The following is a 72089-nucleotide window of genomic DNA, read 5'->3' on the forward strand; positions in this document are numbered from 1 at the left end:
GTCGGTGACTACTTCTGCTTCAACCACAACAACACAAGAGCACACAACAGATTTAACCTTAATATTAACCGCTCCAAACTTGACTGTAAACAATATGACTTCAGTAACTGAGTTGTCGAAGCGTGGAAGTCATTACCGGACACCATAATGTCATCCCCAAACCCCCAACACTTTACCCTTAGATTATCTACGGTTGACCTATCCAAATTCCTAAGAGGCCAGTAAGGGCCGAGTACAAGTGCACTAGAGTGCCTTCCGTCCCCTGTCCTATTGCTCTCCTATATCTCCTATACCTTTCTTCTATTCCTATATCTCTTCTTCTATTCTTTCATTGATATGTATTTTACTATTTTACGGCCAACCCACACTCAGTAAAAGACATTGGAATACTAATATCGAATGACCTAAGTGCTAAAGCCCACTGCAACAATATCGCCAAAAAAGCTTCTAGAGTTGTTAACCTGATCCTACGCTGCTTCTGCTCAGGCAATCTCACACTACTCACAAGAGCCTACAAAACCTTTGCCAGACCCATCCTGGACTACTGCTCATCTGTCTGGAACCCATACCACATCTCAGACATCAACACCCTTGAAAATGTCCAAAGATATTTCACCAGAAGAGCCCTTCACTCCTCCACTCGAAACAGAATATCCTACAAAAATAGACTAACAATCCTGGGCCTAGATAGCCTAGAACTGCGGCGCCTAAAACACGACTTGAGTATTGCCCACAAGATCATATGCTGCAACGTCCTACTGGTCAATGACTACTTCAGCTTCAACCACAACGACACAAGAGGACGCAACAGATTCAAACTTAATACGAACCGCTTCAAACTTGACTGTAAAAAATATGATTTCAACAATCGAGTTATAGAAGCGTGGAACTCATTACCGGACTCAATAGTCTCAACCCCTAACATTTCTCCCTTAGACTCTCCACGATTGACCTCTCCAGGTTCCTAAGAGGCCAGTAAGGGGCGTACATAAGTGCACCGGTGTGCCTTTCGTCCCCTGTCCAATTGTCTTCCTTTCTCTCGCTTTTCATATATATTTTCTTCCTTTCATATATCCTCTCCTATAAGTTCACTTTTACCCTTATATATATTACTACATGCCTATTTTTCTTCCTGTGTATTTATGTATTGGACAAATGAATAAATAAAATAAAAATAAAATATGTTCTATTCCTATATCTTCTTTTCTATTATTTCTTAGATATATTTTACTATGAGTATCTCCACTATAACCTTCATCATGTATTTTATTATGTGTATATGGATATATACCCACTAAAACCCTCATTGTGTATTGGACAAAATAAATAAATAAATAAAAACAAACCTTCCACCGCCCAAAACAAACAAAAAGCTTGAGAAGCTCTTTGGAGCAGTGTTTCACAACCAGTGTGGACATGGTCAGGTGTGCCGGGAAGAAGGAAGCTCAGCTTCTAGTCTCCCAACTTTTTGCTGAGAGTGCCAGAGCAAAAAGTTGTGAGAAAGGAAGCTGATCTTCCTTCTTTGCGCCTTCCAGGTTTTCCGGTAGCTGCAGCGCCCCGCTACCCGCCCGGCTGGAGCTTTCCTGGCTGCGGCGGCAGCAGGTGAGCTTTGGAGCCCGGTGGGAGGGTGGCGGCAGCACCGGCACCGGCCAGTAGCCGCTGGGGGGGGGGGGGGGGGGGGGCAAGCTGGCCAGCTGTGAGGCGGAGCTCCGAACAGAGGCTCTGACGGCGGTCTAGACAAGTGCCAGCCACGCAATGCCAGCATGTCCGGCGTACAGCAAAATGTCCAGCCGCCGCCGTCAGAGCCTTAGTTCGGATCCCCGCCTCACAGCTGACCACCCTGCAGCCACCTCACGGTTAATTGGGGTGGCTCCCCCTCTTTTCTTGGAGGGATGGTGGCGAGCGCTCGTTGGCGCTCCCCGTCCTGGAGGGCTGGAGAGAGGGAGGGTCACGGCAGGATATTTGTAGGGCGGCTAGAGGGAGACGCAGCTTCCTTTCCTAGATGCGAATCTCTTCCTCTTCTCCCACATGCTGCCCCACTGGCCTTAGTCACCCCCGTCCCCAAAATTGGGGACCCTTTTCTGAAGGGCCAGTCCTCCTTAGAAGGGGGGGGGAGGGTAGGCAGTCATTGCCGCCATCGTTAGCCACAATTGTGGCTGTTTTTACATACGTTGTGAGCCGCCCCGAGTCCTCGGAGAGGGGCGGCATACAAATCAAATTAATTAAATAAATAAATAGTGCCCAATGCCGCTGCTGCTGCCGCTGGTGTACGAGAAAGAGAGAGAGAAAGGAAGAGAGAGGAAGAGAGAGGAGGAGAGGGTGGAGAAAGGGAGAAAGCAAAAAAGATAGAGAAGGAGAGAGAGGAGGAGAGGGGGGAGAGAGAGAAAAAGCAAAAAAGAGAGAGAGAGAAAGAGAGAGGAGGAGGGGGAGAGAGAAAGAGATAAAGCAAAAGAGAGAGTGGGGGAGAGAGAAAGCAAAAAGAGAGAGAGGGAGAGAGAGGGGGAGAGAGAGAAAGAGCAAAAAAGAGAGGAAGGAAGGGAGAAAGAAAGAGGGAGAGAGAGAGAAATAGAGCGAAAGGGAGGAAGAGAGAGAGATGTTTTTTGTCCAAAATTTTTTAGCCACCTCCCCCCCTCCTCCTCAATGTTCCCCAGGATTTTGAAATGTGAATACAGTAATGTGTCTGGGCTCAAAAAAGTTTGGGAAACACTGCTTTACAGCAGACCTACTTACATCTTCAACTATCACCCTTCGCTGCAGAATGACCACTGGCAGTTGGTGACTTTTGAACTTAGAATGTTGAAGTCCAACAGCCAATAGAATTCGCACAAGGTGAAGGCCTCCTTTGATATCTACTAAAGATGACCTGCTCCACCTTTTCTGCATACAGTGTTGGCAGTCAAATATCTCTAGGAACCTAAAATATTACACGGGGCAAAACCCGAACTCAGAACAATCTACATACATATACCCGTGAAAATCTACGAAAACATATATATACTAACTACTAACATATATATATATGTAGATTGTTCTGAGTTCGGGTTTTGCCCCGTGTAATATTATATATTACATACATATACATACATGTATATATATATATATATATATCCACTAAAACCCTCATTGTGTATTGAACAAAATAAATAAATAAATAAAATAAACAGAGCATTTGGGCCAAGAGAGCAGCTCCTGTGAAATCTCTGCAAAGGAGTCCAATCTTGAGGGCAGTCAAATATCTCTAGAAACCTACTAACAAATCCCTGAAGCTGCCTTTTTCTCATCTTTTGGTACAGAAGCCAAAAATCGTATGTAGCTTGTATTTTTATATAAAAGCTGTTCTGTTCGGGTCTGTGAAACCCGAAATCAAAGTTTGAGCCCCTGTAAAAAAATTTAGTATGAGTATCTCCTCCATAACCTTCATCATGTGTTTTACTAGTTGGGGGAAAGATCAAAAGCAACGTGAGAAAATATTATTTTACTGAAAGAGTAGTAGATCCTTGGAACAAACTTCCAGCAGATGTGGTTGGTAAATCCACACTAACTGAATTTAAACATTCCTGGGATAAACATATATCCATTATAAGACAAAATACAGGAAATAGTATAAGGGCAGACTAGATGGACCATGAGGTCTTTTTCTGCCGTCAGTCTTCTATGTTTCTATGTTTCTAATAAATAAAATAAACAGAGAGAGCATTTGGGCCAAGAGAGCAGCTCCTTCTGTGAAATCTCTGCAAAGGAATCCAATCTTGAGGGCAGTCAAATATCTCTAGAAACCTACTAACAAATCCCTGAAGCTGCCTCTTTCTCATCTTTTGGTACAGAAGCCAAAATTCATCGTATGTAGCTTGTATTTTTATAAAAAAGTTGTTCTGTTCGGGTCTGTGAAACCAGAAATCAAAGTTTGAGCCCCTGTAAAAAAAATTCCCTCCATATCTGAAACTTGAAATTTCATGACTTTGCATCACTTCAGGGGTTCTCTCTATGAGAATATTTTTTGGAGGGGGGCTTCTTTCTTGCTGAAAAAAAAAAGTCGCCAAAGTTGTGTTCCTGGGTCAGCCTGACCCAGACAGAAAATTCTTCATTTGGGGTGCTTATGTTTGGTCAATTTGAAAACATTTTTCACTTGGAAGGTAGTCTGAACATGTCTGCACACAATGAAAAGAAAATTGAACGGAAAAAACTGATGCTTATTGATTTATTTTGATCAAAAAGCCACCGCCTCCCCCTTTTTGTGATCTTTTTTTCAATTTATAGATAGTTTCACCTGCAAAATGCGTTCAGTTGGTGTGAGATTGGTAGATTGAACATTTCTGAATATAAGAAAAATAAAAATGAACTGAAAAAAGTGATGTTTATTGGGTTTTTTTTATCAGAAATAAGGCCTTCCCCCCCCCCCCTCTGCTTGCAACCATTTTCACTTTAAATTTTTTTAGGTTCCAAATTCGAAATATTTTTAACATCTTAGTTATTGATTTACTAAATAATATTGCTGATCCTCATAAAAATATTTTTTTGGGGGTGGGGGCAAATTTTTTTTTTGGGGGGGGGGAATTACACTTTTACTGTTTCAGGTCATATAGGATCCCGAACAAAAATATTTCTTTAGGTACTTAAATTTGGTCTTTTTTAAAACTTGTTTTGCTGGTAAACTAGTTTGAACATTTTTGCACACAATGATATGAAAATTGAACTGAAAAAACTGACGCTTATTGGTTTATTTTGATAAAAAAAAAACCCGCCCCCATTTTTGAGCATTTCATGTCAGTTTATATTTTTTTAGGCTACGAATCTCCAAGGGATTTCCTCCCAAAATGGTTTGATATACAAAATTGAACATTCCTGATCATAGGAAAAATATAAATAAACTGAAAAAATTATGTTTATCGGTTTATTTTCGAATATAAGACCATAGGCTACTTGAGTATAAGCCTATTTGATTATAAGCATGGCGGCCGCCTTTTATATATTATTCCTGGAGGGGTCTGTAATATGGTAAATGATTTAGCTTTACTAGATAAATGGTCAAAGCAATGGAAACTGCAGTTTAATGTTTCCAAATGTAAAATAATGCACTTGGGGAAAAGGAATCCTCAATCTGAGTATTGTATTGGCAGTTTTGTGTTAGCAAATACTTCAAAAGAAAAGGATTTAGGGGTAATGATTTCTGACAGTCTCAAAATGGGTGAACAGTGCAGTCAGGCGGTAGGGAAAGCAAGTAGGATGCTTGGCTGCATAGCTAGAGGTATAACAAGCAGGAAGAGGGAGATTATGATCCCGCTATATAGAATGCTGGTGAGACCACATTTGGAATACTGTGTTCAGTTCTGGAGACCTCACCTACAAAAAGATATTGACAAAATTGAACGGGTCCAAAGACAGGCTACAAGAATGGTGGAAGGTCTTAAGCATAAAACGTATCAGGAAAGACTTAATGAACTCAATCTGTATAGTCTGGAGGACAGAAGGAAAAGGGGGGACGTGATCGAAACATTTAAATATATTAAAGGGTTAAATAAGGTTCAGGAGGGAAGTGTTTTAAATAGGAAAGTGAACACAAGAACAAGGGGACACAATCTGAAGTTAGTTGGGGGAAAGATCAAAAGCAACATGAGAAAATATTATTTTACTGAAAGAGTAGTAGATCCTTGGAACAAACTTCCAGCAGACGTGGTAGATAAATCCACAGTAACTGAATTTAAACATGCCTGGGATAAACATATATCCATCCTAAGATAAAATACAGAAAATAGTATAAGGGCAGACTAGATGGACCATGAGGTCTTTTTCTGCCGTCAGACTTCTATGTTTCTATGTTTCTATTCTATGTTTATGAGCAAAATAAACGAATAAGCATCCTTTTTTTCAGTTCAATTTTCATTTCATTGTGCGCAGAAATGTTCAAACTTAAGTACCTAAAGTGAACAATTTTCGGTCCAGGTCAAATAGACCCGGGAACAGAACTTAAGGATGTGTTTTTGAGCAGAACAGCAGGGTTGGCTAAGCAAGGCTCACCAGTGCAGCTTTTGGTCAACTTCCAGTCAAAACCATACTATAGAGTCCGGTAAGGAGTTCCACGCTTCGACAACCCGATTACTAAAGTCATATTTTTTACCGTCAAGTTTGGAGCAGTTAATATTAAGCTTGAATCTGTTGTGTGCTCTTGTGTTGTTTTGGTTGAAGCTGAAGTAGTTTTTCCCTCTCTTCTATCTGCTTAGGTGCAGGTACCTTTTTCTACATCCGAAGCAATTCTAAGATGGTGCTGAGTCAGGGGTGGGTTCCTCCCAGTTTGGACTGTCCAAATCAGTAGCGAACCGTTGGCAACATCACATCTGGTTCAGTTGGATGTCCTTGTGTCTACTTTTCTCTGGTGTTCAATGACAGTGACAGTGAATATTTGTGAGTCCCAGTGCCCTAACCGCAACCCCAAACCTACCTATTTATCTCTGAGGGCCAATAGGGCAATTTACCATATTTTTCAGACTATAAGACACACCAAGATTGTGAAGAGGTAAGAAAAGCTTTTGTCCTCCCTGGCTCCTCCAGGAGCATTTTGCAGGCCTCTCAATCCCTCTTCTCACCCCATGTTTTGGAAAAATGGGTGAAAAACAGGCACATAGAGAGTTTGGAAGTGTGCAGAGTGCTTCTGAAGGCTCAGGGAAGGCACAAACACCCCTGTTTTTGTGAAAATTGGTTGCCATAGGTTCACCATCATGGGGTTAGAGGATGAGTTTAACAGAGAACAGTTGATGAAAGGGATCTGCTTCCCAATCTAATTTTCTAATGCAAACTGTTAAAAAGGCTGCCAGATGAACTAAATCCTTTTCATTGCTAATTTTAGAGAATGTCCTACAAGTAAATTTGGGCCTATGCTGCAGCCTACCAATCAGGTATACATGGGCTGGAAAGTCACTGGCCCAACTGGCTCAACTTCAACTTCTTCCTGCCTCAGCTAGTTGATAGCATGTTGGACATTTTAATTCAGTAGTATTTGAAGGGCCACAGATTCCCCATTCCATCAAATACAGCTAAATGGCTTATGGTCATTGGACCATCTATCTATCACCCAACTTTTTGGAACCCATTAGCATGTGGCTCTTAATTCTCTCATGTCATGGGAAAATCTTTGGATATGTATTTGGAAATTTATTTGACTGATTTCTATAACCACCCATTTCAGCAAACAAGTCTCTACTTCCTAGAACCCTTTGGAGTGGAAGACCTGGTCTGCCCTCCACAGCATGAGCAGCAGCCTCTGTCGTCAAAAAATACATTTTGAAATCTCTTAAGTCAAATCTAGTCTGTCTCATTGGGTAGAGCAGATAACCACTAGGGACTTTTAAATTTGGAACCCTAGGTGGGCAGCCTACCTGCACCTTGCTCAGTGAAGGGCCGCTCTTCTTACCTGCTACCCGAACTCCCTCGGATGCTGTCGCGGGTGTGTGTGCGCCTATCAGCCCATCAGTCACATGTGCACCTGTTGATGTGAGATTTGAGCTATTTTTGCCTATATCTCATGCGGCACGCAAGAGTGAGATTTCGGTTATTTTTGCCTATATTTTTGCTTCTGCGCATGCAGAGAAGCAAAAAATCAGCAAAAATAGCCAAAATCTTGCTCTTACACGTGTTCTCTCATGAGATTTCACTGGCTGCACATGCACAGGAACCAAATCTCTTGTGAGGGCACATCAGGGGCGCGCAGCTGCGCACGTATCTGGGATTTTCCTACCAGAGCTGTGCACCTGGAAGCACCGGCTGCTGCTCGTCAGTGATTTCGCTGCATTTATGACACCAGATTGGATAAATTCATGGAGGGAAAGGGGGAGAGAGAGAGAGAGAGAGAGAAAGGAGGGAAAATCGAGAGGAACTGGCTAGCCCAGGGGTCTCCCACCTTGGCAACTTTAAGCCTACCAGAATCCTTCAGCCAGTAAAGCTTTTAAATCACATAAAGCAAGAATCCAGGAGATTCCGGCCTCTCTCTCCATTTCTTGCCACATGGCCGGCACTTTTTTCTCGGTACCAGGCAACTTGTGGGAGGAACCATGTGGACAAGCGTGGGAGGGAGAGGAGAAGAAGCAAGGGCCTGAAAACACCAGCTTCTTTCCTCTTTCCTCCTCTTGCCCATTTCAAACCTTTGCCAGACGACCAGTAGCTCTAAGTGGCTTTGGGTGTGGAGAGGTGATGCCCCCCCTCCCCATCCCGTTCTCTTGCTGGTGGGTGGTGGTAGGCAGCACCATCCTCTCCTCCTCCTCTTCCTTTGTTAGCAAAAAGCCCTCCCCCCAATTAACCAGCCCCTCTCCCCCAACCCCTCTCCTCACCACAAAAACGACGGCCTCCCCCATCCAAACCAGCCTTACCATATCTCCTGCCTATTTCCTCCCTTTCCACCCCCCAGCAGTAAGGGCTGCAGCGGGAACTGTTGTCAAAGACATCAGCCTATCAGACAAGGAGGCGATTCACTCAGGTATGAGCGGGAGGGGGCAAGAGGAGGGGAAAGAGGTAAGTAGGTAGGCAGGCAGGGAAAGCGAATAAGAGGAGTGGACATGTACACATGCTCACACAACACACAAACACATATGCTCCTGCCACCTGTTTTGCCTCCCCCTCAGCAGCTGAGGTGACAGGCAGAAGGGTCTCTTCAGCCAAAGCCTAGAGCGAGGCGGCAGTGCAACAAATTCTTGGGAAAGGCAAGATGGAGGATCTGCTCCATTGCGTGGAGGGTCAAGGTGCTCAGGGGGCTTCTCAGGCTCACGTTCTGCAGCTGCCACTTGCAGGTCTGTTGGGCCCAGCACCGCAGCCTCTTATGGGCGAGAGAGAGGTGGGTCAGACAGGGTGGGGGGCACCGCAGGGGGGGATACAGCAGGGGCAGGACTACCCCTCCAACTCCTGCAGCTGCTTGTCCAGCACTGGGACTCCTCCATTGGTGCACACAGCCACCAGCCCAGTTAGTAGCTTCCGAGGATCCAGTACTCTCAGGGGCTTCATGATCAGAAGGAAGCCCCGTGCTCGGCTTGGCTTCCTCCTTTCTTTTCCTCCTTTACCTCTATTTCCTTTCCTTTTTTTTCTTTCTCTTCTATTCTTCCTGGCAGTGGGAAGCATGAGTGGATAGGGCAGCAAGAGTCTGAAGCGGTGGAGGTGGAGGCCAACCAGGTTTTCTGCCCTGCACAGCCCCTCATGCCCCCCCCCCGGCACCAGCCCACTTGCAATTAAGCAGGTGAGGAAGGAGCAGCTAACAGCCCTTTTCAAGCCTGTTAGTGCATTCTAGCCACTGTGCATGATGCCAGGAACCCAGAATTTCCATGGTCCCTACCTGGTGTGCCCGGCGACTTGGCTCTGTGGGCCACCTGTGGCACGTGTGCCATAGGTTCGCCATCCCGGGCCTAAGGTATGCTTGTGTGAATCTTCGTTTAAACATTTACAGATAAGAACAATGCTATTCTACGAACATGATCCCCAACCCACAGCTCATGAACCAGCACTGGTTGATGTACCACCAGGAACAGGGGCTCACAAGTGAGTGAACCTCCATCTGTGCATGCACAAAATCCAGGCAGTGCACAATTCCATGTCTCTCTGGTCTGCGGAAAAAAGTATTCCGCGAAACTGGTCCCTGGAACCCAAAAGATTGGAGGCCACTGCTCTAGAGAAAGCACATATTCTCAGCAGTTCCAAGCTTCAACGTTCAAAACTTTCCATGAAGTTTCTAATCTGAGTTCTCAGATGGCTTGCTTAATTCTAGCTCCTTCCTTTAGTTCTGTGCCTTTTCACCTCCTACCCTTCATCATCTAGGCATCCTCCCAGGTATCTTACTTGCTTGATTTACTTGCATAATAGCTGAAGGAAAAATCAAAATTCAGTCAAAATGATTGCTTTGCATAAGACTTGATCTTTTCATGCTGTTAGCTTTGCTTTTTAACCTAGAACATGTACCATCATCATCCTATTAGTATTAGAAGTTTTATTGTTATAAATACAATAGATGTTTGCTCTCAGCTATTGTATAAGAATATGTGCGAATAGAAAGTAAACCCTTCCAAAATCAGTTCTTTCTTTAAAATGTCATGTTACTTACTAGCTGCGTAGGTGAAAAATGATCTATAAGAGCAATACAAATCTAGTAAGTAAGTAAGTAAGTAAGTAAGTAAGTAAGTAAGTAAGTAAGTAAGTAAGTAAGTAAGTAAGTACAAAAGACAGCACAACAGGCAAACTGGAAGAGCATTTTCCGAATTTCCGGTTTGCCCATTGTGCTATTTTTTGCACTCCGGGGCTTCAGGAAGCTTTCCTGAACCCACTGGAGTGCAAAAAAACAAGTCAGAAAATATTTTGGCTCATCAAATTCAAGGGTGTTATTTCCAAAGGAGAAATTGGGGATTCAGGACAGAAATATAGGGGTATCTTCAGGGGATATCAGGATGGTAGCCATAAGTACATTATTGTGGTCAACCTGAATTGTGATCAACCTGAAAATGGATGGGACTTTAATAAAAGTCCCATCCATTTTCAGATTGACCACAATTTTGAATTAGACCTGCAAAAACAAAACAGTCCAATAGACCTTTTCACAAATACACCAAAGGCTATTAATATAGCAATTGCACACAATGGTAACCAAGTTTGAGAATCAGTTAAATTTATTCTTTATTAAACTTCAGAAAGACTGGAACAAATGTTGATTGATGAGTTAGTTGGTTTTCTAACTTGGCCACTCTATTATTTAATGATTTTCTCTTTTTTAACCGTGGTTACCTACCCAGATTCATGGAATAGAGACTGAATACATTGAATAAACAAATGAAAGTAAGTAAAATTGTTCATTAGATTCACACGCAAATAAAGAGGCGAGACACAGGAACAGTTCAGCACCTTTATTGTCTATTAGCTAGAACTAATGCAGACAGCCAGCAGGCTGCAGGAAAGCCACTTTTAAGGGCTTCCCTGAAGCCTACAAGCCACTGATGGGAGTTCATTTCTCCCACCGCTAAATTAGCCAATCAACAGCAGTTATACAAATTGCTACTACGTCCATCCATCCGTAACAGTTCAAATGGAACAAGGATTTATTTTTATCTAATATGAGTCTTCTAAATCTCTCCCTACCAAACATGTTTGTTAAAAAGATTGCTTTGATATGAGTCTTGATACTTATTTACCAATATTTAGGAGAAGCAATATGGTCCCTGTTGATAGGTATCAGAATTGCTAAGCCATCTTCCACTGTAGTTATGTTCCACTGTAGTTAAAGCATAGTATAGTGATGTTGAACCTTTTTTTGCTTGGGTGCCAAAAGGGCGCTTGCATGTGCAATAGTGTGAGCACATGTGCCCACACCCATAATGCAATGCTCATGTGCTCCCCCCCCCCCAATGCATGCACGCAGGCCTCATTGAAGCCTCCAGACTTCCAGCAAGCTTGTTGGGCTGTTTTTTGCCCTCTCCAGGCTTCAGGAAAGCCTCTGGAGCCTCCCCCAATCTTCCAGAAGGCTGAAAATCAGCTGGTCAGTGTGTATGTGCATGCTGGAGCTGACATAGGGCAACAACAAATCCCTCACTTTTGATGCTTCCAGATTTCTTAAAGTATAAAAATCATAATTGCTAAAAAGTTGTTACTTTAGCCATTCAACATGTTCAACTCATCTAAAGTCTGCCTGCAGAAACTTGATTTAATTTAATTTAATCTTTCTCATCTCAGAAAAAAATACTTCAGTGTAAAACTGAATCAAACTCCATTATGGTAATATCATTATAATCTAAGCCTAACATAGAACTTATTCTCATGAATTAGTATAGATAAATTAATAACGCTGCCTGGTTGCTAAATTCAAATTGGTTTTATGTTATATTTACACTAAGGGTAAAAGGTGGAGTATATAAATGAAGTATTTGCCTTGCAAATTCAAATTTGCTTGATAAAAACATGGGGAAAACTATTTCTGTATTTATTAAACAAATTTATATATCCACCCAACTCACACATTGATGATTCCATGTGGCTTGTAAAATTTAAAATATGAGGCTGAAAAGTATTTCTTTTTTTTGTAATAATTTTTATTGATTTAAAATACATATATACACATTTACAAAAGAAAAAAAAATGAAATCAATAATCACATCATAATTTGAATCAATTCAAAAATAACACGTACTAACAGACAAACATAAAAAAGAATAATTCTAGTATTATAGTCGATTACTTATTTACATATAATAATAACAATAACAATCAACAAGTAACATATTGTATAATTTTTAAGATTAAATTCCCTTGAGGGGGGAAGTTATAACTCATTTTATAGTATCAAATTATCCTATGGTGGAGTGTATCATATTTATTTATTTTTTGAAAAGTATTTCTAATTTGTTTTATTTTATTTTGACTCACCTCTTACTCTGGAGCTGAAGATAGTGATTAAATTTCCTTTCAACTTTTAGAAGTTAAAATCAATACCTCAGAAATCTATGTCTATGAGAGAGAATATTAACTGGTCATCTAAATACACAAACACAGGTTGTTAGAAGTAACCATCATAGGTTGTATTTATTTGTCCTTCCATTCTATAGTTTTGTTCTTATTTCTTCTTACATTATAGTTTCAGGATTTACCTTTTTTGCTTATGTAAAACACAAATTGTTATACATATACAAGCCCAAATTATAATTAAAGCAATGTATACTATGATAACAATTACAGTCCCCATATTTATCCCACCATGGGCTTCATTATTGGGAGCTTCCAAACTAGAAGTCCTGTTGGAGGTATAAGGATTGGTTGGTGTAGGTGGAGCAGAGCTAGAAGGATTGGGAGGTATGGAAGGAGTCGGGTAGAATGGAGGAAGAAGTACAACTTCTCTTGCTATATTAGACACTTCCCCAACATTTTTGCTGCCATCACTGGCACGAATGGCAAAATAAATTGCAGGGCCATTTTCTTTTGTGAAGTTTTCCATCTTATACTGAAACAACTGTTTAGTCCCAGCATCATTGGGTTTCAGATCAGACGTGTTCATGGGAGTAGCATTTTGAAAAGTATCTCTTAATTCCACAGGATCTTCACTCATTTTTATTTCATACTTTTCAGCTGCAAAAAAAAATGAAAAAAGAAAAATATTCAAGGAGACATTAAGACAAATTCTCCACAATACTAGGAACTGATATCTTTGTCAATGAAATCTTTGCAACAAACAAACAGATGGTTCTGGGGTATATTTTAATCCAACTGCATCTCATTTAAAGTGAAGGCAGCCAATGTGCTAAATTAGACTGTATTCACCCAATTTTATCCAGTAAGGAAAATTCTATAAAGATTTATGGTAAATTTGGGAGCTAGTAACAAATATTTATTTATTTGTTTGTTTGTTTGTTTGATTGATTGATTTGTATGCCACCCCTCTCCGTAGACTCGGGGCGGCTAACAACAGTAGTAAACAGCATATAACAAATCTAATGTTTAAAATAATTAAAAACCCTTATTTAAAACCAAACATACAGACAAACATACCATGCATAAATTGTATAGGCCTAGGGGGAAAAAGGGTAGTTCAGTTCCCCCATGCCTGATGACAGAGGTGGGTTTTAAGGAGCTTATGAAAGGCAAGGAGGGTGGGAGCAATTCTGATCTCCGGGGGGAGCTGGTTCCAGAGGGTCGGGGCCGCCACAGAGAAGGCTCTTCCCCTGGGTCCCACCAGATGACATTGTTTAGTTGACGGGACCCGGAGAAGACCAACTCTGTGGGACCCAACCGTTCACTGGGATTCGTGCGGTAGAAGACAGACCCGGATGTATTCGGGTCTGATGCCATGAAGGGCTTTATAGGTCATAACCAACACTTTGAATTGTGACCAGAAACTGATCGGCAATCAATGCAGACTGCGGAGTGTTGGTGTAATATGGGCATACCTGGGGAAGCCCATGATTGCTCTCGCAGCAGCATTCTGCACGATCTGAAGTTTCTGAACACTTTTCAAAGGTAGCCCCATGTAGAGAGCATTACAGTAGTTGAGCCTCGAGGTGATGAGGGCATGAGTGACTGTGAGCAGTGACTCCCGGTCCAAATAGGGCCACAACTGGTGCACCAGGCGAACCTGGGCAAACACCCCCCTCGCCACAGCTGAAAGATGTTTCTCCAATGTGAGCTGTGGATCGAAGAGGACGCCCAAGTTGCGGACACTCTCTGAGGGGGTCAATGTTCGCCCCCCGGGTGATGGACGGACAGATGGAGTTGTCCCTGGGAGGCAAAACCCACAGCCACTCCATCTTATCAGGATTGAGTTTGAGTCTGTTGACACCCATCCATAGCCCAACAGCCTCCAGGCACTGGCACATCACATCCACTGTTTTGTTGACTGGACATGGGGTGGAGATGTATAACTGCGTATCATCCGCGTACTGATGATACCTCACCCCATGCCTTTGGATGATTTCGCCCAGTGGTTTCATGTAGATATTAAATAGCAGGGGGGAGAGGACCGACCCCTGAGGCACCCCACAAGGGAGAGACCTAGAGGTTGACCTCTGACCCCCCACTAACACTGACTGCGACCGACCGGAGAGGTAGGAGGAGAACCACTGTAAAACAGTGCCTCCCACTTCCAACCTCTCCAGTCGGCGCAGAAGGATTCCATGGTCGATGGTATTGAAAGCCGCTGAGAGGTCGAGAAGCACCAGGACAGAGGATAAACCCCTGTCCCGGGCCCGCCAGAGATCATCCAGAAACGCGACCAAAGCAGTTTCCGTGCTGTAGTCGGGCCTGAATCCTGACTGTTGAGGACCTAGATAATCGGCTTCTTCAAAGGACCGCTGGAGCTGGAGAGTCACCACCTTCTCAACAACCTTCCCCATAAAGGGAAGGTTGGAGACTGGACGATAGTTATTGAGAATGGCTGGGTCCAGGGAAGGCTTCTTGAGGAGGGGGCGCATAAGTTCTTCCTTGTAGGGATTCGGAAAGGGCCCCCTCCCCAAGGACCCAGTTCCGTGTCACCTCCCTGCTGGCCAAAACTAGCCAGGAGGGACACGGATCCAGTAGGCAGGTGGCGGAACTCACAGCTCCAATGGCCTTGTCCACTTCTTCAGGTGTCACCAAATCAAACTCTTCCCAGACAGATGGACAAGTACGAGCCCCAGTCACCTCGACTGACTCATTGTCAGTCAACTCTGTAATCCAATTGGAGTTGAGGTCCACCTGGATCCAAGCGATTTTATCAGCGAAAAATGTGTTAAAGTCCTTGGCACTACTCTGTAAGGGCTCCCCAACCCCCCTCTGATTAAGTGCATCTTATCCTCTGAAAAATACGGTAATTGGATAAAATTGATTTAAACTTGGCAACAAGCACAAATAATTATAAGTGGAAAATTAGCAAAACCTTGTGAAATACAGAAAAGGAAAAGTCAAGGATGCCCTTTGTCATTATTGTTAGCATTTGAAGTATTAAACTTAGCTTTTGAAGTATTAAATGGAGACATAAAGTAAGATGAAATAATTGATGGAATGATGATTAAAAGAGAAGGATATAAATTAAGCAGGTAGCAGCAGCAGCAGCAGCAGCTGCCTTTCGGTCAAAGGAGCGGGAGGTTCCCCCCTCTCGCCCACCTGGGTTTTGCTCTGTGGCGCAGTGTATGGGAGGAAGCCTCGCGTCGGGTGTATAGGAGGCGCATGCTCCTCCTCGCCACCTCAGAATCCCTCTTCTTTTTAAAGCCTTAAAGTTTTGGATTTTTTTTGATCCCCCTCACCATATCTTCTTCCTTCGGCAGTGACTGTCCTCTTCCTCCTCCTCCTCCCACCCAAATTCCGAGCTTTTATTTCTTTCCTAATGGGTTTGCATGCATTATTTGCTTTTACAAAAAGCAAAATTGCTTCTACTTACAAACTTTTCTACTTAAGAACCTGGTCAGGGAACGAATTAAGTTCTTAAGTAGAGGTACCACTGTACTTGGGTGCTATTATCATTGATATAAATTGTAAGTTATTTCAGAATAATTACAATATGTTAAGACAGAAAATTAAAGTAAGATGGCTATGGGAGAAATTAAGAAAAAAATGAATTTGCCACCTAAAATGATGTTTTTGTTTCAGAGAATATCTATTGTGACAATGGTTGTACCATTTCAGCAATGGCAGGTTTTTATTATTAAACTTCCACCTTGCCAAGGCTTAAATATAAAATCATCCAAATTACAAAGGAAGGAGAAGATTGGAATTGCATTAAATTGTACTTAAAGCCCACTGTTTGGTATGGATGAAGGAGTGGGTGCTGCTAAGAAATAAGATATTAAAACTAGGATGGCATGCCTTGGAACTTTGGCTTTCTCTGGTGTGATAAGAATTAAGCTTAATGTAGCTTTTAATATCACTATATTAGAAATGGAAGCCTGCTCTTCATGTTGGCTAATACTGAGAGCTGCACAATATTACACAATGTTATAATATTAAAAACATGAAAGGACATCTTGGAAGAATGGAGCCAGAATTTGTAACTACAATATCAACAATCAGTAAGGATGTCTGCTTCTGTTAATAGAGTATGTCCAAAATATGTTAATAAAGGAATAACAGACATGGAACAAATATTATCTGACAAGATAGAGAAAGTATGAAAGCATAAAAGAATAGTGGAGAATAGTGCCAAGGACTTTAACACATTTTTCGCTGATAAAGTCGCTCAGATCCGGGCGGACCTCGACTCTGATTTGATAACAGAGTCGACTGAGAACGAGTCAGTCGAGGTGACTGGGGACCGTACTTGTCCATCTGTCTGGGAAGAGCTTGATCTGGTGACACCTGATGAAGTGGACAAGGCCATTGGAGCTGTGAGTTCTGCCACCTGTTTACTAGATCCGTGTCCCTCTTGGCTGATTTCAGCCAGCAGGGAGGTGACACGGAGCTGGGTCCAGGAGATTGTCAACGCTTCTCTGGGGAGGGGGTACTTTTTGGCTCCTTACAAGGAGGCACTTGTGCGCCCCCTCCTCAAGAAACCTTCCCTGGACCCTGAAGCCTTTATGGGGAAGGTTGTTGAGAAGGTGGTGGCACTCCAACTCCAACGGTTCTTGGAAGAATTCGGTTATCTAGGCCCTCAGCAGTCAGAATTCAGGCCCGGCTACAGCACGGAAACTGCTTTGGTCACATTGATGGATGATCTCTGGCGGGCCCGGGACAGCAGTTTATCCTCTGTCCTGGTTCTTTTCGACCTCTCAGCGGCTTTCGATACCATCGACCATGGTATCCTTCTGCGCCGGCTGGAGGGGTTGGGAGTGGGAGGCACTGTCCTTCAGTGGTTCTCTTCCTACCTCTCCGGTCTGCCCCAGTCGGTGTTAGTGGGGGGTCAGAGGTTGACCTCTAGGTTGCTCCCTTGTGAGGTGCCTCAGGGGTCAGTCCTCCCCCCTGCTATTTAATATCTCCATGAAACCGCTGGGTGAGATCATCCAAGGGCATGGGGTGAGGTATCATCAGTACGCTGATGATACTAAGCTTTACATCTCCACCCCATGTCCAGTCAGCGAAGCATTGGAAGTGATGTGCCAGTACCTGGAGGTTGTTAGGGTCTGGATGTCAACAGATTCAAACTTAACCCTGATAAGATGGAGTGGCTGTGGACAATCCCATCTTTCCATCCATCACCCTGGGGGGGGGGGGGGGGGAATTAGTACGCAGATGACACCCAGCTGTTCATATCCACCCCACGTCCAATCAATGAAGCAGTGGAAGTGATGTGCCAGTGCCTGGAGGCTGTTGGGTTATGGATGGGTGTCAAAAGACTCAAACTCAACCCGGATAAGACGGAGAGGCTGTGGGTTCTGCCTCCCAAGGACAATTCCATCTGTCCGTCCATAACCCTGGGGGGGGGGAATTATTCACCCCCTCAGAGAGGGTCCACAACTTGGGCGTCCTCCTTGATCCACAGCTAACATTAGAAAACCATCTTTCAGCTGTGGCGAGGGGGGCGTTTGCCCGGGTTCGCCTGGTGCACCAGTTGTGGCCCTACCTGGATCGGGAGTCATTGCTCATAGTCACTCATGCCCTTATCACCTTAAGGTTTGACTACTGTAATGCTCTCTACATGTAAATTGTCCCACCAGAGGCAATAATATCTTAGACCATTGTTACACAACTGTAAAAAATGCTTACAGGACTTTACCAAGAACAGCTGTGGGCCATTTTGATCATTGCATCATTCACCTTGTACCTGCTTACAAACAAAGATTTAAAGCCCCAAAACCAATAATTAAATCAGTGAGGACTTGGACTGAGGAAGCAAAGTTAAAGCTACAGGCTTGCTTTGACTGCACAGACTGGAATATTTTTAAAGACACCTCTGCAGAGCTAGATGAACTCACAGATACTGTAACATCATATGTCAGCTTCTGTGAAGACCTATGTGTACCAACCAGGAACTTGCAAATATACAGTAACAACCAAACTCAAGCAGTTACGTCATTCCAAAGAGGAAGCCTACAGAAAAGGTGATAGAATGCTGTACAATCAGGCCAGAAATATATTAGGCCAGAAATATATTAACAAGGGAGATCAGAGCAGCAAAAAGGAACTACTCTGAAAAGCTAGAATCAATTCTCAACAAATGAACCAGCAAACATGTGGAAAACTCTCAAAAACATCACCTGTTACAGCAAACCACCTTCCCAAGTTGAAGGAGATCAGCAATTGGCAGATGACCTGAATGTGTTCTACTGCAGGTTTGAAAAGAAACCTCAACCACTTATCTGCACAACCTCCATCCCAGACACACCAACAACGGCTAAATCTTCTACAACTGAACCCATCCCATTGGGTTTACAACCCCTAGTGATCACAGAAAAGGAAGTGAAAGATCTATTTCTCAGACAGAAGCCTGGAAAAGCACCAGGCCCAGACAAGATAACTCCTTCTTGCTTAAAAGTCTGTGCTGACCAATTGGCCCCCATCTTCACCCAAATTTTCAATAAATCACTAGAGTTGTGCTATGTTCCTTCCTGCTTCAAACGCTCAACTATCATCCCAGTGCCGAAGAAGCCCTCCATCAAGGAACTGAATGACTACAGACCAGTTGCTCTAACATCTGTAGTTATGAAAACTTTTGAAAGGCTAGTGATGTTTCACTTGAAAACCATCACGGATCCACTGTTAGACCCCCTGAAATTTGCATACCGAGCAAATAGATCAACAGATGATGCTGTTAATATGGTTCTATACTATATCCTTCAACATCTTGAATCTCCAATGACCTACGCTAGGGTCCTCTTTGTGGACTTCAGTTCAGTATTCAATACCATCGTACCGGACATTCTCTTAACCAAACTAAATCAGCTAGCGGTACCTGAACACACTTGTAAGTGGATCACAAGCTTCCTAACAGACAGGAAGCAGCAGGTGAAGTTAGGAAAAATCGCATCAGATACATGTACAATTAGCACAGGTGCCCCCCAAGGCTGTGTACTCTCACCACTTCTCTTCTCTCTATACACTAATGACTGCATCTCAAACGATCCATCTGTTAAACTACTGAAGTTTGCAGATGATACAACAGTGATCGGACTCATTCGAGACAATGATAAATCCGCATACAGATGGGAAGTTGAACAACTATCCTTGTGGTGTGACCAGAACTGAACACACTCAAAACCGTAGAAATGGTGGTAGACTTTAAGAGAAACCCTTCCACCCTTCCACCTCTCACAATGCTAGACAACACAGTATCAACAGTAGAGACCTTTAAATTTCTAGGTTTGATCATATCTCAAGACCTAAAATGGTCACCTAACATCATAAACGTCATCAAAAAAGCACAACAAAGAATGTTCTTTCTGCGCCAGCTCAGGAAACTCAAACTGCCCAAGGAGCTGCTGATATAGTTCTACAGAGGAATCATTGAGTCTGTCATCTGCACCTCTATAACTGTCTGGTTTGGTGCTGCAACCCAACAGGACCGACACAGACTTCAGAGGATAATCAGAACTGCAGAAAAAACAATTGCTGCCAACCTGCCTTCCATTGAGGACCTATATACTGCACAAGTCAAAAAGAGGGCGGTAAAAATATTTACTGACCCCTCACATCCTGGACACAAATTGTTTCAACTCCTACCCTCAAAACGTCGCTACAGAGCACTGCACACCAAGACAACTAGACACAAGAACAGTTTTTTTCCGAACGCCATCACTCTACTAAACAAATAATTCCCTCAACACTGTCAGACTTTCTACTAAATCTGCACTTCTATTCTACTAGTTTTTCTCATCATTCCTTTCACCCATTTCCTCCCATGTTGACTGTATGACTGTAACTTGTTGCTTATATCCTAAGATTTTTATTAATATTGCTTCTTCATGTTGTACCACATGATTCTTGACAAATGTATATTTTATTTTATGTACGCTGAGAGCATATGCACCAAGACAAATTCCTTGTGTGTCCAATCACACTTGGCCAATAAAAATTGTATTCTATTCTATTCTAGGGCTACCTTTGAAGAGTGTTCGGAAACTTCAGATCATGCAAAATGCAGCTGCGAGAGCAATCATGGGCTTCCCTAGGTATGCCCATGTTACACCAACACCCCGCAGTCTGCATTGGTTGCCAATTAGTTTCCGGTCACAATTCAAAGTGTTGGTCATGACCTATAATGCTCTTCATGGCATCGGGCCAGAATATCTCCGTGACCGCCTTCTGCCGCACGAATTCCAGCGACCGGTTAGGTCCCACAGAGTTGGCCTTCTCCAGATCCCGTCGACTAAACAATGTCATCCGGTGGGACCCAGGGGAAGAGCCTTCCCTGTGGTGCCCCAGCCCTCTGGAACCAGCTCCCCCCGGAGATTAGAATTGCCCCCACCCTCCTTGTCTTTCGTAAACTTCTTAAAACCCACCTCTGCCGCCAGGCATGGGGGAACTGAGACATCTCCCCCGGGCCTATACAGTTTATGCATGGTATGTTTGTGTGCATGTTTTCTTTTTTAATAAGGTGTTTTTAATGACTTTTAATTATTAGATTTGTTATATATTGTGTTATTATTGTTGTGAGCCACCCCAAGTCTATGGACAGGGATGGCATACAAATCTAATAAATTGAAATTGAATTGAATTCGCCCGAGCTCTGGATTGCCCTCCCATACAATATGCATCTCTTGACACATGCACCAATGGCGTCCAAAGCAAGTCATGGTCTTCAGGAACAGTGCTGTGCTAACGAAGGCCACAACGTGCTTGGGGCACTATCGCCGTGTGCACTGAGAGATGCCTGTGGTGCGGGAGTGTACGGAGCAGCCTCCGTGGCTGGAGCTTAGGTCTACCTGTCCTGCAGACCGCATGCCATCTTCTCACTGTGGCCCCTTTGCAAGCAAGGCAGAGGAAGCCCAAAAAGGTCAGGGATGGACCAAGTGGGCTGCCAGCGGTGGAGCCGCTGCAAACAGCAGCTGGGGGGCACGAGAATGGAGCTGCTGTGAGGGGCAGGGCAGGGGGGCTGGTGGAGCAAGTCAATTACCTTATTTTTGGCCTTTTTTGCTTCTGCACATGCGGGGAAGCAAAGCCAAATTTGGTGAAATCTTGCATGTGCAACTGTCCTTGCACTAGATTTGGCTTCTGTGCATGAGCAGGAAGCCGAATCTCACACTGGGAGCATCCCGTGTGCTGGAAGCATGCACGTGCATGCGCCACATTCCGGGAGCACCAGGCGATGGTGGCCCACCATTGGTTATAAAGCTATCTATCCAAAGTTTCCCAATAGCGGAAAAACAATGAACAAGCAATTTCCAAAAATAAAGTATTTGAATTGAGCATCCTTTAGAAGGCACACGCGAAGATACCTGCGATCGTGGCTGCACGTTCACAACTGAGGGAAGAGGGAATGCACGGCAGAAGCTCTCTCCCTTCCCTGCCTTCCTTGTCAGCAGGAGAAGCCCCGAAACATGAGTAAATCCATGAGATCCTAGCAGCACATTCACAGCTTCTCTTATGGCTGAGGGAGGAGGGAATGTACGGCAGAAGCTCTCTCCCTTCCATGCCTTCCTTATCAGCAGGAGAAGCCCCGAAACCAGTTTCAATCATACGGTCATACTGCATAGAAAGAAAAAGGGATAGAAGATAAGGAAGTAGGATAAAGTTATCAGTTGTCAACATTGCCTGCACAATAATTTCAAATGCTTTTCTTTTGACCAAATTGATTTAAAAGCAGAAACAGCTGGCCTCCATCTAACCCTGATCTTAAAGTTCCAACTGCTTGTTCAAAATCTGTAACTAAATATTTATGCTATTTGGGACAGACTGCCTCTGTTTTTTTTCTATTTTAAAATGAATTGGTCAACTGGTAATCACTAGCAGGTTTCTGCCAGAATGGTAAGGGACGCCACACCGGTAGTAATTTGGATCTGCATGTGCAGCTTTGGGGCTATGGCTTGGACGTCTGTGTGTCCCAGTGAGATTTTGCTTCATTGCATGCAGATCAGATTGTTAGCAACTGGCTCATATTATGACCTTTGCTGTGTCCCATGGATCATGTAATATCCTTTTGCGACCTTCTGACAAGCAAAGTCAATGGGGAAACCAAATTCATTTAATAATTGTGGATTACTAACTTTTCTACTGGCAGTGATTCATTTAACAAGAAAGTGACAAGAAAGGTTGTAAAATGGGTCAAAACACAACAAATGTCTCACTTAGCAACAAAGATTTTGGGCTCAATTTTAGTCGTAAGTCGAGGACTGCCTGTACTTCTCCGACCTATATAACAAGGAATTCCCTTTTCAGTAATTGCTGTTCCTAAGGAAGCCAGCTCCTTTTCTTCCTTCCCTCAAATAATCTTCTTAAGGTAGTTTCCAGCTTCCACACTGATTCCCCACACCTAAATGTCTTTCTTAAATTCCCACTCTCCAAAAATCCCTATCCAGCAGCAAAAAATGCAATGATGGTGCGAAAAGAATTAAAAACTGAACTTGACTGGACTAATCCAGTCAACAAGAATTTCAGTGCCAGTCTCTCTCTCTCTCTCAAAAATTAACATGGGAATTCTCTTTTTAATTGTTTTAAATACCATATTATTCAGAGTATAAGACATACCTTTTTCCCTTCTCAAAGAGGGTAGAAATATCGATGTATCTTATATACTGAATACAGCCATTTTTGCTGTCCCGAAGCCCCGCCTCCGCATCCCATTTTTGTCAAAAAAGGTCCCGTTTCTCACAAAAATGGAATGAGCAAAGAGTTTGGGAAGCCTGCAGAGAGTTCCTGAAGACTGGGGGGCCTCCTGTTTGGTCTCCAGGCTTTAGCCTCCGACTATTGGGCACTGTCTTTTCTCCTTCTCTGAAAGGGCCCTAGATGTTCAGCACAGCCCCTCCTGTCACACCCGCTTAGTCATAGGGGCACAAAACCCCATTCACCCCAGGCTTTGGAGCACCCGGGATACTTTGCCACCAGCCAATCAGAGGAGCAAGCAATGCCTCCCCTTCCATTCTCCCCATCAAGTTTGAATGGAGTTCCATTCTCCACCACTCATCAAGTTTGAATGGAGTTCCATTCCCCTTCTCTCCTCTGCTTGCATCAATTGCTCTCTATGAGTATTTGCAGAAGCAATGCCTCCCCTTCCACCACCACCCGCCCCCACTCTTCAAGTTTAAACAGAGGTGAACGCCGTCGGCCCGGTAGAGCCAGGGGGTTCCAAATTTTATCAGGGGATGCTTCACTACACCCCCCCAACTCCCCCACCACCCTTCCAATGGCCTGGTTGACCCTTAACCTGGCCTTGTTCACAGCTTTAGGTGAGATAGCATTCCGCCAGACCAGTCTGGGGAGAATCTCAGACCACACTATGCGTGTGCCTGGATATGCAGTGGTGATGCCTGCAGATCTTCGCGAACCTGGATGCTCACCGCCAAGCCACTCAAAACACCGAGGTCATTGCGCCCGAGGTGGATCACCAGCAACTCGGGGACTCTCCCGGACCGACACTGCTCAAAAAACAGGGGGCAGAGCCCCTCCCAGCGCATTCCCCTGCGGCCCATCCAGACGACGTCCATCCTGGTGCCCAGGGAAAGCTGCGATCCCCACGGGCCGGAAAACAGCAACGGCTGAAACAACAAACCAAACAATTAAAACGGCCAATACCCGGGTCCCTATCGGGGAAGCCTAATGTATGAACAGAAGGCCGCAGACCTCCAACGGCCGATGGCCATAATGTGGTGATCCGCGAAACCAGCAGTGGCAGCCGCATAGCAGCACCTATCCGAAACGAATGTGTGCCAAACCTGGAGGGGTCAGCACCAACTTGTTCAAGGGCCCGGGTTGTAACGGCCCAGACTTGGTATTTAGTCAAGGGAGCCCCTTCTAACATTCTCCTAACCCGGAAATCACTACACGTGTCGGGAAACCCTTGAGCCTTGGTGATGAATGCTAGACCCGCCAACTTACCCTTAATGGTTTTGACAGTCAGACCACGCTGGTGTAACAGCACCCAGTGCTCCAACAACTGGTCGACTGGTATGGCCAAGCCTGCCTGTAACCCTTGCTAGCCCTGAACTCCAAAATTCCTTACCTGTCCTGCGGTATGCAGCCCAGGTGCTTGGAGCTATTGACAGCCCAATGGCCCGATCTGCCTCCTGCCTCCCTGGTTCTGTAGTCCCGCCAGGCTCCCTAAGATCCCTACAAATTCCTGCTACCTCCCATTCGGCTGGCCACGGCGAATGGCGCCACCTTCCTCCTAGCATCACCCCAAAGCCAAGGAAACCCAAGGCATCGGAGTGCAATGGCAAGTCTGCTTGGAGAAGCAAATCTTGCTGCCAGAAGGAAATCCCGTTAAATCGGGCCAGGAATGTCTGCCATACCCGCAAGTCTTCTCTGGCCCCTGCATTGAGCTGCACACGATGATGGGGCGAGCTTAATCCCTGCATGGAGGAATACAGTCTGTGTAAAAACGCCCTACCGGGAGCAATTACCTGGCATGCGAAGTTAAGCAGCCCTGTGAGCTCCTGAAGCTGTTTGAGGGTTACCTTTTTACGGGGTGAATAGGCCGATATTCCCCTAGGGCTTTCTTGGGCACCACCCAGGGGGGGGGACCCTCCTATTATGCACGGGGGGGGGAGGGGCCCAGGACCCTCCCTTCGTCTACCTCTTTCTTAATCTTAGCTCTAACTAAATCGTCATTACCCAAAACTGACTTCAAATTCTTTGACATAAAGGCCTTACGTGGACCCCGATAAGGGATACTAAAGCCTTCACAAAAGCCCCAAAGGATAGCAGCCGCCCTCTCTGGCGAGTGGTACCCTTGCAGGAGTTCGACCAAGCGCTCAAGCTTGACCGGACTGAGGCCCTTGCGTCGCAGGAACGGCTGGCTTACTTTTGTCCCTGTTTCCACCAGGACGTGTGCACATGTGGGTGGCATGGGAACCCCCACACTTACCGCAAGCATGCCGGAACTTACAAGAGGAGCGTGCACAAGAGCCCTTGGCACTGTACTCAAAACAAAGCTGGGTGGTTCGAACACCCTGCCCCGCTGCAGCGCGGGGTGCAGCCGGCTCCTCCTCCATTAGATGACCGCTATCGGTCCGCTGACCCGACCCGCTCTTACGGGTCGCCTGAAACCATAGGTCGGGCACTTCCCGATCCTAGGGGAGAGAAGGGTCAAAAGCCACATCCGGAATGCCTCATCATAGTTCTGCCAGGCATCCCCCTTGACCTCGAAGTATGCCATGGCAATGAGGTCGATGTATTTAAGTAGCGCCGTAGCCCTACCCGGTTCCTTTTGTATTATAACGGTGGCATAGGTCAAAAAGGCGTACAGCCAAGACCTTTTTGGCCCGATCGGTCCGAGCTTCCTCATCCCTCTCCTTCTTGGGAACCTCCCTATTTAACAGGGTATAGAGGTCGATATATTCTCCCCTCCAAATCTTATCTCTAATCGAGGGGTGCAAATGATATCCCAAGGGGGTTGATGGAAGGCCTACAGGCACCGCCCCCATGGCAGCAGCCATGGGGTCGGTCGAGGTGGCCACACTGTTACTGGCCGTCCCTGCCACAGAAAAGGCCGCCGCAAGGGAAGAAAAACCCGGCACTGTCACCGACCCAGCTACCCCAACAGGAGCTACCTGGGGCCCTCCACTGCCAGTCATGTTGAGCGATGACCCGGTTGGCCCCGAAGATCCGGGCAATGGTTGGAGCCACTGTGTATTAGAAATACTACCCTGGCTCCCCCCCGCGGTGGACCCCGTGTTCACCATTGGCGCCCTGGCCGGGACCAAAGCCGGTTGCACGGTCGCACCCCAAACTTGGGAGCATACCGTAGGCGTGCTGGACCCCAAAGGGGGAGCCATGCCAGCCGGCCCCGCCGGGGGGGTTACGGTGGATAACCCCCGTACAACCGGTGTGGGTGCAATGGATACTGACTCACCCCTGCCATCCAATGGGGCCCCGAGGGCCCCGGCCGCCGAACTGGCATCCTGTACCCTCGGGTCGCTCTGGTCCAGAGCTGGATCTTGCGCATCCCTGCTGACAGGAGGGGCTCCCAATGCTGCCGAGGGCCTGGATCTGCTGTGTGCCCCGAAGGTGGCTTCCCAGCGGGCGTCCATCCGGTCCAGGCGATCTAGTAAAGCGGAAAAAGATTGAGCCGAGATAATGGATTCGGGGGCCTGGGGTGGCTTGGCTGACAGGAGAGGGTTGCGCACGAGGGGAAGGAACTATCTCCCCCGCCTCCCTAGCCCGTAATGAAGGGACCCTCGTCCTCCGAGGGCGAGGACCCAGGGGGCCCTGGGTAGGGGCACGCCTATTGGGAGCCATGTAGACAATCCCTCTAAAATCCCAGGGGTAAAGTTAAGATCGTAGGCCCAAACCAGGCCTGCTCACCCCCAGCCACCCGGAAGGGAGGTCTTGGGGTTCAGGAAACCCTGGGACACTGTTAACAGGGAAAAAACCTGGATGCACCCACAACCCAGGCCAAGACACCCGAACCGGGGGAGGGGGCCCTGGGACCAGATCGCACCACTAGGTGCAGTACTTGATCCCACTACCCTGCACTAAGGCCACCCTTGCCTCGAAGTGCCCAAATCCCCTTGTCCCAAAACAAGAGGCTTATCTTCCTTTACCCTTACCAGCCCACCTTAGTAAAACACCCACCCCCCGTAGAGAATTGGGGGGGGGGCAGGGGGGGAAGTGGTGTGTGTGTATGTGCGTGTGGGGGGGAGGTTTAAACTCCCCTTAAGGGGGGGAGAGAGGCCTGCCCGCTGAGCTAATCAATTAAAGACTTAATTAAATATTAATTATTAATTAAATATTAATTAAATAATCAATTAATCGAGAATTAACTCCACAAAATGTCCCAAATTAATATTAATATTAATATTAAATATTAATTATTAATTAAATATTAATTAAATAATTAATCAATTAATTAAAGAATTAACTCCACAAAATGCCTACTGGGTGAAGCCCCTTCGGCCTCGCTATACCCTATACCTTTGTGAAAGTGAGGGGGGGTGTTAAACTCCCCCTAAACGCGTGGGAGGGGGCTGTCTTACTAACCCCTGACGCAAACAAAATCCCGTTCCTCAATGAAATTTTTAAATTAAATTAATTACAAAATAAATCAATAAATTAAAGAATCAGAGGCCAAAAGGCCACTGACTCCCCAAAACGCCTACCGGGCGAGGCCTCTTAGGCCCCGCTACGATCTACACCCCCACACCCGTCGAGAGAGTAGGCTGCCCTACCCTCTCGTTCCCAAAGTAAAAGAAATAAATAGTAGAAAAGAGTCAGAGGCCCGCAAGCCCCTGACCCAGACAAGCCTGAAAAGGAGGCCTCGATAGACCCCCACCACGTGGTCCGAAGATCGAACAGCAAGCCTCTAGACGCTCTCCTGCTGTTCGCTGGCAAAGGCAATGGGGGTCCCTTCCAGATCGCCCTTTAAATAGGGCGATCTGGGACCCGGCAGGGCAAGCTGGCAGCGCGCTCTCATTGGCGCGCTGCCAAAAGCCGAACTTCCGGGTTCCGAATGAACCCGGAAGTGCTGAGCTCTGAAAAGAGCTGGCTCAGCGTCGTCCCCCCGCCCTGTAGGCAATTTCAGCCGGCGGCTTTAAAAACCGCCGGCTGGGCATTTGCCTGCACAATAATTTCAAATGCTTTTCTTTTGGCCAAATTGATTTAAAAGCAGTAACAGCTGGCCTCCATCTAACCCTGATCTCAAAGTTCCAACTGCTTGTTCAAAATCTGTAACTAAATATTTATGCTACTTCGGACAGACTGCCTCTGTTTTTTTTCTATTTTAAAATGAATTGGTCAACTGGTAATCACTAGCAGGTTTCTGCCAGAATGGTAAGGGACGCCACACCGGTAGTAATTTGGATCTGCATGTGCAGCTTTGGGGCTATGGCATGGACGTCTGTGTGTCCCAGTGAGATTTTGCTTCTTTGCATGCAGATCAGATTGTTAGCAACTGGCTCATATTATGACCTTTGCTGTGTCCCATGGATCATGTGATATCCTTTTGCGACCTTCTGACAAGCAAAGTCAATGGGGAAACCAAATTCATTTAATAATTGTGGATTACTAACTTTTCTACTGGCAGTGATTCATTTAACAAGAAAGTGACAAGAAAGGTTGTAAAATGGGGCAAAACACAACAAATGTCTCCCTTAGCAACAAAGATTTTGGGCTCAATTTTAGTCGTAAGTCGAGGACTGCCTGTATTTCTCTGACCTATATAACAAGGAATTCCCTTTTCAGTAATTGCTGTTCCTAAGGAAGCCAGCTCTTTACTTCCTTCCCTCAAATAATCTTCTTAAGGTAGTTTCCAGCTTCCACACTGATTCCCCACACCTAAATGTGTGATGCCGCGCACCTACGCTCTTCGGCACCCAAGGAAAAAACAGATCGCCATCATTGGCCTAGACAGACTGAATAAGTCAAGAGTGTTATTTAAATGAGGTTATACAGTATATGTCTAAGCATCAATCTGAAATGATTTGGGTCTTGCAACACGAAATGTATGGATTAGTTGGCCCCACTAGACATACACTATGGGTGCATGAGATTATGCCTATCTCTCCATGAATAGCCACTGATTAAAAGCCCAGGTCAGGATTTTTTGATTGGGGAATGGCATCCTTTCTACATTCCCAACTTATTCTCCAAGTGTAGTGGAAAATATCACTGTCCTCAAGAGCAACAGTGTACAAAAAAAAAGGAAAAAAGTTGTGCAAAACAAACTCCTTCACATATAAATACCAAATGAGTATGCCATCTAAAAACAGTAATTGCGTTATCATCTGACCAAATAAAGGATACTTTAGAGCAGTGTTTCCCAACCTTTTTTGAGCCGCGGCACATTATTCATATTTTCAAAATCCTGGGGAACATTGAAAGGGGGGGGGGGGGCGGCTAAAGAAAAGTTTGGACAAAAAACCCTCTCTCTTCCTCCCTTTCGCTCTATTTCTCCCTCTTTCTCTCTTTTCCTTCCTTCCCTTCTTTCTCTCTCTCCATCCCTCGTTCTTTCTTTCTTCCTCTCTTTTTTGCTCTCTTTCTCTCTCCCTCCTTCCCTTCCTCTATGTCTTTCTCTCTCCCTTGCTCTCTCTCTCTCTCTCTGTGTCTCTCTTGCTATATCTTTCTTGCTTTTTTCTCTTTCTTGCTCTCTCTCTCTCTTTCATTGTCTCTTGCTATATGTCTCTTTCTTTCTCTTTGCCTCTCTTGCTATCTCTCTTTCTTTCTTTCTCTCTCTTTCTCTCTCTCTGTCTCTCTTGCTATGTCTCTCTTTCTTTCTCTTTCTCTCTCTCTCTGCCTCTCTTGCTAAGTCTCTCTTTTTATCTTGCTATGTCTCTCTTTCTTTTTTTCTCTCTCTGCCTCTCTTGCTATGTCTCTCTTTCTCTCTCTCTCTTTCTCTCTCTCTCTTTCTCTGCCTCTCTTGCTGTCTCTCTTTTTCGCTCTGTCTCTCTTTCTCTGCCTCTCTTGCTATGTCTCTCTTTCTCTCTCTCTCTCTGCCTCTCTTATATGTCTCTCTTTCTTTCTCTCTCTCTCTCTCTCTCAGCTGACTGCAAGCGGGAACCCTGACGGCGGCAGCTGGACGTGCTGCTGGACGCCGTATATACCAGGCCCGCAGCGCTAGCATGTACGGCGTCCAGAAGCACGTCCAACCGCCACCGTCAGGGCTCCCGCTTGCAGTCAGCTGAGAGAGAGAGAGAGAGACCTCCCTCTCGCCGCCTGGAGCTCCCTCTCACCGCCGCTATCTCCCCACGACTGCCTGCGGCCGCTTCAGCCCCCCCCCACTCCCACCGCCAGTGCCCTCCCGCCGGGCCCCAAAGGACACTTGCCGCCGACGCCAGAGAAGCTACAGCTGGGCGGGGCGCTGCCAGTGTCTCCGATCTGGGGCTCCCACTCGCAGCTGTCCCTCGGCTCCTGCCTGATGCCGCGGTTTCTGGCGCTCTCCTGCTGGGCCCCAAAGAAGGAAGGTGAGAAAAAGGCGCGAAGAATGAACCTCTCCAATCACTTGACAGAGGTTCTAAAAATGGAAAAGATTTAATAAGACATTATAATTATATTGGGATGAATATCTAAATTTTCAACAGCAAAAAAAAAAGACCCTCAAGATTAAACTATTAGTAGAAAAGCTTCGGAAGAAAGAACTTTCTGAGTGTCAGCGTATTGATTCAATGCTCAAAAGGAGGCTCTTTAATGAACAGTCTGCTTCATCTCCAACCCCTTTAACACAATATACACCCTCATTTGATTAGGATGGGACAACTCTCACTTGTATATTAGAGGAGCAAGATTTTCCCACATAAGTTGTAGTATCCACCATTTCTTTAGACCAGTGCTTCTCAATTATTTTCTGTTATGCCCCCCCCAAGAAGAAATAAACATTTTGCGCCCCCCCCCCCAACTCTCCGCCGGGATGCTTGTTTGCAATATTCTGCACATTTTTGCTGAAAAACCTCAAGCAGCTTATCAGTCTGATTGGGGCCTAATGTGTTTAAGTGACACCTTAATTTATTTGGCTTCATGCCGTTCGCTGCCAAAATTTTTAGACACAGTAAACACACTGGTCTTTCCTCGTCTCCAACCGTAGTCACAATGAAACCAAGTGGTACATATATTTCATCATATTTCCTCATCTTAGCTTTCGGGAGACTTTGTCACATTATCTCCACCTCTCTCCTCCTTTCTTTTCACCCATGTTAAATATTTTTCCATGGTGTCTCTTAAGGGTTTGTTGTATGAATGTCGTATTTCTTACTCTGTGCTGTGTGCTATTGTTCAGTGAAAAAAGAACCCCTACTTTGGCAAAAAAAAGCACAATCCCCAGGGTCACATGCCCCCCCGCATTGCTCCACGCCCCCCCCAAGGGGCGCCGCCCCACTACTTGAGAAACACTGCTTTACACCATTTCCTTACTAAGAAGGCCAAAGGTGAAAACTGTGAGAATGCTACACAGCATTCCGTCTACCGGAACCATGGAAGATACATTAGGATAGCATTGATTAATGAGATGAAGCAAGCTCTGCCAAGACTGTGCCGGATGAACAGTTTTCACTCATCGTTTGTTCTGGCCTCCATTTGACTCTTGCCATGCTGTGCCTATGGCTGATCCACAAAAGTACAGAGTCCAATATTTCAGGAACATATTGCCTGTACTAGCTGGATGTCTCCATCACAGAAATGGCATTTCAGTTAATTCTGGGCACACGGTCAAGGAAGATATTTCTCTCTTACCTCAACTCAGTCAAAACTGTTTTAGAATTTTGCAAACAGAATTTTCATATTCTATCAGATTTTATAAAATTGAATGAAATACAACATAGTAAGAGTAGGATTATTAGCAATCCCTATTTATTTTAGTACACTAATCCAACAGTAATATGCTAATTTAAGGTGGAATGGCCAAAAGAAACTGCCTAAATTACAAAAGCAAAACTGATCCTGTCATAGTACGATTATAAGCTGACATGTGTTTCAAGGATTTAATTTTAAAACTATTTAAAACAATTAATACAAAAATTATTCCTTTTGTTTTTTCGGCTTCTATTTGATGTTACTAAATTATGAAGCAAAATCATTTGTTTTTCAACATAAAATCTATTTGGGATTTTGAAATATGTACCCCAAACCAATGTCAATTATTTGCTGGAGAGACGGAGTAACGACACGGACACAAGAGCTGGATTTAAACCGGGTCATTTTTATTAACATAAATTTGCATAATTTATTCATTACTTTGCATAAATTAGCATAATCAACTATGACCCGGAAATGGACCTGCAGGGTCAAACAAATACTTCCGGGGCGGAAATGACGTATGCCAAAACATTCCTGGGCAACTCATGGGCGTATCTCGATGCAAGTCCAGGTGAGGGGCCAGACCATCACCTGCGACCCTGCCATGCTGCGCATGAGGGGGGTCCCACCGGCTAACCCGAATCCGGGAATTAAAGGTGCAGGACCCAAAGACAGGTTCTCCCCAGCTGCTCAGGCAGACACACCCTCCATGAGCTTGCGGAGAACCTGTCAATCATCCCCAAAGATGCCCAAGGGAGAACGCGCGGTTGCTAAACCACCCCAGTTTTCCGCCCCTAACCTGCCACAGGAGCGGGGTCAGATCTCTATCTTGGCCCCCCGACTCCCCCCTCTAGCTGCGCCAGCTCACGCAGAGACCGCTGCAGGTCCTGTAAGAAAATGGCGTTCCCCTGTTCTGACAGGTGAACGCCGTCGGCCCGGTAAAGCCATGGCCGGTCTATTGTGATAAGGGGATGGGCCACTACAACCCCACCTAGCTCCCTCACTGTTTTACCCAGAGCCCTATTCACCCTATGTCTCGCCCGGTGAATGGCCCTAAGGGAAGAGGCGTCCCTCCACACGATCCTAGGTAGGATCTCTGACCACACCACTTGCGTGGTGGGCCATACCTCGCGAAGCCTTCGCAGGTCTTCGCGTGCCTGGATGATCAGCGCCAGGCCTCCCAGCATGCACAGGTCATTGCCTCCTAAGTGCAATACCAGCCACCTGGGTGCGACCACAGGACGCTGCCCACCCAAACCCACCTGGGGACGACCCCAATGAGCCGCCCCCACCATATTGCCGGGCGCAGCCACAGAATGCTGACCGCCCAGCAACGCCGGTAGGAGACCCTCCCACCGCATACCTCTCCGGCCCATCCAGGCAACCTTGACCCACTGCCCCAGGGACAGCTGGGTCCCGATGGCGCTCCTGGCTGCTGAGCGGCCGGCCCAAAAGATCATGCTGTGGCCACACAGCAGCGCCGTCAGTTTTGCGTTAGCCTGGGGACCTGCAAGAGGACACACACAGAGAGGTTACCTAGCCTAAGCCCTGCCTAGGATCCTCAGCGGGCCTAACATAACCCAAATATGCCGCTGACCGCCAGCGGCCGATCTCCCGAATCCGATGGGCCGGGAAACCAGAAAGTGCCGCGCTAGTGGCGGCGCCGATGCGGAACGAATGCGTTCCATAACCGGCGGGATCCATGCCTACCCGGGCCATTGCCCTGGACACTAGCACCCAAAATTGGTAACGGGTCAGAGGGGTACCGTCCCAATGCCTAAACAGGTACCCTTGCCCTGACCCCCGCAGACCACAGTAAAGCTGTAGGGCGACCACCGGACACACCGACTGGTCAGTAGCCGCACTAAGCTGTATGGTAACCCCTCTGTGTAGCTGATCCGTCTTAGACTGCCTTACTACAAGGGACACCCCCCCTTGTCTAAAGGCCAGATCAGCAAACTGGAAGGCACGGAGCGAAGTGTCAGCCTGAGACGAAGCCATGGCCTCGCTGACCCTGAGGGCCCCAAAAAACATGACACAAGTCGCGGCCCTAAAAAGACGGGCCTCGTACAATGAGGCACACAGACTGTCAAAAACCCCGTTAATTAAAGACAGCTGCTCCACCGTCACAGCCCGACGAGTGTCACCAGGGGCCCCCGCTTGCTCCCTCATCCAGCCTTCCAGCATCTTCCGGATGCGAAAGTCACCCGAAAAATCTGCAAACCCCCCCGCCTTGGACAGAAAGGCGAGGCCGGCTAACCTGGACCGGATCGTCCTAACTGACAGGCCACGCTGCCTAAGCTGGACGCAGAACTCGGCCAGGTGCTCTACAGGGACAGGCCAACAAAGCTGGTAACCCCTGCCCTGCCTGAAATCCCCAAACTCCTTACCTGCACGCTGGTATGCCCTAAGGGTGCCGGGCGCTACAGACAAGGAGATTGCCCGGGATGCCTCGTCTCTCCACCACTCTGGATCCCTCCCAGACTCCAGAGGTGGCCGGGGAACTCCTCTGGCAACTCTCGGGCCCACGGGGCCAGAGTCCGAAACCTGGACAACTGACCACGGGACAAGGCATCAGCGACCCCGTTATCCAACCCGGGGACGTGCCTAGCCAAAAATAATGCGTTTAGGGACAAGGACCTGTGCACAAAATGGCGGACAAGCCGCATGACCCTGTCGCTCTTAGAGGACAGGGCATTCACCACATGGACAACCGCTAGGTTGTCACACCAAAAATGCACGGTCTTGTCCCTAAACTGCTCCCCCCAAAGCTCCAAGGCCACTATTAAGGGGAAGAGCTCCAAGAACGTCAGGTCCTTAACCAACGAAGAGGCACTCCATTCCGGAGGCCATGCCGACCAGCACCACTGGTCACCTAACACTACCCCGAAACCACAAGTCCCCGCGGCGTCAGAGCAGAGCTGCAACTCAGCTTCCAAAAGAAGCTCGTGCCTCCAGAAAGACAGACCATTAAACCTGACCAAGAAATCCCGCCACACGCCGAGGTCAGCCCTGACCCCAGCGCAGAGGCGGGTACGATGATGGGGCAAACGAAGCCCCTTCATCGCGTCATACAACCTCCTGGAAAAAGCCCTACCAGGAACAACTACCCGACAGGCAAAATTAAGAATGCCTGCCAATTCCTGAAGCTGCCTTAGGGTAACCTTCCGGCAGCCCAGCACCTCATCAAGCTTCCGTTTAATCTTGACCAACTTCTCTAGGGGCAATCTGGAAGATTGCTCCTCTGAGTCCAATTCAATACCCAGAAAGGTAATCCTGGTGGCGGGGCCTTCGGTCTTCTCAGAGGCTAAAGGCACCCCTAATTGAGCACAAAGGGCTTCGAAGTCCCGCATTAGAGCAAAACATTGCTCCGAATGCGCAGGCCCCGCCAACAAGAAATCATCAAGGTAGTGAATGACAGTACCCAGACCACTTTGCCTCCTGAGCGCCCACTCCAAAAAGGTGCTAAAACTCTCAAAAAGAGAGCACGAGACAGAGCAACCCATGGGCAAGGCTCTGTCCACGTAATAGCCCCCCTCGAAATGGAAGCCCAACAGCTCAAAGTCGTCTGGGTGTATGGGGAGGAGCCGGAATGCCGACTTAATGTCGCATTTACCCATAAGGGCTCCCACCCCACACTTCCTAACCATAGTCACGGCTGCATCAAAGGACGCATACCGGACTGAACACAGCTCGTCAGGAATGAAATCATTCACTGACTCCCCTTTTGGAAAAGACAAATGGTGAATCAACCTAAATTCACCACTCGCCTTTTTGGGGACCACCCCCAAGGGAGACACGCGAAGATTCGGGAAGGGCGGCTCCGGGAAGGGCCCGAGGACCCTGCCCTCGGCCACCTCCTTCCGAATCTTCTCCCTAACAATGTCTTCATGACCTACAACCGACCTAAGGTTGTCAGACATGAAGGCCCTCCTAACACCCATGTAAGGGATCCGAAATCCCTCTGAGAATCCTAGCCAGAGAGCGGCCGCTCTCGGGCGAGGGTGGTAGTCTCCCAACCAACCCTCAAGCACTCGCAAATTGATTGGGCTGGGCCCCTTTACCCCCAACAGGTGGGGGAGGCTTTGGGGGACCCCCGCCCTTCTTTTCCGCCCCCTTCTTGGGGCGGGGACACACGGCTGCGGAATGGTTCCCCCCACAACTCCCGCATGCGTGACGAAACCTGCAAAAGGGACGAAAACACGCCCCCTTTGCGGCGAACTCGTGACACACCAAAGAGGCCCCTTTCCCAACTCCACCCGCCGCGGCCTTGGCCGGCGCGGGCGTCACGGGCTCCTCTTCCATAAAGTGACCGCTGTCGGTCCTATCACAGCCTTCCTTCCCTGACATAGGCGTGGCCTGGAACCACAGGTCTGGAACCACCATATCCCAGGGCAAGTAGGGGTCATGGGCAATACGCATCCTGAACCCCTTATGGTAATACCTCCATATTGTACCCCCATATTCAAAGTGGGCTCTCGCTATGAGGTCGATGTACTTCAGCAAGGCAGCGGCCCTACCCGGCTGCCTCTGAATTACCACAGACGCAAAGGTCAAAAAAGCGTACAGCCAAGAGCTGAAACCTTCTCCCCAGGCACCACCTCCTTGTCCTGCTTGGGGACCTCCCTGTTTAGAATGGAGAAAAGGTCGACATACTCCCCCCGCCAGATTGCCTCCTTCACCGACGGGTGGAGATGATAACCTAAAGGTGTTGCGGGCAACCCACAAGGGATGGCCCCAGGCTTGATGCTGGCAAACGGGTCCCACACCGTGGTGGCCCCCGACCCCAGCACACCAAGCCCCGATGGATACACAAAAGGGGGCGGTGGCATAATTGCCGGCGGAGGAGGGATCCAACCCCCCACCCCAGCCCCAGGTGGGAAAGATACCCCCGGCGCCCCTACTGGCGGGGCCGGCGGGGACCAGACCTGCCCACATGTGCCTGCAGCGGCCCCCATGAAGCTGTTGCCACTTCCCAATGCGGGCGGGATGAACCCGGGACCCTGCACGGGAAGGAGCGGCGAGGTGCCTGCGTGTGGTGCGACCTCACCTGCCCCGTAAGGGGTAGAAGCCATCCACGGGGGGCCCATCCTTGTTGGGCCCTGGAACGAAGACCACTGCCCCGACTGGGCCACCTGCCCGGTGTGGGCCGTCTGCCCGGTGTGGGCCATCTGCCCGGTGTGGGCCGTCTGCGTGGTGAGGGCCACTTGCCCCTCTTGGATTGGCTCCTCTTCGGGGTCGGTGCCCCATGCTGCGGCGGCAGTCGTGGGAAGCCCCTCCGGGCCTGCACCCGACCGCCACCGCTCCAATTCATCAAGCCGCTCCAGGACCCTGGCCCAGGAGAGAGAAGGGGAAACCTCGATTTGAGGGACTGTGGGCATAAAACCCACCCCCCCTGCCGCCGGGATCCCCCCCGGGGGCCCCTCTGCCGCAGCCCGAGCCCGGGCAGACGGCCTGGCAGCCCTCCTAGGCCGCACCGCTGGTTGGGCCGGGAGGGCCTGCGCCTGTCGTTTTTTAGGGGCCATTAACCCGGACTTATAATCTATTTTTTACACAGAAGAGGAGAGGGCGTGAACAATCCCCCCAAAGGCCCTTGCACTCAGCAAGCAAGGCCTGCCCTAATAAGCAGGCCTCAGAGGTGCAAACCCCCCAGGAGGCCAAACCACCACCCCTCCCTACAGTGGCAGCAAGGCCCACCACCAGGCCTTTTATGACCAAGGCCTCAATCCACCCCGTAAGACCCCCGCGGGCCCGCGATGCCCCCAACTGGCAGCACCCCGCCCAACCCCCAATGAGGCAATGGGGCTCCCAACCGGAGCGGAGCCCAGCCGATGCTGGCTCCGCTGAAGAATCAAGGCCTTTCGCTCCAAAACAGGCCACAAAATGGCGCCCGGCACGAGGCTGGGCACAAAATGGCTGCCACGAGCAGACTAACGAATGTCTGCTCGAGGCTCTGCAGTCCGGGCGAAAAGGGAGAGCCCCGGGCCTGCTCGCCCTTATATAGGGCGAGCAGGCCCCGCCCGGACCAATCAGAAGCTGGGCCAATCAGGCCCGAACTCCCGAGCGAAGTCTCGCATCGCGAGACTTCGCCCGGGATCCAAAATGGCGGCCGCCATGAGGGTCCGTGTCTCCCGGTCCCTCCAGCAAAGCCTGCCGCCGGGTAAGTCCGGCGCTGCTATTCTTCCAAGCACCTGTCACATACTTTCCTCAGGTCTGAATCGTCTACTTCCTCTTAGAATCACGGCTGCTCAGAGAACAAACAAAACCATCTCAAACAAAATAACTTGCATTCTCATCATTCTGTTGTGGGAACAAGCATTCCACAGATAACTCCACTAAAGGAAACAGGTCAGGTTGAAACAGAATTGATCTTGTAAGGCCTCAGCACACAATTTCCTCCTTTTGCTAAGGCCTAGATTATTCTGGTTTCTTCTCCCCACATGCCCTCAGGAATCTCACTTAATCAATTGAATTATTTCTTACCACAGCTTTAAAAATCCAGGCTTGCAGCTACGAAAAGGCAAGCAAAGTGTAAAAATAAATGTATGCTCAAGCTCTTGAGAGGCAGAAATTTTAAGCAAGATTTAAACGGGCCAGTTTGAAACATCACATCCTAAGGCACCTTTTTGCTTTCAGATCCAAAAAAGTGCTGCACAGATTAATAGATATCAAGTCAGTGTGTCAATGAACATTGATGTCATAAACCAGATCCATTTATAGTTAGCTTTCTATCTAGAACTAATATATATATATACACTATATTAAAAGTTAAGCTGATGATCAAGACTTTTAGAGAGAGTCAGCAGGCAGGCTGCATTCAGCATTATGGATCTTAATGAATTAAAGTAAATTTAATATCAGAAAAGTGTTTTTCCTTTTCCATTTTTAATATGCAATGATTTTCACATATGAGAAACACAAATTCATTCCAAGATTCAATCAATCTAAATTGGGCCAGAGAGAGTGAGTTTGACCTTAGATTTGAAATAAAGCTTGTTCAGATAAAATAAACCACAGGTTAAATAGCATGGATCAGCTGTTTTTGACAATCTTCAGACTTTTTTAATATCCCTATGCCTGTATTTGTATTTTGCCCCAGAACACTTTTACAAACCAAGGCGCATCATTTTGAAAATGAGAATTAGTTCCATCTAGAAAACAGAAACATTCAGTCTTTCACATATGCATATTTATTTTGTCTTCTGCCTAATGAAAGGTGTCACACATGCCTTAAGCCAGCATTCCCCTAATTTGCACTCAGGTACAGGTAGTAGCTGATGATGCTTTCTCTACTAAAGGTGAAGTAGTAACTTTTCTGACCCGCTTCTTTTATTGCAAATATGGAGAGAGGGGTGTGTGAGAGAAAGAGTATCTGCAGATAGTAGAAAACTATTATTCATTGATGTACGCCCACACCCCCATCTAGAACCCTCCCAGGTTCCTTCAGACAACCTTCATTCCTTGGCCATGAGCCTCCTGAAGAAATTAATAGACAAGAAAGTTCCAAAGGCCAATCAGGAGATCTACTTTTTTCACAGATCTCTTGCACCTTACTTTTTCTTCCAACTTATAACCGAATTATAAACAAGACTGGGAAAAGTAGACCAAAGGTATCAGAAGTCAGAACATTTCTGATCCATTTCTGGAAAACCTTCCAGAAGTAACAGGGACCAAAATAAAACCACCAGGCCCATCACATCTTTCCCCCACTCGTTTGAAGCCCGGTTTTCCACGCTTGACCGACTAGAGATGCTATTAAAATACTCAAAGGTGAAACTATTCCGCGCTGAGAGTAGGAGAGCAGATCTTCCCATTCCGGTCGGAAAGCAGCTCTATCCCCTGGCTTCTGCTCAACCCAGGAAGCGGCCACGGTTAAGGGATGATTCACACGCTCCCCTGAGCACAAAAACACGCCTCCCATTCATTCCCTCACCCACCTGCAAAGAAACGGAAGAGAGGCAGCGGGTCTCCGAGTCCATGCCCTCCTCCTGCACCCGCCACAGGTCCCGGAAGCCCAGCTGCGAGAGGTAGTCGTTTTGAATCTGCAGGGGCTTCTCGTGCGATTCCAGCCGGCGGGCAGTCTCCCCATGGAGCTGGACGTACAAGGCCGGAGGCTGCTTCGGAGAGGCGGCTTCCCCATCAGCAGGGCAGGAACTTTCCCGCAAAGCTTTGCCCTTGCCCAGGGAGTCCGAATGCGGGTCGCCTGGCCGGGAGGGCTGATTCCACCCAGGCCCAGATCCCGCTCCTTCTTCTTTGGCCGCCGTCCGCGGCAGATCCGCTTCCGACGAAGAACTCGACGAAGAACCCCCGCCTCCGCTATAAGGATCCAAGCGGTTGGAGGCAGTCTCGGCGCTGGGGCTGAAACTCTCGGTATCCGACCCTCCCAAGAGAGCGGGGGGCCGGACAGGGAGAAATCGGTGCGGGGCGCTGGGAAGGCCCATCCAGGGCTGCAGTTGGAAGGGGAAAGGCTGGACTGCCCGCTTGCACGGCCGCTCTCCCCTCCAGTGAGAGCCAGGTGCCTGGGCCGGACAGCCGGCGCCTCTCCGGCTCCCAAGCCATTGGCGGCCCCTCGATGGCTTCGGGGCCTTCTCCCGACTGGAATTGGGGTGAAACTTCCCGCCGTGGAAGTCGGAACCTCCGCGGGCTAGGGCAGCGCCTCTTCTTTCCCGCCTGCTTGCAGGAGCAACCCCCCGTCTTCTTACTTAGGGGGCAGGGGAGCCTCGGCGGCCGCCTTCCCTCACAACTGGCCAGCGCTACCCCCGGCCACCCCGGTGTCCGATCTGCAGCAAGCGAAGCGCCACTTCGGCGGCGGTGGTCTCCAGGTTGCAAAGCACAGGGAGCAGAGAGCCGCCGCCGCCATCTACCCGCTGTGGCTGTTACTGGTGGGGGTGGTGGGGATGATAGTAATAGTAGACATGGACGCATCCTCACTGTAGGTCCCGCCACACCCAGTCTCGCTCGGGGGCTTGGAGAGGCTGAAGCTGCCGGGCCGGCTTGGGCAGCAGAACGAGGGTCTTCCAATCTAAGCTGCGCGTCCCCAGCGCGATGGGAGCGGCGGGGGAACAAGACGACGAAGAAGAAGCCGCCGAGAGATTCCTCTTCAGCCAGCCTCTCTGCAACAGGAGGGAGTTGGCGCCGTTGCCGGCAATAGCCGCCACCACCGCTGGAGTCCCGTTGGCCGCTAGCGCCAGGGAAGCGACGAAGCCGGCCCCTCGTTTCCTTCGCCGGTAGTGTTGGTAGCCGCCGACCAGCCCCGTTCTAGCAGCTCCTGCGACGGCTGTTCCATCGTCCCCTTCCAGCGGGCTGGGTCCTCCTGCGCCGTTGCTGCTCTCGAGGCTGGGGCCCGAGTTGCTCGGCCGCTGCCCCTTGCAGATCACCGCGGCCAGAGTTTCTGGGCTCCCGAGCTGGAGTTGCTGCCCAGGTTCGATTGTCGAGCGGCCGAAGCGGGGAGGAGCAGGCCCCGGGATTATGTAGTAACAGTGAACATTCCGTTGGTGTCTCTCAACGTTCCGTTCCTCTCAGCCTTGCCCCCGGCACAGCTGCTGCCGTTGTCGCGAGCGCCATTAGGGACTGGCGAAGAGACTGGCTCAGCGGCGGCAGGCGGCAGCCACCACCTCCTTCCTCAGTCCCTCCCACCCACCCGGCGTGGCCTCTCCTCTCCTCTGGAGGCTCCTTATGAATATTAATTAGAGCAGGCCTCGTACGAAAGGGGGTAATCTTCCGCTTTGCCTCCCTCCCTCGCTCGCTCGTCCTTAATGCTGTTCGAGCGCCTTCTTAATATTCATGAGGAGTGACGACACCCCTCGTGAGTTGGGAAAGGGCGGGGCTCCGGGGATAAATAAAACGTGTTCATTTGCGCCTAAAAGATTGAACGGTGGGAGAAAAATCGACCGAGGAAGAGGTTGCTGGGAAATGTAGTTCTTGAAACGCAGCTCTGCTTCCCGAGGTCTCCCAGTGCAGACTACATGTCCCTTTAGCCATCGCGCCCTCTTCGTTAGGCGGGAGAGAAAAGGCAGTTTCCCCAGGTCTCCTTCCTCTAGCTGCTCGCTCTTTTGGGGGGCTAGTGGAGTGTGTAGGCTTTAGTAGTTCTCCTTTATCTTTCCTCATCCTTATTTGACCTCTACATTCTGCATGTAGTGTGGTGGCTTTAGTTGTCCTTTATCTTTCCTCATCCCTATTTGCTCTCGACCTTTATATATAATTCCATATTTGTTGAGGTTTTCACAGATACAAATGACCTCTGAGATTGCTGCATTAACCTCTATAATTGTCAGAAGTGACCTTGAACTTGATAATACTGGGCTACCTACAGTTTTTTCCCCCCAATGACTCTCCTTAGTGTAAAGAGGCATGTTTGCAATCAATTGTTGCTACAATACTTAACGTAGTTCCATTTAAAACATTTGATGGACTAAAATCTTTTAAGCTGTAGCCTACCAGAGAAGTCTCCCTCATCTGAGACTAAATTAAGATTGATGTAATCAATCAGGCTTATTGCGCCGCCCGCCTGTCACCTTTTAAAACAGCCGCGCGGCTTCCCAACAGTCTCCGAACGCCGGTTCGTAACTCGAAAAAAGTTCGTAAGAAGAGGCAAAATTTTTCTGAACCCCGGGTTCATATCAGGAGTTGTTCGTAAGACGAGGGGTTCGTATCTTGAGGTACCACTGTACAATGATATCAAAAGATCAAGGTGGATATTGTGATCACATGTACAAGTTCCGCTCTGTCATACTTACACTGTGACATCACACAAAGGAACATGAGGGTTGGGGTTTATGTCATAGTGAACACTTCGCTTTCTGATCCATCTTGCATATGTCTATATTTCAGATATATTAAGTGGGAGGCTTTACTGCATTAGCCAAACCACAACTTATTCCCCTTATGCATTTGATTAAGCAGTGGAAATTTAGCAACCTGTATACGTACAAAATGTTGTGAATTCAGAAAACTTCCTTGTGTTAAATGCAATTCATTCATCTCATTTGGAATATTTTTAAATGTTCCAGTAAAAGAACAAAGCAATATTTTGATATTTGGAAATGGGTTGCTATAATTTTTATTGGAATACAGTAAAAAAAAAATGAAAAAAACTTTCCAGTACATTGACTTCTTAAATAATGAAGCAAAACAATGGAGATGGCTTACAGCAGGGATCTCCAAACTTGGCAACTTTAAGACTTATAGACTTCAGTTCCCAGAATTCCCCTGCCAGTGTGGCCGACTAAGGAATTCTGGGAATGCAAATCCACAAGTTACCAAGTTCTGAACAAACTGGAATATGAGAGATATGTAGAGTATGAAGAGCTGGTATCAGTGCTGTCCCAATCTGATGAACTTTGTAATATAGTGCAAGCTCAATATTTCATACCAGCCTTAATCAAATACATTTCAGCCTACCACTAGCCACTATGCTGAATCCTCTGGCACAATGTTTCTCAACCTTTGTAAGTTTGCTTTGCTTTGTTCTCTCTTTTACATCGTTTCATACATAGCTCCAAAAATATACAGGGTGACTGAGTCTCCATTGCTTGTCACATGGACCCTCTACCATTTGTCCAGCCTCCTTCAATTGCTTTTTTTAGGCTTGCAAAGCCAGGTTTTCAGTTCCTTGTAAAAAGCCAGAAGGGTTAAAGCAAGTCTTGTATCAGAGGATATGATATATTTTTTAAAACAATATTTAATTCAAATCCTATATTTATTTCCTTAGTGTCTGGGAAATAATAATGTACTGGAATAAAGCACTAACCTCTAACATAATTTCTGTTTTATAAAAGATTGATTTAGCTTTATAGGCATTCTCAGAAAATAAATGTACCTTTCTCTATAAATTCTGTATAGTAATCTTCCCATGAAGAAGAAAAAATAAATGTTATGGAAATAGGATAATTAAGTTAAAGAAGATTGGTACAATATTGCCAGTTTTGTTCAAGGCAAATGGGTGTTTACTTTCTTGGGTAGCATCCATTTTATGAGAGCACTCTGAAGATACATTGAAGATTTCCACTGCTTAATCAAATGCATCTTCTACCATCTGTTAAGCCCGTTTAATTATTTTAATAGGCATTTTGGTCATAAATAATTATTTTATTTAACTGTAGCCGAACAGAAGTGTATGTTTCATTGTAAAAAAGGTACCCAGCTACATAAGTGAAGGCCACATTGACACTCACCTTTAAAAACAGTTGATATTTCGTTACTCTTTGTACCGGTTTAATCAGATAAGATGTAATCGGATTGGCCAATCTACGCCGTTGTTGTATTTCCTGCAGAACCAAGTATAAATTAACTTAGAAAATTTGCAGATAATTTTTTCACTATAAAAACTGAGAGGAAGTCCTAAATCAATGCCATCACGCTCATCAATTGGCGTATGTATATTTATGCATGACCTATATATTAAAACTGTGAAAGCCATTTCATTACTAGCCAGGCCACCAGGCCCCTAGGGAATTGTAGCTCACCAACGTCTGAAACCACAACTATTTTTTCCTGGGGCATATCAATATAAACCTATCTTTTAATAGGAACAGTTAAATGAAGATCATTCACAAAATTTCTTTATATTTGTGACATGAGGTAATTGGAATAAAATCAGATCATTCTGATGTCATCATATCACAAATAGTATAATGTTCCAGTTTTAGCATAGTGAGCATTCAAAACTAAAATGAAACTAAATCCTGCCAAAAGTAAGCTTTGCTCACAGTGATGAAAAGATCTGTGGGATATTCTTTGAGCAGGGTTCATGTCAAACTTTCATCCATATACTTTCAAAGCCAATGCTAAATTTTCACTACGTGCATTTGCATATATGTACATGCAAATGTGTGTGGTATATCCATAAATATACCTTCAGAGCTCAAGTGGTGTAAATTGCAGCACTATAAACCTATACTTACATCAAAATAAGATCCCGCATGTTTTAAAATGAGTTCGGTGGAATCTGGCATGTTTCTGCAGCAAGTAATGTACATTTCAAATTTCTCTGCCTGCAAAGAAAAAAAAAAGATTGAAATGATTTTGTAAAAAGCTCCATCTGGTAGAAACTTGGCTATTTAAGAATTATGTGAGGGCACTTTTCAATTAAAGCTCTCTCCCTCCCTCTCCCTCCTCCCTCTCTCTCTGTCTTTGTGTCTCTTCTCTCTTGGAAACCTGGCAAGCTCTCCTTTTCCTTTTCTTTCTTCTTGGCAATTTTTTGGAAATTAGGGCTGGCTATAGAACGAGCGCAAGCCACAGTGGAGGCTTTCCTTCAGGCGACTCTTGTCCTCATCCCCCTCCTTCTCCTCCCACAATCACCTGGCTCGTTGTGGCAGGGCTGGGAAGGTGCGCACAGACAAGGAGACACTCTTCAAGTGAGTGCCCACCTCCCCTGTGTATGCCTTTTATGCACTTTCGCCAAGCCTGGCAACTTTCTTGGGAAAGGTCTTCCTGCTATGTGTACCCTCCCAGTCTCACCACAGCTGGCAAGGGCGTCACGAGAGGAGGAGGAGGGGGAGGATCACCAGACCCTTAGTACAGGAGCAAAGTCGTCCTGTAAATACTTTTGTGCAACATTTGTGCTCACGGCAGCCTTTGCCTCCTGCCACTTGGGGCTGAAGCTCGAGCCCCCGCTCGAAATACAATTGATCATTTAGTAAAGGTAACAAAGCCTCTTACCCATGTAACAAAGCATCTGCCAACACTTTCTGGGGTTTCTGCACATGTTTCCAGTTCTTTCAGGAATATGCTGTTTAAAAAAATGAATAGAATTCAAAACAAAAGCATTTTTCCATGGGAAGGATTCTTTACAATTAATTCCAAAATTTTATTTTAAGTTTATTTGGATTCTTAGTCCATTGGTATCTTTTTTAAAATAAATCAGAAGACATTAAGTCACTCTGTTTTTCTAAAAGCAGGGTCATAGATGACTCTCTTCACTCACTTGCTGTGGAATTCGTAGAGTTCACGCATGTTGCTAAAAATGACGTCCTCTTTCTTTGCAATGCCAGGTGGGATGTCTTGAACAATATTCATCATTTCCCAGAGATATGTCTGGTTTTTTAAAAAAAGAAAAAAAAAGAAGGGAAGCAAAGTTGGTTTAATTTTTATCAAGGTATAACCAACCATCCTCAACCAAATATATGCAAAATCAAGAACTTACATCTAAACATTCATGAAGATCATTTATGTATGTCTTCTCCGTTTTGATCAGCTCCGCCATGATGGACCTTTACACACAAGAGAGAGACAACTTTAGACTATTTGCTTCAACATATATCATTCTGAACAGAAATTAAATACATGGGAAGGACTTTACATAGCAAATATATTTGATTAACTCAAGAGCACAGAGTGGATGAGAACTGCAACTAGAAAAAATGTGGACTATTAAGGTCAGTAAAAATGATAATAATTCTGTGCTCTAATTTAATCTTTGCTTTAAGTAAAGGCTAAGGGAAGCAATAAAAATACTGAATAAGACTAGCATGGGTTCCATTATTTACCCTCTCCGGCGGGCAGCCTTCTGCTTTTCTTCATTCTTCATTCTCAGATTACTCTAAATTAAGAAAGGGAAGATGATATCAAAATCAGTGTAAGACCATGAGAAACAAACACAAAAAAAGGGGGGCTATCTAGATAGAAGCTCTAGAAGCCAGATTAAGCCATTCTACATTACTTCAAGCAAAAATAAAAATGCAACACTCACCGATTCATTGGAATTGTAAACAATTCCTAGAGCTTTTTCAATAGACATAGAAAAGGCTCCATATCTGTTGTCAAGTGAGATTATGTGTCTTTTAATATTGGTTGCCCGGACATGCCTCCTTTCACAGATGACATCAGCGATCTGCCTTAGTCTTCATCCGGTCTTTGGTTTGCTATAGGATACACGAAAGATGGGAAGGCGGTAAGAAGAATGGACATTTGGTGCCTCTAATAAATAACAGCCTTTTCACACTATAAATAGAAGATTATCTAACCCTCCAGAAAACGTATGTTTGGGGAAATATGCCTCATTATGCTAAAAAACCAATTTATAATACCACATGTTATTGATAAAGAACACAATAAATTTTAGCCTTTATAGTAGCGGAGACTTTGATCATGTATAAGGTATTCAAAGAGTAATGTAACATTAGCAGTCCTATTATCCCCTAGAGCAGGGGCAGTGATGGGCTCCTACGGAAATGGTCAAGAACGCAGTTCCAGTAGTAAAATTTGGAGCGCCACCCCAAAGCATCCAATTTGCACTGAAAAATGTTGAAACAAAATACATAAGCCATGCCCACAGTGTGGTAGTAAACTTTTGATAGCCCATCACTGAGCAGGGGTGTCAAGCTCAAGGCCCAAGGGCCAAATCTGGCCGGTGGGGTGCTTAGATTAGGCCCATGGGGCCACCTTGGTAACAGTGAAGGAGTGGCCTGCCGTTCTTCTGCCAGTAAACGTGGAGTTTGGGAGGCCCACAGGAAGCCTTCCCAAGGTCCATTTTCACTGGCAAAATGTTGCAGGATGCCGTCCCAGCTGAAAATATATGTCGGGCCACCACAGGCACCCCTGACACAAGTTATGTCAAGCTAGCCACACCTACCCCACCCTCCCCAAGGTAAAAAACAACTCTGATGATGGTCCTCTATGAAATTGACTTTGACACTCCTGCTCTGTAAAAGGATTGTTTCACAGATTCTATTGGGATATATCACTCTAAATGGGGATTAATCAGATGAATGCTAGTAAAAAGGAATTCTTATTTCATAAATAGTGACCTTTTAAACAAATATTCATTCTTTACAATAAACAGTATATATTATCCACTATCTTTCTACTAATATTTGTTAATTTTAAAATGTCTCCATCTATTTACTCCATCAATCACAATAACTCTGGTCTTTAAATACATTGATTTTCAGATCCATTATTCTTCTTATATCTAAAATTTGCTGCAAATCGTCTAGGTTGTCATAGGCATTATTCACATATGAAAATACATATGTGTGCACAATTTTAACCAATTGCCATTGAATATCACAACAAACCTACAATATACAACCAAGTGGACATCACATATTTGGACTTTTTCCTCTTTGGTGTTATGTATTAGCTGAGAATTCTTTAATGCTCACTTGTGATTTACTTTACTTTTATGTATTACTGTATTATGTATTCCTGCCACTGAGCAGCCATAATTCAAAATTAACTTTATCTAGAACTTTTCATAATTTAACCTATTCACCAGCATATACTTTCTCAAAATCATTATCTATTATTCTCATTTGGGCATAGAGTAATTTAATAGTAACCAATTAAAAAGTTGCCTTTAAATGGACTACAAAATGAAATTTAATAAGATAGAAAAAACACTATTACCTCTATAGCATGCTGGAATTGCAGCTGCTGAGCCACTTGGAGAGATGTCGCTGTAATTACTCCACAATTTAAAATGGTCTCGCCATCTCTGATGTATCCCAAAATCTAAAACAAAATGCAAGAAAATAATAATATAGAAGCTTCTCTTCTACATTTGATGGACATGAAATAGAGATGAAAAACGTCAGTTGTCTTATACCTGTTTCACTGTAGACTTGACGCGGCGCAGCTGCACACACTGGAGATATTTCTGCAGGTGTTCCACTGCAAGGCCCAGTTCTTCATGTTTACCGTGCAGGATCGCCACATCCACCTCTTCGATCAGATCGATCAGTTCAACACCTATAACCACACCTATAGGTTAGACCTTCATATGTGGTATACTTCACTAAAACTCACATACATGATCTATTAAAGGATTCACAGCTGATTTTAATTCTGCAATTGTAAAGGGAACACTTTAATTTGATTTACCTGGAGTTATATTCTGTTTAAGTGTTCCCTTTCTTTTTTTGAGCAGTGTATGTTGATGTTATGTGGAGTTTGGTATATGATTTGTATATAGGTATTTGTGTACATACATATTGTTTTTAAAACTATTCAATTAAAATTATTTAATTAAAAAAAGCCAAATCCATAGCAAACGACCGTAATGTTTTTTCCCCTCTTTTCCTTTTATTGCTATTGATTAGTAATTGAACTGGGTCCTTCCATTAAAAAGACACATTCTATTATTCCGGCTAATATACAAGTTGTAGGAGTAGACTTCGCAGTTTAGCTTTCTATTACCGCACCCATTTAACAATTTTCCAAACAAGAGGGTGTACTCACCATGTTGGTCCCCTTCGTGTTGTATTTCAAATGTAACTCGCTTTCTTCTACGAGGAAAGCAATGGCACCCATCCTTTGAAGACGAGATCGCAGGTTTTTGTGGCCTGCAGCAGCAGAATATATCCCTGAAGCGTCTCTGAAATGTCAGGAACCTAAGAAAAGGAATGGAAAGGAGTAAAACCTCTCTGATAGACTCTACCTGCTCTGTGTCTTAAACAAGATCTAAGTATTGCCCACAAGATCATATTCTGCAACGTCCTGCCTGTCGGCGACTACTTCAGCTTCAACCACAACAACACAAGAGCACACAACAGATTTAAACTTAATATTAACTGCTCCAAACTTGACCGTAAAAAATATGACTTCAGTAACCGAGTTGTCGAAGCGTGGAACTCATTACCGGACTCCATAGTGTCATCCCCAAACCCCCAACACTTTACCCTTAGATTATCTACAGTTGACCTATCCAGATTCCTAAGAGGCCAGTAAGGGGCGATTACTAGTGCACTAGAGTGCCTTCCGTCCCCTGTCCTATTGCTCTCCTATATCTCCTATACCTTTCTTCCATTCCTATATCTCTTCTTCTATTCTTTCATTGATACGTTCTATTACTATATCTTCTTTTCTATTCTTTCTTAGATATACAGTGATCCCCGGATTATCGCGAGGGTTCCGTTCCAAGACCCCTCGCAATAATCGATATTTCGGGATGTAGTGGTGCGGAAGTAAAAACACCATCTGCGCATGCGCGCCCCTTTTTCCATGGCCGCACATGCGCAGATGGTGGAGTTTGCGTGTGGGCGGCGGGGAAGACCGGGGAAGGTTCCTTCGGCCACCCAACAGCTGATCTGCTCCGCAGCGCGGCAGCAGCGAGGAGCCGAAGATGGGGTTTCCCCGTTGCCCAGGCAACGGGGAAACCCCATCTTCGGCTCCTCGCTGCTGCCGCGCTGCGGAGCAGATCAGCTGTTGGGCGGCCGAAGGAACCTTTCCCGGTCTTCCCGCCGCCCAGGCAAAGGGGAAACCCCAAGATCGCTTGCCGCTTGCCGCTTGCCCGTCACCCGCTCGCCCGGCCGCTCGCTTGCCGCTTGCCCGTTCGCCCGCCCGCCTGCTCACTTGCCGCTTGCCACTTGCCCGTTCGCCCGCCCGCCCGGCTGCTCGCTTGCCGCTCGAGAGCAAGAGGGGGAGAGATAGAGAAAGAGAGAGAAGGAAAGAAAGAGATGAGAGAGGGAGGAAGAGAGTGTGAGAGAGGAAGAAGCAAGATAGAGAAAGAGAGAGAGAAAGAAAGATGAGAAAGGAAGGGAGTGACGTCATCGGGTGGAAAAATCGCGATATAGCCTTTCGCAATGATCGGGATCGCGAAACTCGGGGGATCACTGTATTATACTATGAGTATCTCCTCTATAACTTTCATCATGTATTTTACTGTGTGTGTGTGTGTGTGTGTGTGTGTGTATATACACACACACACAAACTCACACACACACACAAACACTAAAACCCTCATTGTATATTGAAATAAATAAATAAATAAATAAATAAATAAATAAATAAATAAATAAAAGAAACAGAGAGAGCATTTGGGCCCAGAGAGCAGCTCCTTCTGTGAAATCTAAGCTTTCTGTCTAGAAAGCTTAGAACTACGATGCATTAAACATGATCTAAGTATTGCCCACAAGATCATATGCTGCAACATCCTGCCTGTCAACAACTACTTCAGCTTCAACTGCAATAACACAAGAGCACGCAACAGGTTCAAACTTAATATCAACCGCTCTAAACTTGACTGTAAAAAATATGACTTTAGCAATCGAGTTGTTGAAGCGTGGAACTCATTACCCGACTCAGTGGCGTCAACCCCCAACATTTTTCCCTTAGACTTTCCACGGTTGACTTCTCCAGATTCCGTAGACGTCAGTAAGGGCCGAGCATAAGTGCACTAGTGTGCCTTCCATCCCCTGTCCAATTGTCTGTCCTATATTTTATATATCTTTTCTCCCATCCATATATCCTTCCTCTACTCTTCATTGATATATTCTATTCTCATATCTCTTCTTCTATCCCTTCCCTGATATTTACTACTACACGTTTTTATTCTCCTTAACTTTCAATTTGTATTGGACAAAATAATAACAAATAAATAGATAGATAGATAGATAGATAGATAGATAGATAGATAGATAGATAGATAGATAGATAGATAGATAAATAAATAATCTCTGCCAAGGAGTCCAATCTTGAGGGCAGCCCTTCCCTACCTTACCCTCTCAGTTTCCCCATCCCAGTGAAAGGCTCTTAGACAGACCCATCCTCGAATACAGCTTATCTGTTTGGAACAAATATTGCATCTCAGACATTAACACCCTTGAAAATGTCCAAAGATACTTCACCAGAAGAGCCCTTCACTCCTCCACTCGAAATAGAATACCCTATGAGAGTAGACTTTCAATCCTGGGCCTAGAAAGTTTAGAACTAAGATGCCTTAAACAAGATCTACGTATTGCCCACAAGATCATATGCTGCAACGTTCTGCCTATCGCTGACTACTTCAGCTTCAACCACAACAAAACAAGAGCACACAGATTTAAACTTAATATTAACCGCTCCAAACTTGACTGTAAAAAATATGACTTCAGTAACCGAGTTGTCGAAGCGTGGAAGTCATTACCGGACTCCATAGTGTCATCCCCAAACCCCCAACACTTTACCCTTAGATTATCTACGGTTGACCTATCCAGATTCCTAAGAGGTCAGTAAGGGCCGAGTACAAGTGCACTTGGTCCGGGGTTCTCTCTATGAGAATTTTTTTTGGAGGGGGGGCTTCTTTCTTGCTGAAAAAAAAGTTACTAAAGTTCTGTTCCCGGGTCAGGCTGACCCAAACAGAAAATTCTTCATTTGGGGTGCTTATGTTTGGTCAATTTGAAAACATTTTTCACTTGGAAGGTAGTATGAACATGTCTGCACACAATGAAAAGAAAATTGAACTGAAAAAACTGATGCTTATTGATTTATTTTGATCAAAAAGCCCCCGCCTCCCCCTTTTTGTGATCTTTTTTTCAATTTATAGATAGTTTAGCCTGCAAAATGTGTTCAGTTTTACTAAAGTTGGTGTAAGATTGGTAGTTTGAACATTTCTGAACATAAGCAAAATATAAATGAACTGAAAAAAGTGGTGCTTATTGGGGTTTTTAATCAGAAATAAGGCCTCCCCCCCCCCCGCTTGCAACCATTTTCACTTTAAATTTTTTTAGGCTCCAAATTCGAAATATTTTTAACATCTTAGGCATTGATTTACTAAATAACATTGGTGATCCTCATAAAAATATTTTTTGGGGGGTGGGGGCAAATTTTTTTTGGGCGGGGGAATTACACTTTTACTGTTTCAGATCGTATAGGACCCGGACCAAAAATATTTTTTTAGGAACTTAAATTTGGTCTTTTTTAAAACTTGTTTTGCTTGTAAACTATTTGAACATTTTTGCACACAATGATGTGAAAATTGAACTGAAAAAACTGATGCTTATTGGTTTATTTTGATCAAAAAGCCCCCGCCCCCATTTTTGAGCATTTCGTGTCAGTTTATATTTTTTTAGGCTACAAATCTCCAAGGGATTTCCCCCCAAAAGGTTTGATATACAAAATTGAACATTCCTGATCATAAGAAAAATACAAATGAACTGGAAAAAATTGATGTTTATCGGTTTATTTTCGAATATAAGACCATAGGCTACTTGAGTATAAGCCTATTTGATTATAAGCATGGCGGCCGCCTTTTATGAGCAAAATCATACGACCCTGGGAAACTGCAACCATCATGAATGTGAACCAGTTATCAAGCATCTGTATATAAACTGTGATCATGGGGATGCTTCTGGGAATTGAACTTGGGCTGTTTGCCTGTTGGGCAGTTGCTTTAACCTCTAGGTCACAAGTCCCTATATCAGCTGAACCAGGAGAGGGATTAAATGATTTTTCCTGTCAAATCACCTGGTATACCCAAATATGGAAGGGAGCATACTGCTTTCTTTTGCCTTTTGGCCCCAATCCAGGGCATACTCAAGGAAGTGGGGAGAGGGGAACGGGATGGATGCCTCCTGCAACAGTCTGCTGGCCAAAATGGGGCATGTGAGGGCTGAATAGATGGCCCCTTGAGTTGTATTTTGGCCAGCAGAGTGTTGCAGGGGCACAATGGGCTGCACCTTTGCTATTTGCAAGACAAATATGCTCCCTACAGGGAGTATCCGGCCCCTGAGCCTTGAGTTTGACACCACTGAATTAGTGACTCTGCCAGGTGGATCTGATTTATATTTCACGTTTGTTAAATAATGTATTGAGTTAGAAATTGATTTACTTTAAATAAAAGAAAATTTATAATCCTATTTTTTTCTTAGATCTAAGATCGACATTATTTTTATGACTTTCATGAGTTTTCTGTCACTGTAAACACCTGCATCATACTTGTGTGAATATCAGGATAAGTCATATTGTCATATAACCAGGAATTTCTTTCTCCTTTAATGCTTTTCATCTTATTTTAGCTGAAAAGAGAAATTACATATGAGAAATTTGTGGACTGGGTCAATCCAGAGAAGATGATCCCAAGAGAAATTGAACTCTCCTTTCCCAAATTTAAATTGGAAGAAAAATATGACCTGAAGCCTGTTCTGAGAAGCAGGGGAATGACAGATGCATTTGATGAGGGCAAGGCAGACTTCTCTAGAAGATCAATTAACAATGATTTAGTCATATCTGAAGTGGTTCACAAATCATTTGCAGAAATCAGTGAAGATGGCACTGAGGTACCGGCTGCCACTGGTGTAATAATGGGAATCAAGAGTGTAGTTCTTGCAACTGAATTCAAAATTGACCATCCCTTCATCTTTATTGTTAAAGACCGATCTAAAAAGAGCACCATGTTCATGGGTAGATATTCTTCTCCATAATGGGTGCATCCAGAATATATTGGTACGATGCTTTTTACCCTTAATTCCTCAACACATTTCTTTAAGCCATGTTTTACTGAGCTTTCACTATCACTATCACACTTACTATCTTCTCTGTAATTAGGATAGAGATAGTTACTTTGTAATACTCCATAATACTGTATTTCACTTCTTTCCAGAATTATTTTTAATCAAGTCAAGAAAATAAGTTTTTAGTACAAGTGTTGTGACTGGGAGATATAATCCTGCCAAATTGCTTTGTTTATATAGGAATGTGGGCTGCGGGGGAATGGTTGCTAAGCATGAATCAAGGTATTACAACACAGATGTAACTATGTATTTGTTCTGTGTACATTTCAATGTGATGATGCAAGTACAATCAGCTCAGCTTCCATTGTGACTTCATGTTTTGTTATTTGGGCGATGTCATGGCTAGTTGTAGATGCCGCTGCTTGGTTTATCATAGCAAATGTACACAGTGATAGAATGAGCACACACATATATTTTTGTGATTATCATTTAATCAAGCAGTTTGAGTCTATTCTTTTATTTGAATCTCAAATATCTACAAATGATATGTACTGTACCTTATATAATTCTCATTTTGGTGCAGTCTTTCAGGTAATCAGAACTGAAATAAAAAGCATTTGATTATGTTGCTTTCAGATTTATTTAACAGCTGGTATAGTAATAGACCCTTTACATCAGGGTTCCCCAAGCACTGCTCCACAGCCCCATACTGGTCCATTGTCCGTTGGGAACTGGCTCACACAAGCAGCATAGAAGCGTGGAAAGCTTCATTTGTATATGCATGGGATTAGATTGAGTGCACACACCATTCCCCTCCCCCACCCCCCACCAATCTATGTAGTCAAAAGTTGGGGACCGCTGCTTTATATTACTCAGCTCCCATATCACTGAAATTCATTATACCCAGATTGTATTTTCAGGTAGTCCTTGACTGCAATCAAGCCCAGAATTAGAGTCTTAAGTCATGATATTATATGACCAGATTCTATGGTATGATAGTTACAATGATAGTCATTAAGTGAACATGCATTGGGTAAAAAAATCCATTTCCCCATATGGACAGTTTTTGCTCAAAGTGGGAAGTAAAAGCTGGAAACTAGGAAAAAAATCACAGAAAACGTGAGCCAAGAATTATACTCTTTAAGTTTTTGCGTAAGTCAAGATAGCATGTGGCCAGATTTGGTGCTATGATAGTTATTACTTAAAACATGTGCTTGCTAAGGAAATTTTCCCCAATGGGCATTTTTTGTTGGGGACTGAAAGCTGGAAACTGACAAATAAATAAATAAATAAACCAATTGCAAATTGTGGTTATGAGACCATGGGATGCTGCAAATAATCATAAAGATATGTCAATTGCTGACTAGCTTAACTCTGAAATGACATCTTAAGTAGCTCTGGGGAGGTAACTTTGTTAAGTGACCAGTTGGAAGTCAATTATGACCTGTAGGATAAAACAAAAAATATTGGATTAATAGGATGCAATAGATATCCATTTCAGTGAAATGTACATTCAATTCAATATTTTAGTAATGAATATGGCAAGTTGGATAAAAAGATTGGTGGTTATTGCTTCCCTTCTCTCTCCATCACAGCATGGCATAACCCACTGATCCATCTAATTTAGGGATGTCAAACGTAAGGCCTGTGAGCCAGCCCAGGGGAGCCAGCTGGGAGATAGCAAAGGACCAGCTTGTGGTGCCTCTGGCAGCCAAAACAGGGGAGAGTGGTTGTGCGCAACTCCCACATGCCCTATTTTCAGCCTGGCCAGCTTCCTGAAGCACTTTGCTGGCCAAAATGGGGCACAGGGGCTTCAGCTGCCCAGACCGAAAATGGGATGGGGGAGGCATGCACCCCCGCACACCATTTTGGCTGGCATGGTGGTGCAGGAGGCATCCATCCATCTCCAACACCCACTGGCCTGTGGAGAACTACAATGCTGATCCGACCCTCAATGAAATCCAGTTTGATATCCCTGATCTAATTCCTTTAAAATCTTAACAACATTTACCCTTTCTTTTTTGGCTGCCACATCCTGAGGAAGGACTTATATTTGGATTTATCTACTTATGAGAGAGTTGGATGTAGTGGTTAAGGTATCAGATTAGAAGCTGGGAGACCAAATTCTAGTTGTGCGTTAGACATAAAGCCCGCTGGGTGACCTTGGGTCAGTTTTAGGAAAGAGGCAAAGATTTCTGAAATGTTTCCAAGAAAACTACATGCATTAATCCAGGAGGTTGTCAGGAGCTAACACTTTTCAAAATCATGCCACAAAGACACAGAAAGATCTATCAAACAACACATTAATTGATTAAATATCTTATTTGCAGTTATATGTATGAGACACTGAACAGTTGAAAAAAATGATACTTAAATAATCAGTGTGCTCATCAATGCAAAATGTTCCATTTGCAAGTGGCACATGATTTAGACAATGTATGCTTATTGAGCAATTTGAATTAAATGTCTATATATACGGCAGAGTTTGCCAATATAGCTGATTGTACTCTTTCATAAAGAAGCAGATTGCATAAAGGGGACTGGAGTGATTGGTGCTTTTCCGCTTATTTTTTATAGACTTCTGCCATTGCAACTAGTTCTTTCTTGGTTCCTCCCATCCTTTTCTCAGCTTCTCCACCCACTCAGTCAGGGATATTGAAGTGGGGACCTCTGTAGATAGCTCCGACATAGAAACAAATACTTGGCCACTGGTAATCTGGAAAGGGGTTAGCTCCGTGCTGTTGTGGATGGCGTTGTTGAATGCTACTTCTGCAAATGACAGCAGCTCCGCCTAGTTGTCCTGCTGGTAGTCTACATAACAGTTGCTACGAGATGGACGCAAAGCTCTCTCATGTTCAGGGCATCCAGCATATGTTGCCTCTGATCTCCTCCACCCTGGGACTGAAGACATTTCCGTACCCATGGAAGGCTCCTCCACTCACCCCTCCAATCGTCCCTGGCAGTGAGAACTCACCCCTCCAATCGTCCCTGGCAAGGCCTGCTCCAGCAGAGGGAAGAACTCCAAGGCCAGCTGGGCTTCTCCTCTTTCAGGTTTCTGGGCAGATTCACTTTTGGATTGTTGAAGGGGTAGGATTTCAGTGTGCTTGCCACTTCCCTCTCAATTTTCCTGAGTTTTACACCACCCCGTGTCATGATGGTGATGGGCTCAGGACCATGGATAGCTCCCCACGGTGGGGGTACCTGGATCAGCATTTAGATGAGATTCAGGTTATTGTCAGCATTCCAAAAAGCATTTGAGAAATAAATCATATTCCCAGGCTTCACCTTCTCCAAAGTTCCAATTTATTAACAGAGCCATGTTCAACACAATTGGAGAAACCTGAATCTAACATACAGGGGTATCTCCACCTGGATTAGAGTTCATTTATTTTATTTATTTATTTATTAGATTTGTATGCCTCAAGCCCATGACATGAACCATTTATTTTCTGTCAGAGTAATCATGCAACACCCAGTAGCTTCCATTCCCACTGTGGAAAAAAAGTGGGAACCTAAAAATGAATGTGTCATGACATGCAGCCATCCCCCTCCCCCCCAGTTCCCACAGCAAGAAACATTCCAAAAGAACATAGTATGATGTGACAGGCCAAAACCTCCAAGCACTTTGTCTCTGGCCTGACCAAGAGTTTGTCAATATTAATTAGATAGCTGATTGAATTCTTTCATAAAGTAGCAGATTAAAGTGCCACTTAAAAATCATACGTTACCTGTTTGCCTGTAAATAAGGCATCCCCTGTTAATAGGCCCAATCAGGCTTTTGAGTGCATGGCAATAAGTGCTTATTTCAGGATTCAAAAAAACAACAACATAAGACAGGGACTTATTTTAGGGAAAAAACAGTAGTTATAAGGAATCTCATTTGCATAGTAACTGTAGATTAATATCTTTCCCTCTGTACTTAGCATGAAGATCAGGTTCATAGTGATTAACATATGTAGCATTATTTACAAGGAAGATATCAACATCCTGTCAAAATGATTTACTGCTTCCTTTTCCCCATGATTCCTAGGCAAACAGTGTGGCTAAATGAACCTGTGATAAAAGGGCATGCATGCCTATTGTATCATGCAATGTTTGACATCAGTATTATTAAAAATAATTTTGGTTGGGAACATTACTTTTGTTGTTTGCTTATTAGATTTGTGGGCCTCTCTGGTCATAGTAGATTGAATGGCATACAAACCCAAGATTGCAATTTAATTAAAAATAAATGAAGTAGCATGGTTGTATTACTCTATCTTTCTATCTATCTATCTATCTATCTATCTATCTATCTATCTATCTATCTATCTATCTAATAAAGGATATATGTGCTGTATGTATGTATGTATGTATGTATGTATGTATGTATGTATGTATGTACTATATGTATCTGTTTTCCCCCCAAAATAAGATCCTGTCTTATATTTTTCTGAACCCCAAAATAAGCACTTGGCCTTATTTTTGCGGAGGTCTCCTTTTGCTGTCTTACCTGATTTCCAGCTCTGTCTCTTTAATCCTAGCCAGAGAAAATGGCGGGGATGGCCTGCACATGCGTTTAAATATTTTTGAGGAGGGCTTATTTTCAGGGAAATACAGTATACTGTATATGTGTATTCTAGCATAACTCCGGAACACCTGGAGCAATTTCAACCAAACTTGGTACACAGATGACTTACTTCCTGAGACAAACAATGTGCTGTTAAGACACGCCTGGGGTATGTATGAGTGTGTATCTGTGTGTTCCAAGATACCTCTGGAAAGCCGGGGCCTTTAGGGAGAGTGAGTAAGGCATCTAGAGTGGCAATTGTTCACAATGTCAGAGGAAGAGAGCCTGATTAGGCCAGTACAGCAGTAGGCCTATAAAAGGAGTTGGATTAGGCCAGTTCAGAGGCCTTCGATTGAGTGTGCTCCCTCAGACAGTGGGCCTTTAAGGCCTAGGCCTCCTTCACATAATAGGCCTGTGAAGATAGTAGGTCACAATAAGACCAGTATCAGGTTGCTACCGGTATGGATAAGGACGGCCTACCAGTAGCGAAAATTAAGTTGCACTTGCACTTGTTGTGGGCACATGTGCATGTCCCAGCAAAATCTCACAAAGGGACACACCCACACATGAGATTTCAGCTAATTTTTTGCTTCTGCGCATGTGTGAAAGCAAAAAAAAAAAAAAAAAGCCAAAATTTCACACGCATGTGCGTCCCCTCGCAAGATTTTACTTCTTGTACAGTATAATTTTTTTTATTTTTCTCCACCATGACATAAAACAATATATGGTTATAAACACAACAACAATGCTTTAAATCAATCATATACAAACTTTTCTTTTCTCATCACTCGCTCCATGGAGGGTCTTATCTCTCTTCCCATATAAAGTTTTCTGTTAATTTTATACATTATTAGCAGTTCTTAAAATTCTACATTAAAATTTTTCCCTCACCGTCTTACTACTAAAGGTTACAACAATGTAAAGAATAATAAATCTCTTTTTTTAGGGGGGGGGGGTATTTCAATTATATTTTTATTTTACACAACTCCAGCCAAATAATACTGACACATTTAAAAAACTAATATTGATGTTTTCCAGTATCTAAAAATAATACAAAATTAAAACATTCACATTCTAGGCATCTTTCTTTTCTTTTTTTCTCCCTCACTCAGTTTTTAATCTGTTATATTTTATTGCACACTATTACAAAGAAGTAAGATAAGTCTTTTATCACATTAAAGTTTAAGCACTTGGAAATAATTAGATGCATAAATCTCTTTTATCTAAATTTAATCTTATATCATATAATTGATTAAAAATTCTCCTATATATATGTATCTTTAGTAATAGAAACTATTCATAATATGTAACCTACATCATAAAATAAAGTTCTATATGTTTAAATATAAACAATAAGTAAATGTTGTGTTATATCATTATATAGTGCTACCACCATTTCTCATCTTTGCCATCCAGCTTGCAAAGCTTGAATCAAATTCACTGTTTCTATTTTTCCAAAATTAAGCAATTACTAATACATACATAATGTAGCTCTTAATTTTCTATCCAATCATAAAACTTCCCCCAAATTTTATAATAATCAGAGTCTTGTTTATCTTTAAGTTTCAAAGTCAATCTACTCATCTCTGCACAATCCATAATTTTTCTCAAAGATTTTACTTTTGTGAATGTGCAGAATGGGACATGTGCGTGTGCCCGCAGCAGAAGTAAAGCTGGGTGTGCAGCACACCGTTAGCAGTGGAATTGGGAATCTGCCCCTGTCAGACAAAAGCTTTGACATCTATAAATACCTGGGCAGTGCTGGGTTATCACCTAGCAGCTAGCTTACTCTAAATTTCTACCAGTAAAGCCAGTGGAAAGTTGCTGGCAGAATGAATAAACAGAAAGTGAATCCTCAGAAATGAACCATCCCTGCAGAGGACAAGGTCAAAGTTCTCCACAATATTGTCAGCCGCCCAGAGTGGCCAATAAATTAACTAAATGAACAAATAAACAAACAAATAACTTTCTGATGTAGAGTGGCCCGAGAGAGAATGACTAATCACACAGTGAGATGACAATACAATACACAGGAACTGGGTTTTCCTGACTCTATTTCAGTGTCTGAACAATTGCACCACACTGCCTCTTAGTGTTTACATATATTAATAGCTTATATTATAGACTTTATTTGCTTTTATTTACATTGTTACTTAACACTTTGAAATACTTATTTCTTTCCCCAAAACAATAATTTTCTTTCACCTTTATTCAATTTTGTGCTGACACAATTGTTTTCTGAAGAGGTTTTTTTAATGGTGGGGGAGAAATGAAGGATTTGTGGTTAATGTTGTAGTCTGTAACTATTTACACAGAATGGAATGGAAGGGAATGGAATGGAAGGGAAGGGAAGGGAAGGGAAGGGAAGGGAAGGGAAGAGAAGAGAAGAGAAGAGAAGAGAATTCTTTCTGGGCCAAGTGTGGTTGGACACACAAGGAATTTGTCTTTGGTGCATATGCCCTCAGTGTACATAAAAGAAAAATATACATTTGTCAAGAATCATGAAGTACAACACAATGATTGTCATTGGAGTCAAATAAGCAATGAGAAAACAATCAATATTAATAAAAATCTTAAGGATACAAGCAACAAATTAGTCATATAGTCATGAGTGGAAGAAAATGGGTGATAGGAATGAGGGGGGGAAACAGTAGTAATAGTAGTGCAGACTTAGTAAATAGTTTGACAGTATTGAGGGAATTATTTGTTTAGCAGAGTGATCGCATTGGGGGGGGGGGAAACTGTTCTTGTGTGTAGTTGTCTTGATGTGCTGTGCTCTGTAAGTGATATTTTGAGGGTAGGAGAAATGAGCATTGCTGCATTCAGTAGGGTTAGGGCAGTGGTGGCAAAACTTGGCATGTTCAAAAATTTGGAAAATATTTAACTTTGACTCTTCTCCCTAAATAAAAGTGAAACTATTTTCTGTCTTCCCGCCACCTGGAACACCTTGAAGACTGACATTTGGTTACAGTGCAAAGGCTAGTCCTGAAGTAGAAGTTCAGGCCTTGATTTTAGTTCTAACACCACCAGTGGCTTTGAAAAAGACGATCTTGATCCATTTTTCAATGCTTACAAATGTTGGGGAAAGGCTCAATTGTCTCGTGGCCCAATGCTCCGGAGGATTTGCTACATGCTATTTAACGTCAAGCATTTTTTCTTTCTATTAACACTTTATTTATTTATTTTATTTATTTATTTATTTATTTTATACAATACACAATGAGGGTTTTAGTGGGTATATATCTATATACACATAGTAAAATACATGATGAAGGTTATAGAGGAGATACTCATAGTAAAATATATCTAAGAAATAATAGAAAAAAAGGTATAGTAATAGAACAAAGCAATGAAAAAATAGAAGAAGAGATATAGGAATAGAAGAAAGGTATAGGAGATATAGGAGAGCAATAGGACAGGGGACGGAAGGCACTCTAGTGCACTTGTACTCGCCCCTTACTGACCTCTTAGGAATCTGCATAGGTCAACTGTAGATAATCTAAGGGTAAATTGTTGGGGGTTTGGGGATGACAATATGGAGTCCGGAGTTCCACGCTTCGACAACTCGGTTACTGAAGTCATATTTTTCACAGTCAAGTTTGGAGCGGCTAATATGAAGTTTAAATCTGTTGTGTGCTCTTGTGTTGTTGTGGTTGAAGCTGAAGTAGTCACCGACAGGTAGGATGTTGCAGCATATGATCTTGTGGGCAATACTTAGATCTTGTTTAAGGCGTCTTAACTTTCTAGGCCCAGGATTGAAAGTCTAGTCTCGTAGGGTATTCTATTTCGAGTGGAGGAGTGAAGGGCTCTTCTGGTGAAGTATCTTTGGACATTTTCGAGGCTGTTAACATCTGAGATGCGATATGGGTTCCAAACAGATGAGCTGTATTCAAGGATGCGTCTGGCAAAAGTTTTGTAAGCTCTGGTAAGTAGTGTGAGATTGCCAGAGCAGAAGCTACGTAGGATTAGGTTTACAACTCTTGAAGGTTTTTTGGCTATATTGTGGCAGTGGGCTTTGGCCACTGCAGCCTCTGAAAAACCTCACAAAAGCAGTTCCCATTCTTATGTAATTGCCAGATACACAGGACGGCATGCCTCTCTCGCAACTACGGGAGAGGTCAGAAGCTGCACAAGAGCACACCTGATTCTCACATGGCCTCTGTAGACTATGAAAATCATGAGAACGGGCCATGCTTTCAAGAATAGCAATTGTTAAAAGAGTCAAGGAAGAGTTATATGATTATCATAATTTAAGAATATCATCCTAGCTGATATGGAGACTTACTGTATTTCTGGCTATGTATAGAAAATAACTTTCATCCCCCCTCCCCCCAAATTGATCTCACCTGCCATTTAAGGGAAAGCTGACTGCTGCCACCCTTGATGAGGGAATGGCAGGGATGAATCAGGCATTCAAATTAAGTCTTTAGCTAACTTAAGGGGAAAAGAATAGAGCGGGCAGTGACAGTACTCCAGCCTTCAACCAGAAATCCTGGATCATACAATAACATGCTGAATTTTGAGGCTTCCGTTTGTAGACTGTGTGCTACAAACCCTTGCTTAGTACATTTTTACTACAATTTGCAAGAAGTATGGATGCAATGGGTTATATTGAAGCAGTAGCTTCTTTAGAGGTTTACCCAGCCAATTTATTGATGCAGAATTTGACTATGTCACAGCAATGCGGCTTGATGGTGTAGTTCAGGAGTGGGCAACTATGGCCTCTTTATGACTTATAGATTACAACTCAGGTCATGAAGCTCAGGAAGTCTGGGATTTGAAGTCCATAGGTCATAAAAGGGCCATAATTACCCATCCCTGGTGTAGTTGAACTTACAATTCTCCTCGTTGAACTGTTTCAGGATAGTGTGATTGGGGAACTTCAAGGAAGCAAAGTCAACAGGACCCCTACTTTGTTATCCTCTTCTACTGGCTTAGTCGCTTTTGTATTCCCTTCCCTGACAGAATTTAGCAAATGGGAAAAAAACATCAACCTTTCTATTTCAGAATTTTGGAAATCAGTAAAGAACACAGAGAACGTTTTTTTCTCTTTTTTGAAACTGGAGGAAAGAGTGCAGTGGAAGGAGATCCTTTAATATAATGAATGGTGATAGAGAAATATCACAAAAATACCACAAAAAAGGATATTTGCTGAGGTGACTGATAGCACTAGGACAGTGATGAATTATTGATAAACAAATATGTAATAAAAAAATATAACTCAGTAAAGTCTAAGATCTGGATGGAAAGTATTTGGCTTAGTATACAAATACTTCAACCCCACCTTCTTCCAGGAAGCTTTTCTCTCATTTCAGTCTAGCCTTGCAATTTGGTCTCCATCCAGGATTCCTCTTAGTTTAGTTCATCTTAGTTGAACCAAAGCCTGCCAAGAGCCTTTATTGCTACTGTGATCAATAAAAGGGACACACCCAAGACAGAACACTTTTGAGAACCTTTTGAGAACCTTTTGAGAACTATCGCCTGTGAGGCCACGCCACACCCTGTTGCAGGGGTCCTCAAACTTGTCAACTTTAAGACTTGTGGACTTCAACTCCCAGAATTCTCCAGCCAGCATAGCTGGCTGGAGAATTCTGGGAGTTGAAATCCATAAATCTTAAAGTTGACAAGTTTGAAGGCCTCTGCCCTGGAGGTTTCCTTTTAAAGGGATGGCGAAACCCGACCGCTGTTCCCTCAAACACGGGCTTAAGCAGCACATTCGCGCCTCGCCCCACCGTGGACTTTCTCCCTTCCCCGCCCTGGCCTGGGAGGATATTGCCGAGGAAGCGGAAGGGAGGAAGCTTGTAGGGAAGCGGCTGGGAGCAATTCTGCTCCGGCCTCCAAGTTGCAAACTGCTTGTAGAACGCTGGCCGTGGAAGGACGTCTCCTTTCGGCCTCTTTCCAGAAAAGTTGGTTTAACCCTGCTGTTCTATTCGGACCTGTGAGACCCGAAATCAAAGTTTGAGACCCTGTAAAACATTTTCCCTGCATATCTGAAACTTGAAATTTCATGACTTTTCATCATTTCAGGGGTTCTCTCTATGAGATATTTGTTTTGGGGTAGGGGGTTTCTTTCTTGCAGAAAAAAAAATAGTCACACTTGTACTGTTCCTGGGTCACCCTGACCCGGACCGAACATTCTTCATTTGAAGTGCTTATGTTTGGTCAATTTGAAAACTTTTTTCACTTGGAAAGTAGTCTGAACATTTCTGCACACAATGATATGAAAATTGAACTGAAAAAATTATGCATATTGGCTTATGTTAATTATAAAAGACAGACCCCCCTTTTATTTGTGAATTTTTTTCAATTTATAGATAGTTTAGCTTGCAAAATGTGTTCACTTTACTAATGTTGGTGTGGAATTGGTAGTTTGAACATTTCTGAACATAAGAAAAATATAAATGAACTGAAAGAAATTATGCTTATTGGTTTTTTAAAATCAGAAATAAGGCCTCCACACAAACACACACCGGCTGCTTGCAACCATTTTCACTTTAAATTTTTTTTAGGCTCCAAATCCAAAATATTTTCAATATCTTAGGCATTCATTTACTCAATTTAACATTGCTGATCATCATAAAAATATTTGTGGGGGGGTGGGGGCTAATTCTTTTCTGGGCAAAGAAAGAAATCACGTTGAGTCTGTTTTGGGTCGTATACGACCTGGACCAAAAAGAATTTTTTTAGGTACTTAAATTTGGTCTTTTTGAAAACTTTTTTCACTGGGAAAGATGTTTGAACATTTCTGAACGTAATGATATGAAAATTGATCTGAAAAAAATTGAGGCTTATATTTTTATTTTGATCAAAAAGCCCCTCCCCTCATTTTTTCTGAATTTCGTGTCAATTTATATTTTTTTAGGCTACAAATCTCTAAGGAATTTTCCCCCAAAAGTTTTGATATACTAAACTGAACATTCCTGATCATAAGAAAAATAGAAATGAACTGGAAAAAATGATTCTTATTTGTTTATTTTGGCCACAAAAGGGCCATACACACCCTTGCCCTTGCTGTGTACCATTATTTTCACTTTTTATATATATTTGGATAGAAATATTTGGAATATCCTTTTGAAAAGCAAGCACATGATAGCCAGACAACTACTTTTATGAATGAAATCCATTTTACTAAAAACAAGTATGTAAATTTGAAATTAACAGCATACTTTTTATAAAAATTGAAATAATTGAACACGGGGGGGGGGAAGACATTTATGTGCAAAATAAACAAATATGCATCAATTTTTCCAGTTCAATTTTCATATCATTCTGTTCAGAAATGTTCAAGCTACCAATCCCACACCAGGTTTAGTAAAATAGAACGCATTTTGCAAGCAAAGCTATCCATAAATTGAAAAACATTTCACAAAAATGGGGGGAGCGCATTTTATCAGCAAACTAAATCAATATGCATAATATTTTTCAGTTCAATTTGCATATCATTGTGTGCAGAAATGTTCAAACATGTTTCCAAATGAAAATAGGTTTCAAAAAGACCACATATAAGTACCTAAAATGAACAATTTGCGGTCCAGGTCACATAGACCCAGGAACATAACATTTGTTTTTCATAACACTTGTAGTGTTCGGGTCTATTGGACCCGAAACAAAAAAAAATTCTTTTAGGTACTTGAATTTGGTCTTTTTGAAACTTTTCTCACTGGGAAACAAGTTTGAACATTTCTGAACATAATGATATCAAAATTGAACTGGAAAAATTGATGCTGAAAAAATTAAAAGGGGGAGGGGGAGGCTTTTATGTGCAAAATAAACAAATATGCATCAATTTTTCAAGTTCAATTTTCATATCATCATGTTCAGAAATGTTCAAGCTACCAATCCCACACCAGGTTTAGTAAAATAGAACGCATTTTGCAAGCACAACTATCCATAAATTGAAAACAAAAATCACAAAAATGGGGGGCGCACTTTATCAGCAAAATAAACCTATAAGCATTACTTTTTTCATTTCAATTTTCATTTCAATGTGTGCAGAAATGTTCAAAGTTGTTTCTAAGTGAAAAAAGCTTTCAAAAAGACCAAATATAAGTACCTAAAATGGTCAATTTGCGGTCCGGGTCAAATAGACCCGGGAACATAACATTAGGGAGTTTTATCGAACAGAACACGGGGGTTAAGCTCTCTGGCTAAGCAAGGCTCACCAGTGCAGCTTTTGGTCAACTTCCAGTCAAAATCAGTTGTGTTGCAAGCTCTCTCTCCCTCCCTCCACCCCCTCTGTCTGTGTGTATGTATGTGTTTGTATGAACTGCTGGGTCTAGAATTTTATTTATTTATTTATTTATTTTGTCCAATACACAATAATACACGATGAAGGTTATAGAGCAGCGGTCCCCAAACTACGGCCCGCGGGCCGGATGCGGCCCGCTGAGGCCATTTACCCAGCCCGCAGCAGCGTACGAGATTTTACCATCTATATACTAAGTTCCCGAATCTCCCCTCCACTCTGTTGCTGAGTGTCTGGCGGTGGCAAGGAAGAGGAGGAAAGCCAGGGGGCGAGGAGGAAAGCACCCTATGGCAGAGCAGCAACAGTCTCTCCCTAAAGGCGAGAAAGAAATTGGCCAATTACTTTCCTCCCCGCCTCCTGGCTTTCCGCCTCCTCCTCCTCCAGACGCTCAGCTGCAGACCGTCTTGGTCCCTCCAGTGCTGCTTTTTTGCTTTTTCACCCCTCACTGTTGATGTTTGCGCGCGTTTGGGCACTTTTGGCGTTGGGGGGGGTTGTCTGCTGCCGAGAGGGAGAGAGAGAGAGAGAAAGAGGGAGAGATAGAAAGGGAGTGAGTGAGAGAGAGAGAAATAACGCAAGAAAGAGAGGGAGAGAGAGAGCGGGAGAGTGCTGCTTTTTTGCTTCTTCGCTACCCATGGGGAGCCTGGAAGCCCTGCAACAGCGTCTGGAGGGGGCAGTAACCAAGCCATTAGGACCCCATGCACACTAACTTGTTAACGGCCATGCCGTCCCGGATCGCAGGGAGGGGAGCTTTTCCCCGGCCAGGCGACAGCAAGGCCCTCCCGATGGTTGCCTGCCGCCCAGGCCCCGCGCTTGAAGCCGGGGGCGACGGGCCTAGCCTCCGCTTATTTGGCCCCGGCACGGTCGAAGCGCAGGGCAGAGTAGGCGGTGGCGGTGGCTGCTTCAGGTCCACCCCCGAGCTGAGCTTCCTTTGGCTTCCTTCGAGGCAAAACTGCAAAGCTCACTTTCCGCCCTGAAGGAAGCCAAAGGAAGCTCAGTTCAACGAGGACCGGCTGTTGGTCCCTTGAAGCTGCCGCCGCTGCCGCCCACTGCGGAGATCCTTCGCCCGAACGGAGGAGGCGGGTTCAAGGGACCAAGAGCCGGTCTTTCTCGGGGCTGAATTGTTGCAGCCTCTTAGGCTGCCTCCACCTCCGGGCGAAGGGATCTCCTCGGTGGGCGGCCTTCCTTTCTCCACCGAGGATATCCCTTCGCCAGCTCCTATTTATTTACTTATTGATTGATTGATTGATTGATTGATTGATTGATGGTTCGATTCAATTTTATGCCGCCCTCCTCCTTAGACTATGGATTTCCACTATTTATCAGATCCTGAAACAGTTGTGCGCAGTGATCATTATGTTTACATGAATTGTGGAGCTAATATTCTACTTATGAATTAGCCTTTTCATGAGTATGACCATACTTAATTAGTTATACATTGCACAAAGGGAGAACTGGTTCAACTTTACTCCTCTGTGCCAGCTCCTATTTATTTATTTATTTATTCAATTTTGTGCCAATTTATGGCTCAGGTGCAGCTAGATTGTCGTTCCTAGAAGTAGTAATGACTTTCATGCCAAGGTTAGTGCAATGGCCATGAGATATCATTTTAATTTCCTAGTAATAATAGATTTTCATCGCCAGTTTTAGTTTAAGATGAAAATACAAGCGAAAATATTGCACCGGGCTAGGATGAAGGTGTTAATTTCAAGATTGAACTCCTGCAAGAAATAAGGCCATTCCATCACAGCTCCTTTAGCGTGTTCCTGTAAGACCCACTTCATTGTTATTGACTCTAAGGGGATAAACACTGTCTAAAGCAGAGACCACGATATCTGTTACTATAGTGTTATTATTATTGAGGTGATTGTTTTGTGATGATATCGTTAATATTATTGTTAAATGGATTAAGTCATAGTGGTCATGCTTATCCAAATTCCTTGACCAGCACAATGGGGTTTCCTTTTGGAGAGAGGAACGCAGGTTGGAAGCTGAACTACAGGTCCATTCAGATGCTGCAGGGGGGGTCGGTTTTGGGGTTGTCCTGTCAAACCAATGGTGCCAACCCCCCTGGCCTCAGGAATGGCATGAAAAAGGCATTTGCAGGGATCTGACATTCCTGGAATTTTTCCCCATTATCGTGGCTGTTGAGATATGGGGGGAAGAGTTTAGGAATAAAACTGTCTTGTTCTGGTGTGACAATCTAGCCGTAGTGCACGTCATTACCTCATTGTCATCCAAGAGCGAATGCGTGATGCGTCTAGTTCGCCACTTTGTTAGCAGGTGCCTCGAAATCAATGTTTTTATTCACGTCCCGTCATGTCCCGGGCGTGGAGAATGGCCTACCTGACGCTCTATCACGGGGACAGCTGGTCAGGTTTTGGGAGATGGCGCCGGATGCACAGCAGTCTTCACACAATGTCCCACCTCACCTGTGGCAGCTTGGGAACTTGAGGTCAACAGAGCGGTAAGCATGTCGGTGGCTCCTGGCACCAGACAAGCATACTTCAAATCAGGTGAGGAGTTCTGGGCTTTCAGGCAGGGCAGAGGACACACGCAGAGCTGGCCCATGCCAGTAGAACACCTGCTGGAATTCTGTGTTGAGAAGCACCAAGCGGGGTGCGCACCCAGGACAATACGTGGTAAATTGGCTGGTTTGGCATTTCTAGCAAAGCTAATGGCTTCCTAGATACAGCCAGGGAATTCAGAGTTAGAAAGATGCTGGAGGGATGGTCCAGGGAGCAGGTGCCAAGAAAGGTTGACCAAAGGAATCCGCTTTCTGTTACCTAGTTAATGAGGATCTCTCAGCAGTGGGAGTTGTTATGTTCCTTAGGTTACGAAACACACCTGTTTCGGGCGGTAGCTTCCATACTGTTTTTCGGGGCTTTTAGAGTCAGCGAGGCCCTCACCTCTTCCCGCAAAGATGCATCCTTAAGAGCATTTCAGGCCAAGGACCTGTCTATTTCCAATGATATGGTGTCGCTACACTTAAGATTCTCCAAGACAGACCAATTGGGTAAAGGCAAGGTGGTCCACCTCTCGGCAGCCGGAGTTAAGGAAATATGTCCTGTCTCAACTTTAATAAGCTTTTTAGAAGCAAGAGGAGACAAGGAAGGTTACCTTTTTTGTCACCAGAATATGGCACCTTTAACGATATATCAGTTCTGGACCATCACCAAAAAGGCCCTATCAGGTATTGGTTTGGACCCCCAGCTATTTGGGACACACTCATTCCGGATTGGAGCCGCATCAACAGCGGCTAGGTTGGGGCTCCCAGCAAGCCAGATCCAGGACATAGGCAGGTGGAAATCTTCAGCTTTCAAAGGATACATAAGGACAGCAGTGGAAACATCTGCTTTGCCCGGTAATTAAACCTGCTTTGTTTTTTGTTTTTTTCTCACTGTTCTAGGTCCTGGCCCAGCTCCACGGTGAGTTGTACGACGGGTGAAGGAAATGCCCATGAGGCCGCCCACAATACTGTTGTGTGGACACAGTATGATTTTCTGGGCTGGCAGAAGAGCTGCAACATCCCATTGGGGAAAACAGTTGGCGTTAAGTCGCCATGCGAAGGTGGAGTGGCTGGGACGAAGAGGGCTGCGTTGGGATGGACTCCTCCCACTGCTGAGAGGCTGGAGCCGTGGAAGGGCTGAGCCTGGTGTTTTGGTGTTGCACTTGGGTGGCAATGACCTTGGACTGCTGAAGGGCTTGGCGCTGGTGGCCCAAGCTGGTGAAGACCTTAAGGTCTTAAGGAAGTGGTGGCCGAGCACGCGGCTGGTGTGGTCTTGGATCCTGCCTCGCAAGGTTTGGAGGTTTGCACAGCATCCAAGAGCGATTGACAAACAAAGGCTTTCAAGTTAATAAGGAAATTGGAAAACTAATTATGGCCGAAGGGGGATTTATAATTAGGCACCCGGACATTCGCATTCATATTCCCGATCTTTACAGACCAGATGGGGTACACTTGACAGATGTTGGCAACGACATCTTCTTGACAGACCTGCAGAGGGGCCTGCTGGAGCTGGTGCAGGCTTAAGGGGGGAGCTGGGGGCCAAGATAGAGATCTGACCCCCAGCTGTGGCAAAAACGGGGTGGAAAGGGTGTCAGTTGCAACTGTGTGTTCTCCCTTGGGCATCTGTTAAAAGCTGATGGGCTCCTTCGTCTCACAACTCATGCCTCCTCCACGAATGGAGCGGTGGGAGGGAGGAGCACTTGGGGCTCATCAAGGTCACTTCCGGTTCCGGGTCATGGAGGTGAGCCCTCCCACACGCTGGGCATGACTTTCAATTTGGGTGAAGGCGGGGCTCGCTTCACCCTTACCAAGCAAGGAGTTCGCCCATTGGTTGCCCAAGTATGTTTTGTTCAGGATTTTTCACCCCATTTAGCACCCTCTACAGGTCTATTACTGTAATCAATAAAAGTGACCCATTTTCATCCAGCTCTTGTGTTCGAGTTTCATTCCCTGTCCGGCGCAATTAAGAGGCCAGACGATTTTTGCACGGCCGATAGTTGCGGCGGCTGGGAGGGGCGAGAACACCGCCTCCCAGCTGGGCTTGCCTGCGCAGAGCGCAGGCTCGCCCACATGCTGCTTTTGGCAGCAAAAGGCATGCCTGTCCGGCGGGGGGAAGAATCGCCCCGGCCAGACGTCCGTTTCAGCTGGGAGCGGCGGGACACCGCCTCCCAGCTGATTGGCGGGGCGCCAAGCGTCGGAGCCACCACAAGCAGTGGCTGGCTCGCAGGGGCCGCTGGGAGTGAGGGGAGGGGTTGCGGGCCTATTTCAGGGTTTAATATAAAAAATATAACGTCAACGTCAACGTCAGTTTTTTGTAATATATTAAACCTTTTGTATTTTAATTTTTATCCACTTTGTCTTGTACACATTTGATATGTTAAGGGGGGGGGAGGGTTAAACAAGATTAATTTATAACCAGTGAAGAATTAGAAAAAGGGGAGAAAAGCAACTCCTAGGAGTTGGTCTCCATAAGTCTATAAATGTCTATCCATTTTCAAGACCAAAGAAGCCTTTTTTCTCTCTCAAAGAAATAACAGTATTACAATATTACTCAACATTTAGCACTGGCAATACTGCCCTCTTTTCCAAATGGACAGACGAAGAAGAGGGGGGGGGAGAACAAATTTAAAAAATATAACTTCAACGTCAACATCAGTTTTTTTGTAATATATTAAACCTTTTGTGTTTAAATTTTTCTCCACTTTGTTTTGTATATATTTGATTTTAATATGCAAGGGAGGGGAAGGGTGTAGATGCCGTAGCATGTTAGGATAGGATTACACTATATCTGGACTTCTAACAACAAATGCCTTATACATTCCGATTCCGTTAGCCAGGACAGGACTGCACGTAGGTCACATAAAATAAGTCTGCATTTCTGGTGAAATCTCCTTAAGGAAGTGACTGGCCATAAAACGG

The 72089-nt window shown here is 44.8% G+C and overlaps 1 long non-coding RNA gene across 1 annotated transcript; it reads right to left on the reverse strand.

The window, feature by feature from the left end:
* Positions 1-12022: 12022 nt before the first annotated feature.
* On the reverse strand, positions 12023-21977 carry LOC139164715 (uncharacterized). The gene is made up of 2 exons (XR_011558684.1): positions 21783-21977; positions 12023-13074 (listed from the first exon to the last, which is right to left on the reverse strand). It is a non-coding gene; the product is annotated as an uncharacterized lncRNA (long non-coding RNA).
* Positions 21978-72089: the final 50112 nt, after the last annotated feature.

This window comes from Erythrolamprus reginae, chromosome 3 (assembly GCF_031021105.1).
Source record: "Erythrolamprus reginae isolate rEryReg1 chromosome 3, rEryReg1.hap1, whole genome shotgun sequence".
NCBI lineage: Eukaryota > Metazoa > Chordata > Lepidosauria > Squamata > Dipsadidae > Erythrolamprus > Erythrolamprus reginae.